The sequence below is a fragment of the Leucopleurus acutus genome (assembly GCF_964270905.1).
Source record: "Leucopleurus acutus genome assembly, chromosome: 4".
Classification (NCBI taxonomy): Eukaryota; Metazoa; Chordata; class Mammalia; order Artiodactyla; family Delphinidae; genus Leucopleurus; species Leucopleurus acutus.
In genome coordinates, this window is record NC_139146.1 from 102,415,637 (window position 1) to 102,487,725 (window position 72,089).

The window sequence follows — 72,089 nt, forward strand, 5'->3', positions numbered from 1 at the left end:
GCCCGTCCAGTCACCTACCTCACTCTCAACCCCTTGGTGATGTGGGTCCTCTGGTTTGTGGCCACCTTTGCTGGGTTCCTCACCTTTCGATGATGTGGCCCCACTAGTGTGAGGACACTCCTGCCTGGTTCTCATCCACGTGGTTATGTGGACCCCCTGGTGAGAGTCTGTTCCTGGCTTTGTTCCTCACCCACCTGTGAGGGAGACCCTCTGCTGATAGGTCACTCCTGCATGGCTGGCACACATTGCCTTGGTGAAGTCAGCCGTGTGGTGGCAGTTGGAGCGTGCTGGGAATCTCCTCCCCCCGGTGATGAGGGCCCTCTTGCGTCAGGCCCTAACTGCTGGGCTCACCAACTTTTCTTAGTGAGCCCAGTGATGCTTTGGCACTCCTCTTAGGATCCCATCTCCATGGGGATGTGGGCCTTCTGCTCTGAGGTCCCAACGGCTGGGTTGTTCACATTTTCATGATGTGGGCTCTCTGGTGTTCACAGAGGCCTGGATCCCATAGCCTCTGTGCTCTTGGCCGCCTGCTGGGAGGTTCCAACTGCTGGATTCCTCACTTTTTTAATTTTTTGGGCCCTCTGTTGTGAGGCTCCTCCTGCCTGCCTCACTCCCAGCCCCTTCGTGATGTGTGTCGTCTGGTTTGAGGCCACATGTGCTGGGTTCCTCACCTTTCGATGATGTGGGACCAATGGTCTTAGGAGACTCCTGCCTGGTTCACATCCCCTTGGTGATGTGGGCCCTCTGTTGAGAGTCTGATCCTGGCTGGGTTCCTCACCCATCTGTGAGGTGGGCCCTCTACTATCAGGTAACTCTTGCCTGGGTTGCTCACCTCGCCTTGTTGACATGAGCCCTCTGGTGGCAATTGGACCCTGCTGGGAGCCTCCTCAGCTCTGTGATGAGGGCCCTCTGACGTCAGGCCCTAACTGCTGGGCTCCCCAACTTTTCTTAGTGAGCCCAGTGTTGCTCAAGCACTCCTCTTAGGTTCCCATCCCCATGGGGATGTGGGCCTTCTGCTCTGAGGTTCCAACGGCTGGGTTGATCACAATTTCATGATGTGGGCTCTCTGGTGTTAGTTCACTGTGGCCTGGATCCCATAGCCTCTGTGGTCTTGGCTGCCTGCTGGGAGGTTCCAACTGCTCGATTCCTCAACTTTTGTATTCTATGGGTCCTGTGTTGTGATGCTCCTCCTGCCTGCCTCACTCGCAACCCCTTCGTGATGTGGGTCTTCTGGTTTGAGGCCACATGTGCTGGGTTAGGCAACTTTCAATGATGTGGCCCCACTGGTGTGAGGACACTCCTGCCTGGTTCCCATCCCCTTGGTGATGTGGGCCTTCTGGTGACAGTCTTATCCTGGCTGGGTTCCTCACTCTTCTGTGAGGTAGGCCCTCTGCTGTGAGGTCAATCCTGCCTGACTTGCACACATCACCTTGGCGACGTGGGCCCTCTGTTGGCACATGGAACCTGCTGGGAGCCTCCTGCCCTCGGTGATGACGGCCCTCTAGCATCAGGCTCTAACTGCTGGGCTCCCCACGTTTTCTGATGTGAGCCCAGTGATGCCAGGACACTCCTGTCAGGTTCCCATCCCCATGGGGATGTGGGCTTTCTGCTCTGAAGTCCCAACGCCTGGGTTGCTCACAGTTTCATGATGTGGGCTCTCTGGTGTTAGTTAACTCCTGCCTGCATCCCATAGCTTCTGTGCTCTCGGCCGCCTGCTGGGAGGTTCCAAATGCTGGATTCCTCACTTTTTTTATTCTTTGGGCCCTCTGTTTTTAGGCTACTCCTACCTGCCTCACTCCCATCCCCTTTGTGATGTATGTCCTCTGATATGAGGCCACATGTGCTGGGTTCCTCACCTTTCGATGATGTGGCCCCACTGGTGGGAGGACAGTCCTGACTGGTTCCCATCCCCTTGGTGTTGTGGGCCCTCTGGTGAGAGTCTCATCCTGCCTCGGTTCCTCACCCTTCTGTGAGATAGGCCCTCTGCTGTGAGGTCACTACTGCCTGGCTGGCGCATGCCACCTTGTAGACGTGGTCCCTCTGTTGGCAGTTGGAACCTGCTGGGAGTCTCCTCCCCTCAGTTATGAGGGCCCCCTGGCATCAGCCCCTAACTGCTGGGCTCCTAACATTTTCTGATATGTGCTAAGTGGTGCAAAGCCACTCCTGCCAGGTTCCCATCCCAATGGGGATGTGGGCCTTCTGTTCTGAGGTCCCAACAGCTGGGCTGCTCACAGGTTCATGATGTGGGCCCTCTGCTGTGAGTTCACTGTGGCCTGGATCCCATAGCCTCGGTGCTCTGGGCCACTTGCTGGGAGGTTCCAACTGCTGGATTCCTCAACTTTTATATTCTATGGACCCTGTGTTGTGAGGCCAGTCCTGCCAGCCTCATTCCGAACCCCTTGGTGATGTGGTTCCTCTGGTTTGAGGACACATGTGCTGGGATCCTCACCTTTCGATGATGTTGTCCCACTGGTGTGGGGACACTCCTGCCTGGTTCCCATCCCCTTGGTGATGTGGGCCCTCTGGTGAGAGTCTGATCCTGGCTGTGTTCCTCACCCCTCTGTGAGGTGGGCCCTCTGCTGTGAGGTCACTCCTGCCAGGCTGGCCCACATCACCTTGGCGACGTTGGCCCTCTGGTGGCAGCTGGAGCCTGCTGGGAGCCTCCTCCTCTCGGTGATGAGTGCCCTCTAGCGTCAGGCCCTAACTTCTGAGCACCCCACGTTTTCTGATGTGAGCCCAGTGATGCCAGGACACTCCTGTCATGTTCCCATCACCATGGGGATGTGGGCCTTCTGCTCTGAGGTCCCAATGTCTGGGTTGCTCACAGTTTCATGATGTGGGCTGTCTGGTGTTAGTTCACTCTGGCCTGGTTCCTCTAGCCTCTGTGCTCTGGGCCGCCTGCTGGGAGGTTCCAACTGCTGGATTCCTCACCTTTCTTATTTTTGGGCCCTCTGTTATGAGGCTCCTCCTGCCTGCCTCACTCCCAGCCCCTTGGTGATGGGTGTCCTATGGTTTGAAGCCACATGTTCTGGTTTCCTCACCTTTAGATGATGTGGCCCTACTCATGTGAGGACACTCCTGCCTGGTTCCAATCCATTTGGTGATGTGGGCCCTCTGGTGCGAGTCTGATCCTGACTGGGTTCGTCACACTTCTCTGAGGTGGGCCCTCTGCTGTGAGGTCATTCATGCCTGGTTGGCACACATCGCCTTGGCGACGTCAGCCCTCTGGTGGCAGTTGGAGCCTGCTGGGAGCCTCCTTCCCTTGGTGATGAGGGTCCTCTGGCGTCAGGCCCTAACTGCTGGTCGCCCAAAATTTTCTGATACGTTCTCAGTGGTGCGAGGACACTCCTACCAGAATTCCATCCCCATGGGGATGTGGGCCTCCTGCTCTGAGGTCCCAATGGCTGGGTTGCTCAGTTTCATGACATGGGCCCTCTTTTGTGAGTTCACTGTGGCCTGGATCCCATAGCCTCGGTGCTCTGGGTCACCTGCTGGGAGGTTCCAACCGCTGGATTCCTCACTTTTTTATTCTATGGGCCCAGTGTTGTGAGGCTACTCCTGCCTGCCTCACTCCGAGGTCCTTGGTGATGTGGGTCCTCTGGTTTGAGGACACATGTGCTGAGTACCTCAGCTTTCGATGATGTGGCCCCACTGATGTGAAGACACTCCTGCCTGGTTCCCATCCCCTTGGTGATGTGGGCCCTCTGGTGAGAGTCTGATGTTGGCTGGGTTTCTCACCCTTCTGTGAGGTGGGACCTCTGCTGTGAGGTAACTCCTGCCTGGCATGCTCACGTTGCCTTGGCAATGTGAGCCCTCAGGTGGCAGTTGGAGCCTGCTGGGAATCTCCTCCCCTCAGTTATGAGAGCTCTGCATAAAACACATATGCCCGTTTTTGCCAAGTGCATTATTTTCCAAGTTCTGTCCCTTTTCCTATGCTTTAAGAGCTACTCCCGTGTACGTTCTGAAATCAGTTTCCAGCAATTCTGCCCCGCATTCAAGTCCTCTTCGCAGCCTTACTTCAGTATAATTTTGGATGATAGCTGTCATTTATAACTCCGCAGGTTTCTGAATTACAGTGCCCCTGAGCTCCTTTCTTCAACTCGCTTTCTTGTGAGCTGGCCGCAACACCGCAGGATCTCCTCAGGCCCTAATCTAGTTCCAGCATGGCAGGCGGAGCCTTTGGTTCATTTATCTTCCTGGTGGGAAATGAGAGTTAAATTTACCCGTCCAGACACCTAAGGATAGTCTCCCATTGCTTCTCCTTATTCCTGTTCATCTTCCGAAGAAATTGCAAACTGGGTCAAACAGGAGGTTAAAGGCACTGACTCTCCAAGTGGGGAGAGTGTTAGTAATCGTCTGGAATGCTGCACCCGAGTACCAGGGGACGAAAACTGAGACACATTTGAACACGTTTCCCGATCACACGGTAGATCATACTCTGGGTTCCACATGCATGTTTTAGCTGAAGGAAGAATCCCTTAAACATGGAGAGTTGAGACCCATGGAATGGGTACCATGCAATATGACTTCAAAGGGTCTGCATTTGCTCAGCGAACCTCACCAATCCTATCACTGCTGCGTTTATGCCGCTGTACAGACGCTTGATTCTCTTTCGGAGACATATAAATCCAAAGGTTTTAAGATTCTTACTAGTCAGGTATATTCTTAGGCGTTTAATATGGGGTGTTGAGTCCACTTCGTTGAGCAAGGAGTAGCTCTTGTCTATTACATATTTGGCTTATGGAACGGTATCTGTGCTAATTTCAATCTCTGGTTTCATGCAGCACCCCAACTCACCTTTCCCCTTAAGCAAGCATAAGTTGGTTTTCTACATTTGAGACCCTGTTCTATTTTGTAATTCAGTTCCTGTGTAGCTAAGTTTACATTCTGTGTAGTAGTGATATCTTATGATGTTTCTTTTTCTGTGTGACTTATTTCACTTAGAAAAATCGTACCTGAATCCACTCATTATGCTGCTACGGGCCTGATGACATAGATTTCATTGCTGAGTGATATTGCATTGAACATAAGTACCACAACTTCTTTATCCATTTTTCGCTTTCTGTGATATTGAACTTGTACCGTGAACGAGGTTCTTGTAAACAGAGCCGTCTCATCTTTGGGGTGTCTGTGTCTTTTTGATTTTAATTTCCCTAAGCTATAGAACCATAAGTGGAAGTGCCCTAGGCTCTGTTGCTTTGTTTTTTGGATGTTTCAGGAAACACCATACACTTCTCCAGATTGGCTGCTGGCAATTTACATCCCGCCTATCAGCATAACAAGGCTCCCAGTTCTCCTTGGCCTGTCCTGCCTTTCTGGATTTTACACTTTTTTCAGATGACCCTTTTGACCGGGGGGCAGTGAGACTTCTTTGTAGTGCAGATTTCCTTTGCAAGCTTGCTTGGTTGGCCAAAAAGGGCGTATGCGTTTTTTCCTGAATATATTCAGGAAAAAACGCATACACCCTTTTTGGCCAAGTGCATCATTGTGGACGTTCTGCCTCTTTTCCTATGCTTTACATGCAATTCCAGTCTACCTCCTGAAATCAGTTTCCTGCAATTCTGCCCCGCATTCAACTCCTCTTGGCAGCCTTACTTCAATATATTTTTGGAAGATAGCTGTCATTTATAACTCTGCAGGTTTGTGAATTACAGTGCCCCTGAGCTCCTTTCTTAAACTCGCTTTCTTGTGAGCTGGCCGCAAAACCGCAGGACTGCTTCAGGCCCTAGTTTTGTTCTGGCATGGCATGCTGAGCCTTTGGTTAATTCCTCTTCTTGGTGGGAAATGAGAGTTAAATTTGCCCGTCCAGACACCTCCACCTAGTCTCTCATTGGTTCTCCCTATTCCTGTTCATTTTCCACAGAAATTGCAAACTGGGCCAAACAGGAGGTTAAAGGCACTGACTCTCCAAGTGGGGAGAGTGTTAGTAAAGCGTCTGGAATGTTGCACCCGAGTACCAGGGGACGACAACTGAGACACATTTGAACACGTTTCGCGATCACACGGTGGATCGTACTCTGGGTTCCACATGCATGTTTTAGCTGAAGGAAGAATCCCTTAAACATGGAGAGTTGAGACCCATGGAATGGGTACCATGCAATATGACTTCAAAGGGTCTGCATTTGCTCAGCGAACCTCACCAATCCTATCACTGCTGCGTTTATGCCGCTGTACAGACGCTTGATTCTCTTTCGGAGACATATAAATCCAAAGGTTTTAAGATTCTTACTAGTCAGGTATATTCTTAGGCGTTTAATATGGGGTGTTGAGTCCACTTCGTTGAGCAAGGAGTAGCTCTTGTCTATTACATATTTGGCTTATGGAACGGTATCTGTGCTAATTTCAATCTCTGGTTTCATGCAGCACCCCAACTCACCTTTCCCCTTAAGCAAGCATAAGTTGGTTTTCTACATTTGAGACCCTGTTCTATTTTGTAATTCAGTTCCTGTGTAGCTAAGTTTACATTCTGTGTAGTAGTGATATCTTATGATGTTTCTTTTTCTGTGTGACTTATTTCACTTAGAAAAATCGTACCTGAATCCACTCATTATGCTGCTACGGGCCTGATGACATAGATTTCATTGCTGAGTGATATTGCATTGAACGTAAGTACCACAAGTTCTTTATCCATTTTTCGCTTTCTGTGATATTGAACTTGTACCGTGAACGAGGTTCTTGTAAACAGAGCCGTCTCATCTTTGGGGTGGCTGTGTCTTTTTGATTTTAATTTCCCTAAGCTATAGAACCATAAGTGGAAGTGCCCTAGGCTCTGTTGCTTTGTTTTTTGGATGTTTCAGGAAACACCATACACTTCTCCAGATTGGCTGCTGGCAATTTACATCCCGCCTATCAGCATAACAAGGCTCCCAGTTCTCCTTGGCCTGTCCTGCCTTTCTGGATTTTACACTTTTTTCAGATGACCCTTTTGACCGGGGGGCAGTGAGACTTCATTGTAGTGCAGATTTCCTTTGCAAGCTTGCTTGGTTGGCCAAAAAGGGCGTATGCGTTTTTTCGTGAATATATTCAGGAAAAAACGCATACACCCTTTTTGGCCAAGTGCATCATTGTGGACGTTCTGCCTCTTTTCCTATGCTTTACATGCAATTCCAGTCTACCTCCTGAAATCAGTTTCCTGCAATTCTGCCCCGCATTCAACTCCTCTTGGCAGCCTTACTTCAATATATTTTTGGAAGGTAGCTGTCATTTATAACTCTGCAGGTTTGTGAATTAGAGTGCCCCTGAGCTCCTTTCTTAAACTCGCTTTCTTGTGAGCTGGCCGCAAAACCGCAGGACTGCTTCAGGCCCTAGTTTTGTTCTGGCATGGCATGCTGAGCCTTTGGTTAATTCCTCTTCTTGGTGGGAAATGAGAGTTAAATTTGCCCGTCCAGACACCTCCAGCTACTCTCTCATTGGTTCTCCCTATTCCTGTTCATTTTCCACAGAAATTGCAAACTGGGCCAAACAGGAGGTTAAAGGCACTGACTCTCCAAGTGGGGAGAGTGTTAGTAAAGCGTCTGGAATGTTGCACCCGAGTACCAGGGGACGACAACTGAGACACATTTGAACACGTTTCGCGATCACACGGTGGATCGTACTCTGGGTTCCACATGCATGTTTTAGCTGAAGGAAGAATCCCTTAAACATGGAGAGTTGAGACCCATGGAATGGGTACCATGCAATATGACTTCAAAGGGTCTGCATTTGCTCACCGAACCTCAGCAATCCTATCCCTGCTGCATTTATGCCTCTGTACACACGCTTGATTCTCTTACGGAGACATATGAATCCATAGGTTTTAAGATTCTTACTAGTCAGGTATATTCTTAGGTGTTTAATATGGGGTGTTGAGTCCACTTCGTTGAGCAAGGAGTAGCTCTTGTCTATTACATATTTGGCTTATGGAACGGTATCTGTGCTAATTTCAATCTCTGGTTTTATGCAGCACCCCAACTTACCTTTCCCCTTAAGCAAGCATAAGTTGGTTTTCTACATTTGAGACCCTGTTCTGTTTTGTAATTCAGTTCCTGTGTAGCCAAGTTTACATTCCGTGTAGTAGTGATATCTTATGATGTTTCTTTTTCTGTGTGACTTATTTCACTTAGAATCATCGTACCTGAATCTAATCATTATGCTTCTACGGGCCTGATGACATAGATTTCATTGCTGAGTGATATTGCATTGTACATAAGTACCACAACTTCTTTATCCATTTTTCGCTTTCTGTGATATTGAACTTGTTCCGTAAACGATGTTCTTGTAAACAGAGCCGTCCCAAACTTTGGGGTGGCTGTGTCTTTTTGATTTTAATTTCCCTAAGCTATAGGACCATAAGTGGAAGTGCCCTAGGCTCTGTTGCTTTGTTTTCTAGATGTTTCAGGAAACACCATACACTTCTCCAGAGTGGCTGCTGGCAATTTACATCCCGCCCATCAGCATAACAAGGCTCCCAGTTCTCCATGGCCTGTCCTGACTTTCTGGATTTTACACTTTTTTCAGATGGCCCTTTTGACCAGGGGGCAGTGAGACTTCATTGTAGTGCAGATTTCCTTTGCAAGCTTGCTTGGTTGGCCAAAAAGTGCGTATGCGTTTTTTCCTGAATATATTCAGGAAAAAAGGCATACGCCCTTTTTGGTCAAGTGCAACATTGTGGACGTTCTGCCTCTTTTCCTATGCTTTACATGCAATTCCCGTCTACCTCCTGAAATCGGTTTCCTGCAATTCTGCCCCGCTTTCAAGTCCTCTTGGCAGCCTTCCTTCAATATATTTTTGGACGATAGCTGTCATTTATAACTCTGCAGGTTTGTGTATTACAGTGCCTCTGAGCTCCTTTCTTCAACTCGCTTTCTTGTGAGCTGGCCGCAACACCGCAGGATTGCTTCAGGCCCTAGTGTGGTTCCGGCATGGCACGCTGAGCCTTTGGTTAATTCCTCTTCCTGGTGGGAAATGAGAGTTCAATTTGCCCGTCCAGACACCTCCAGCTAGTCTCTCATTGGTTCTCCCTATTCCTGTTCATTTTCCGCAGAAATTGCAAACTGGGCCAAACAGGAGGTTAAAGGCACTGACTCTCCAAGTGGGGAGAGTGTTAGTAAAGCGTCTGGAATGTTGCACCCGAGTACCAGGGGACGAAAACTGAGACACATTTGAACACGTTTCCCGTTCACACGGTGGATCATACTCTGGGTTCCACATGCATGTTTTAGCTGAAGGAAGAATCCCTTAAACCTGGAGAGTTGAGACCCATGGAATGGGTACCATGTAATATGACTTCAAAGGGTCTGCATTTGCTCACTGATCCTCACCAATCCTATCACTGCTGTGCTTATGCCGCTGTACACACGCTTGATTCTCTTTCGGAGACATATAAATCCATAGGTTTTAAGATTCTTACTAGTCAAGTATATTCTTAGGCGTTTGATATGGGGTGTTGTGTCCTCTTCGTTGAGCAAGGAGTAGCTCTTGTCTATTACATATTTGTCTTATGGAACGGTATCTGTGCTAATTTCAATCTCTGGTTTTATGCAGCACCCCAACTCACCTTTGCCCTTAAGCAAGCATAAGTTGGTTTTCTACATTAGAGACCCTGTTCTGTTTTGTAATTCAGTTCCTGTATAGCCAAGTTTACATTCCGTGTAGTAGTGATATCTTATGCTGTTTCTTTTTCTGTGTGACTTATTTCACATAGAATCATCGTACCTGAATCCACTGATTATGCTGCTACGGGCCTGATGACATAGATTTCATTGCTGAGTGATATTGCATTGTACGTAAGTACCACAACTTCTTAATCCATTTTTCACTTTCTGTGATATTGAACTTGTACAGTAAACGAGGTTCTTGTAAACAGAGCCGTCCCAAACTTTGGGGTGGCTGTGTCTTTTTGATTTTAATTTCCCTAAGCTATAGGACCATAAGTGGAAGTGCCCTAGGCTCTGTTGCTTTGTTTTCTAGATGTTTCAGGAAACACCATACACTTCTCCAGAGTGGCTGTTGGCAATTTACATCCCGCCCATCAGCATAACAAGGCTCCTAGTTCTCCATGGCCTGTCCTGCCTTTCTGGATTTTACACTTTTTTCAGATGCCCCTTTTGACCGGGGGGCAGTGAGACTTCGTTGTAGTGCAGATTTCCTTTGCAAGCTTGCTTGGTTGGCCAAAAAGGGCGTATGCGTTTATTCCTGAATATATTCAGGAAAAAACGCATACGCCCTTTTTGGCCAAGTGCATCATTGTGGACGTTCTGCCTCTTTTCCTATGCTTTACATGCAATTCCAGTCTACCTCCTGAAATCGGTTTCCTGCAATTCTGCCCCACTTTCAAGTCCTCTTGGCAGCCTTCCTGCAATATATTTTTGGACGATAGCTGTCATTTATAACTCTGCAGGTTTGTGAATGACAGTGCCCCTGAGCTCCTTTCTTCAACTCGCTTTCTTGTGAGCTGGCCGCAACACCGCAGGATTGCTTCAGGCCCTAGTGTGGTTCCGGCATGGCACACTGAGCCTTTGCTTAATTCCTCTTCCTGGTGGGAAATGAGAGTTCAATTTGCCCGTCCAGACACCTCCAGCTAGTCTCTCATTGGTTCTCCCTATTCCTGCTCATTTTCCGCAGAAATTGCAAACTGGGCCAAACAGGAGGTTAAAGGCACTGACTCTCCAAGTGGGGAGAGTGTTAGTAAAGCGTCTGGAATGTTGCACCCGAGTACCAGGGGACGAAAACTGAGACACATTTGAACACGTTTCCCGATCACACGGTGGATCATACTCTGGGTTCCACATGCATGTTTTAGCTGAAGGAAGAATCCCTTAAACCTGGAGAGTTGAGACCCATGGAATGGGTACCATGCAATATGACTTCAAAGGGTCTGCATTTGCTCACCGAACCTCACCAATCCTATCACTGCTGCGCTTATGCCGCTGTACACACGCATGATTCTCTTTCGGAGACATATAAATCCATAGGTTTTAAGATTCTTACTAGCCAGGTATATTCTTAGGGGTTTAATATGCGGTGTTGTGTCCTCTTCGTTGAGCAAGGAGTAGCTCTTGTTTATTACATATTTGGTTTATGGAACGGTATCTGTGCTAATTTCAATCTCTGGTTTATGCAGCACTCAAACTCACCTTTCCCCTTAAGCAAGCATAAGTTGGTTTTCTACATTAGAGACCCTGTTCTGTTTTGTAATTCAGTTCCTGTGTAGCCAAGTTTACATTCCTTGTAGTAGTGATATCTTATGATGTTTCTTTTTCTGCGTGACTTATTTCACTTAGAATCATCGTACCTGAATCCACTCATTATGCTGCTACGGGCCTGATGACATAGATTTCATTGCTGAGTGATATTGCATTGAACGTAAGTACCACAACTTCTTTATCCATTTTTCGCTTTCTGCGATATTGAACTTGTACCGTAAACGAGGTTCTTGTAAACAGAGCCGTCCCAAACTTTGGGGTGGCTGTGTCTTTTTGATTTTAATTTCCCTAAGCTATAGGACCATAAGTGGAAGTGCCCCAGGCTCTGTTGCTTTGTTTTGTAGATGTTTCAGGAAACACCATACACTTCTCCAGAGTGGCTGTTGGCAATTTACATCCCGCCCATCAGCATAACAAGGCTCCCAGTTCTCCATGGCCTGTCCTGCCTTTCTGGATTTTACACTTTTTTCAGATGGCCCTTTTGACCGGGTGGCAGTGAGACTTCATTGTAGTGCAGATTTCCTTTTCAAGCTTGCTTGGTTGGCCAAAAAGGGCGTATGCGTTTTTTCCAGAATATATTCAGGAAAAAATGCATACGCCCTTTTTGGCCAAGTGCATCATTGTGGACGTTCTGCCTCTTTTCCTATGCTTTACATGCAATTCCAGTCTACCTCCTGAAATCGGTTTCCTGCAATTCTGCCCCGCTTTCAAGTCCTCTTGGCAGCCTTCCTTCAATATATTTTTGGACGATAGCTGTCATTTATAACTCTGCAGGTTTGTGAATGACAGTGCCCCTGAGCTCCTTTCTTCAACTCGCTTTCTTGTGAGCTGGCCGCAACACCGCATGATTGCTTCAGGCCCTAGTGTGGTTCCGGCATGGCACGCTGTGCCTTTGGTTAATACCTCTTCTTGGTGGGAAATGAGAGTTCAATTTGCCCGTCCAGACACCTCCAGCTAGTCTCTCATTGGTTCTCCCTATTCCTGTTCATTTTCCGCAGAAATTGCAAACTGGGCCAAACAGGAGGTTAAAGGCACTGACTCTCCAAGTGGGGAGAGTGTTAGTAAAGCGTCTGGAATGTTGCACCCGAGTACCAGGGGACGAAAACTGAGACACATTTGAACACGTTTCCCGATCACATGGTGGATCATACTCTGGGTTCCACATGCATGTTTTAGCTGAAGGCAGAATCCCTTAAACCTGGAGAGTTGAGACCCATGGAATGGGTACCATGCAATATGACTTCAAAGGGTCTGCATTTGCTCACCGAACCTCACCAATCCTATCAATGCTGCGCTTATGCCGCTGTACACACGCTTGATTCTCTTTCGGAGACATATAAATCCATAGGTTTTAAGATTCTTACTAGCCAGGTATATTCTTAGGGGTTTAATATGCGGTGTTGTGTCCTCTTCGTTGAGCAAGGAGTAGTTCTTGTCTATTACATATTTGGTTTATGGAACGGTATCTGTGCTAATTTCTATCTCTGGTTTATGCAGCACTCCAACTCACCTTTCCCCTTAAGCAAGCATAAGTTGGTTTTCTACATTAGAGACCCTGTTCTGTTTTGTAATTCAGTTCCTGTGTAGCCAAGTTTACATTCCTTGTAGTAGTGATATCTTATGATGTTTCTTTTTCTGCGTGACTTATTTCACTTAGAATCATCGTACCTGAATCCACTCATTATGCTGCTACGGGCCTGATTACATAGATTTCATTGCTCAGTGATATTGCATTGTACGTAAGTACCACAACTTCTTTATCCATTTTTCGCTTTCTGCGATATTGAACTTGTAGAGTAAACGAGGTTCTTGTAAACAGAGCCGTCCCAAACTTTGGGGTGGCTGTGTCTTTTTGATTTTAATTTCCCTAAGCTATAGGACCATAAGTGGAAGTGCCCTAGGCTCTGTTGCTTTGTTTTCTAGATGTTTCAGGAAACACCATACACTTCTCCAGAGTGGCTGTTGGCAATTTACATCCCGCCCATCAGCATAACAAGGCTCCCAGTTCTCCATGGACTCTCCTGCCTTTCTGGATTTTACACTTTTTTCAGATGGCCCTTTTGACCGGCGGGCAGTGAGACTTCATTGTAGTGCAGATTTCCTTTGCAAGCTTGCTTGGTTGGCCAAAAAGGGTGTATGCGTTTTTTCCTGAATATATTCAGGAAAAAACGCATACGCCCTTTTTGGCCAAGTGCATCATTGTGGACGTTCTGCCTCTTTTCCTATGCTTTACATGCAATTCCAGTCTACCTCCTGAAATCGGTTTCCTGCAATTCTGCCCCGCTTTCAAGTCCTCTTGGCAGCCTTCCTTCAATATATTTTTGGAAGATAGCTGTCATTTATAACTCTGCAGGTTTGTGTATTACAGTGCCTCTGAGCTCCTTTCTTCAACTCGCTTTCTTGTGAGCTGGCCGCAACACCGCAGGATTGCTTCAGGCCCTAGTGTGGATCCGGCATGGCACACTGAGCCTTTGGTTAATTCCTCTTCCTGGTGGGAAATGAGAGTTAAATTTGCCCGTCCAGACACCTCCAGCTAGTCTCTCATTGGTTCTCCCTATTCCTGTTCATTTTCCGCAGAAATTGCAAACTGGGCCAAACAGGAGGTTAAAGGCACTGACTCTCCAAGCGGGGAGAGTGTTAGTAAAGCGTCTGGAATGTTGCACCCGAGTACCAGGGGACGAAAACTGAGACACATTTGAACACGTTTCCCGTTCACACGGTGGATCATACTCTGGGTTCCCCATGCATGTTTTAGCTGAAGGAAGAATCCCTTAAACCTGGAGAGTTGAGACCCATGGAATGGGTACCATGCAATATGACTTCAAAGGGTCTGCATTTGCTCACCGAACCTCACCAATCCTATCAATGCTGCGCTTATGCCGCTGTACACACGCTTGATTCTCTTTCGGAGACATATAAATCCATAGGTTTTAAGATTCTTACTAGTCAGGTATATTCTTAGGCGTTTAATATGGGGTGTTGTGTCCTCTTCATTGAGCAAGGAGTAGCTCTTGTCTATTACATATTTGGCTTATGGAACGGTATTTCTGCTAATTTCAATCTCTGGTTTTATACAGCACCCCAACTCACCTTTCCCCTTAAGCAAGCATAAGTTGGTTTTCTACATTAGAGACCCTGTTCTGTTTTGTAATTCAGTTCCTGTGTAGCCAACTTTACATTCCGTGTAGTAGTGATATCTTATGATGTTTCTTTTTCTGCGTGACTTATTTCACTTAGAATCATCGTACCTGAATCCACTCATTATGCTGCTACGGGCCTGATGACATAGATTTCATTGCTGAGTGATATTGCATTGAACGTAAGTACCACAACTTCTTTATCCATTTTTCGCTTTCTGCGATATTGAACTTGTACCGTAAACGAGGTTCTTGTAAACAGAGCCGTCCCAAACTTTGGGGTGGCTGTGTCTTTTTGATTTTAATTTCCCTAAGCTATAGGACCATAAGTGGAAGTGCCCCAGGCTCTGTTGCTTTGTTTTCTAGATGTTTCAGGAAACACCATACACTTCTCCAGAGTGGCTGTTGGCAATTTACATCCCGCCCATCAGCATAAAAAGGCTCCCAGTTCTCCATAGCCTGTCCTGCCTTTCTGGATTTTACACTTTTATCAGATGGCCCTTTTGACCGGGGGGCAGTGAGACTTCATTGTAGTGCAGATTTCCTTTGCAAGTTTGCTTGGTTGGCCAAAAAGGGCGTATGCGTTTTTTCCTGAATATATTCAGGAAAAAACGCATACGCCCTTTTTGGCCAAGTGCATCATTGTGGACGTTCTGCCTCTTTTCCTATGCTTTACATGCAATTCCAGTCTACCTCCTGAAATCGGTTTCCTGCAATTCTGCCCCGCTTTCAAGTCCTCTTGGCAGCCTTCCTTCAATATATTTTTGGCCGATAGCTGTCATTTATAACTCTGCAGGTCTGTGTATTACAGTGCCTCTGAGCTCCTTTCTTCAACTCGCTTTCTTGTGAGCTGGCCGCAACACCGCAGGATTGCTTCAGGCCCTAGTGTGGTTCCGGTATGGCACGCTGAGACTTTGGTTAATTCCTCTTCCTGGTGGGAAATGAGAGTTAAATTTGCAAGTCCAGACACCTCCAGCTACTCTCTCATTGGTTCTCCCTATTCCTGTTCATTTTCCACAGAAATTGCAAACTGGGCCAAACAGGAGGTTAAAGGCACTGACTCTCCAAGTGGGGAGAGTGTTAGTAAAGCGTCTGGAATGTTGCACCCGAGTACCAGGGGATGAAAACTGAGACACATTTGAACACGTTTCCCCATCACATGGTGGATCATACTCTGGGTTCCACATGCATGTTTTAGCTGAAGAAAGAATCCCTTAAACCTGGAGAGTTGAGACCCATGGAATGGGTACCATGCAATATGACTTCAAAGGGTCTGCATTTGCTCACCGAACCTCACCAATCCTATCAATGCTGCGCTTATGCCGCTGTACACACTCTTGATTCTCTTTCGGAGACATATAAATCCATAGGTTTTAAGATTATTACTAGTCAGGTATATTCTTAGGCGTTTAATATGGGGTGTTGTGTCCTCTTCGTTGAGCAAGGAGTAGCTCTTGTCTATTACATATTTGGCTTATGGAACGGTATCTGTGCTAATTTCAATCTCTGGTTTATGCAGCACTCCAACACACCTTTCCCCTTAAGCAAGCATAAGTTGGTTTTCTACATTAGAGACCCTGTTCTGTTTTGTAATTCAGTTCCTGTGTAGCCAAGTTTACATTCCGTGTAGTAGTGATATCTTATGATGTTTCTTTTTCTGTGTGACTTATTTCACTTAGAATCATCGTACCTGAATCCACTCATTATGCTGCTACGGGCCTGATGACATAGATTTCATTGCTGAGTGATACTGCATTGTACGTAAGTACCACAACTTCTTTATCCATTTTTCGCTTTCTGTGATATTGAACTTGTACCGTAAACGATGTTCTTGTAAACAGAGCGGTCCCAAACTTTGGGGTGGCTGTGTCTTTTTGATTTTAATTTCCATAAGCTATAGGACCATAAGTGGAAGTGCCCCAGGCGCTGTTGCTTTGTTTTCTAGATGTTTCAGGAAACACCATACACTTCTCCAGAGTGGCTGTTGGCAATTTACATCCCGCCCATCAGCATAACAAGGCTCCCAGTTCTCCATGGCCTGTCCTGCCTTTCTGGATTTTACTGTTTTTTCAGATGGCCCTTTTGACCGGGGGGCAGTGAGACTTCATTGTAGTGCAGATTTCCTTTGCAAGCTTGCTTGGTTGGCCAAAAAGGGCGTATGCGTTTTTTCATGAATATATTCAGGAAAAACGCATACGCCCTTTTTGGCCAAGTGCATCATTGTGGACGTTCTGTCTCTTTTCCTATGCTTTACATGCAATTCCAGTCTACCTCCAGAAATCGGTTTCCTGCAATTCTGCCCCGCTTTCAAGTCCTCTTGGCAGCCTTCCTTCAATATATTTTTGGACGATAGCTGTCATTTATAACTCTGCAGGTTTGTGAATGACAGTGCCCCTGAGCTCCTTTCTTCAACTCGCTTTCTTGTGAGCTGGCCGTAACACCACAGGATTGCTTCAGGCCCTAGTGTGGTTCCAGCATGGCGCGCTGAGCCTTTGGTTAATTCCTCTTCCTGGTGGGAAATGAGAGTTAAATTTGCCCGTCCAGACACCTCCAGCTAGTCTCTCATTGGTTCTCCCTATTCCTGTTCATTTTCCGCAGAAATTGCAAACTGGGCCAAACAGGAGGTTAAAGGCACTGACTCTCCAAGTGGGGAGAGTGTTAGTAAAGCGTCTGGAATGTTGCACCCGAGTACCAGGGGACGAAAACTGAGACACATTTGAACACGTTTCCCGATCACACGGTGGATCATACTCTGGGTTCCACATGCATGTTTTAGCTGAAGGCAGAATCCCTTAAACCTGGAGAGTTGAGACCCATGGAATGGGTACCATGCAATATGACTTCAAAGGGTCTGCATTTGCTCACCGTACCTCACCAATCCTATCACTCCTGCGCTTATGCCGCTGTACACACGCTTGATTCTCTTTCGGAGACATATAAATCCATAGGTTTTAAGATTCTTACTAGCCAGGTATATTCTTAGGGGTTTAATATGCGGTGTTGTGTCCTCTTCGTTGAGCAAGGAGTAGCTCTTGTCTATTACATATTTGGTTTATGGAACGGTATCTGTGCTAATTTCAATCTCTGGTTTATGCAGCACTCCAACTCACCTTTCCCCTTAAGCAAGCATAAGTTGGTTTTCTACATTAGAGACCCTGTTCTGTTTTGTAATTCAGTTCCTGTGTAGCCAAGTTTACATTCCTTGTAGTAGTGATATCTTATGATGTTTCTTTTTCTGCGTGACTTATTTCACTTAGAATCATCGTACCTGAATCCACTCATTATCCTGCTACGGGCCTGATGACATAGATTTCATTGCTCAGTGATATTGCATTGTACGTAAGTACCACAACTTCTTTATCCTTTTTTCGCTTTCTGCGATATTGAACTTGTAGAGTAAACGAGGTTCTTGTAAACAGAGCCGTCCCAAACTTTGGGGTGGCTGTGTCTTTTTGATTTTAATTTCCCTAAGCTATAGGACCATAAGTGGAAGTGCCCTAGACTCTCTTGCTTTGTTTTCTAGATGTTTCAGGAAACACCATACACTTTTCCAGAGTGGCTGTTGGCAATTTACATCCCGCCCATCAGCATAACAAGGCTCCCAGTTCTCCATGGACTCTCCTGCCTTTCTGGATTTTACACTTTTTTCAGATGGCCCTTTTGACAGGCGGGCAGTGAGACTTCATTGTAGTGCAGATTTCCTTTGCAAGCTTGCTTGGTTGGCCAAAAAGGGCGTATGCGTTTTTTCCTGAATATATTCAGGAAAAAACGCATACGCCCTTTTTGGCCAAGTGCATCATTGTGGACGTTCTGCCTCTTTTCCTATGCTTTACATACAATTCCAGTCTACCTCCTGAAATCGGTTTCCTGCAATTCTGCCCCGCTTTCAAGTCCTCTTGGCAGTCTTCCTTCAATATATTTTTGGCCGATAGCTGTCATTTATAACTCTGCAGGTTTGTGTATTACAGTGCCTCTGAGCTCCTTTCTTCAACTCGCTTTCTTGTGAGCTGGCCGCAACACCGCAGGATTGCTTCAGGCCCTAGTGTGGTTCCGGCATGGCACACTGAGCCTTTGGTTAATTCCTCTTCCTGGTGGGAAATGAGAGTTAAATTTGCCCGTCCAGACACCTCCAGCTAGTCTCTCATTGGTTCTCCCTATTCCTGTTCATTTTCCGCAGAAATTGCAAACTGGGCCAAACAGGAGGTTAAAGGCCCTGACTCTCCAAGTGGGGAGAGTGTTAGTAAAGCGTCTGGAATGTTGCACCCGAATACCAGGGGATGAAAACTGAGACACATTTGAACACGTTTTCCGATCACACGGTGGATCATACTCTGGGTTCCCCATGCATGTTTTAGCTGAAGGAAGAATCCCTTAAACCTGGAGAGTTGAGACCCATGGAATGGGTACCATGCAATATGACTTCAAAGGGTCTGCATTTGCTCACCGAACCTCACCAATCCTATCAATGCTGCGCTTATGCCGCTGTACACACGCTTGATTCTCTTTCGGAGACATATAAATCCATAGGTTTTAAGATTCTTACTAGTCAGGTATATTCTTAGGCGTTTAATATGGGGTGTTGTGTCCTCTTCATTGAGCAAGGAGTAGCTCTTGTCTATTACATATTTGGCTTATGGAACGGTATTTCTGCTAATTTCAATCTCTGGTTTTATACAGCACCCCAACTCACCTTTCCCCTTAAGCAAGCATAAGTTGGTTTTCTACATTAGAGACCCTGTTCTGTTTTGTAATTCAGTTCCTGTGTAGCCAACTTTACATTCCGTGTAGTAGTGATATCTTATGATGTTTCTTTTTCTGCATGACTTATTTCACTTAGAATCATCGTACCTGAATCCACTCATTATGCTGCTACGGGCCTGATGACATAGATTTCATTGCTGAGTGATATTGCATTGTACGTAAGTACCACAACTTCTTTATCCATTTTTCGCTTTCTGCGATATTGAACTTGTACAGTAAACGAGGTTCTTGTAAACAGAGCCGTCCCAAACTTTGGGGTGGCTGTGTCTTTTTGATTTTAATTTCCCTAAGCTATAGGAACATAAGTGGAAGTACCCTAGGCTCTGTTGCTTTGTTTTCTAGATGTTTCAGGAAACACCATACACTTCTCCAGAGTGGCTGCTGGCAATTTACATCCCGCCCATCAGCATAACAAGTCTCCCAGTTCTCCATGGCCTGTCCTGCCTTTCTGGATTTTACACTTTTTTCAGATGGCCCTTTTGACCGGGGGGCAGTGAGACTTAATTGTAGTGCAGATTTGCTTTGCAAGCTTGCTTGGTTGGCCAAAAAGGGCGTATGCGTTTTTTCATGAATATATTCAGGAAAAAACGCATACGCCCTTTTTGGCCAAGTGCATCATTGTGGACGTTCTGTCTCTTTTCCTATGCTTTACATGCAATTCCAGTCTACCTCCAGAAATCGGTTTCCTGCAATTCTGCCCCGCTTTCACGTCCTCTTGGCAGCCTTCCTTCAATATATTTTTGGACGATAGCTGTCATTTATAACTCTGCAGGTTTGTGAATGACAGTGCCCCTGAGCTCCTTTCTTCAACTCACTTTCTTGTGAGCTGGCTGCAACACCACAGGATTGCTTCAGGCCCTAGTGTGGTTCCGGCATGGCACGCTGAGCCTTTGGTTAATTCCTCTTCCTGGTGGGAAATGAGAGTTAAATTTGCCCGTCCAGACACCTCCAGCTAGTCTCTCATTGGTTCTCCCTATTCCTGTTCATTTTCCGCAGAAATTGCAAACTGGGCCAAAAAGGAGGTTAAAGGCACTGACTCTCCAAGTGGGGAGAGTGTTAGTAAAGCGTCTGGAATGTTGCACCCGAGTACCAGGGGACGAAAACTGAGACACATTTGAACACGTTTCCCGATCACACGGTGGATCATACTCTGGGTTCCACATGCATGTTTTAGCTGAAGGAAGAATCCCTTAAACATGGAGAGTTGAGACCCATGGAATGGGTACCATGCAATATGACTTCAAAGGGTCTGCATTTGCTCACCGAACCTCACCAATCCTATCAATGCTGCGCTTATGCCGCTGTAAACACGCTTGATTCTCTTTCCGAGACATATAAATTCATAGGTTTTAAGATTCGTACTAGTCAGGTATATTCTTAGGCGTTTAATATGGGGTGTTGTGTCCTCTTCGTTGAGCAAGGAGTAGCTCTTGTCTATTACATATTTGGCTTATGGAACGGTATCTGTGCTAATTTCAATCTCTGGTTTTATGCAGCACCCCAACTCACCTTTCCCCTTAAGCAAGCATAAGTTGGTTTTCTACATTTGAGACCCTGTTCTGTTTTGTAATTCAGTTCCTGTGTAGCCAAGTTTACATTCCGTGTAGTAGTGATATCTTATGATGTTTCTTTTTCTGCGTGACTTATTTCACTTAGAATCATCGTACCTGAATCCACTCATTATGCTGCTACGGGCCTGATGACATAGATTTCATTGCTGAGTGATATTGCATTGTACGTAAGTACCACAACTTCTTTATCCATTTTTCGCTTTCTGCGATATTGAACTTGTACAGTAAACGAGGTTCTTGTAAACAGAGCCGTCCCAAACTTTGGGGTGGCTGTGTCTTTTTGATTTTAATTTCCCTAAGCTATAGGACCATAAGTGGATGTGCCCCAGGCACTGTTGCTTTGTTTTCTAGATGTTTCAGGAAACACCATACACTTCTCCAGAGTGGCTGTTGGCAATTTACATCCCGCCCATCAGCATAACAAGGCTCCCAGTTCTCCATGGCCTGTCCTGCCTTTCTGGATTTTACACTTTTTTCAGATGGCCCTTTTGACCGGGGGGCAGTGAGACTTCATTGTAGTGCAGATTTCCTTTGCAAGCTTGCTTGGTTGGCCAAAAAGGGCGTATGCGTTTTTTCCTGAATATATTCAGGAAAAAACGCATACGCCCTTTTTGGCCAAGTGCATCATTGTGGACGTTCTGCCTCTTTTCCTATGCTTTACATGCAATTCCAGTCTACCTCCTGAAATCGGTTTCCTGCAATTCTGCCCCGCTTTCAACACCTCTTGGCAGCCTTACTTTAATATATTTTTGGAAGATGGCTGTCATTTATAACTCTGCAGGTTTGTGAATTACAGTGCCCCTGAGCTCCTTTCTTCAACTCGCTTTCTTGTGAGCTGGCCGCAACACCGCAGGATTGCTTCGGGCCCTAGTGTGGTTCCGGCACGGCATGCTGAGCCTTTGGTTAATTCCTCTTCCTGGTGGGAAATGAGAGTTAAATTTGCCCGTCCAGACACCTCCACCTAGTCTCTCATTGGTTCTCCCTATTCCTGTTCATTTTCCACAGAAATTGCAAACTGGGCCAAACAGGAGGTTAAAGGCACTGACTCTCCAAGTGGGGAGAGTGTTAGTAAAGCATCTGGAATGTTGCACCCGAGTACCAGGGGACAAAAACTGAGACACATTTGAACACGTTTTCCGATCACACAGTGGATCGTACTCTGGGTTCCACATGCATGTTTTAGCTGAAGGAAGAATCCCTTAAACATGGAGAGTTGAGACCCATGGAAAGGGTACCATGCAATATGAGTTCAAAGAGTCTGCATTTGCTCACCGAACCTCACCAATCCTATCACTGCTGCGTTTATGCCACTGTACACACGCTTGATTCTCTTTCGGAGACATATAAATCCATAGGTTTTAAGATTCTTACTAGTCAGGTATATTCTTAGGCGTTTAATGTGTGGTGTTGAGTCCACTTCGTTGAGCAAGGAGTAGCTCTTGTCTATTACATATTTGGTTTATGGAACGGTATCTGTGCTAATTTCAATCTGTGGTTTTATGCCGCACCCCAACTCACCTTTCCCCTTAAGCAAGCATAAGTTGGTTTTCTACATTTGAGACCCTGTTCTGTTTTGTAATTCAGTTCCTGTGCAGCCAAGTTTACATTCCGTGTAGTAGTGATATCTTATGATGTTTCTTTTTCTGTGTGACTTATTTCACTTAGAATCATCGTACCTGAATCCACTCATTATGCTTCTACGGGCCTGATGACATAGATTTCATTGCTGAGTGATATTGCATTGTACGTAAGTACCACAACTTCTTTATTCATTTTTCACTTTCTGTGATATTGAACTTGTACCGTAAACGAGGTTCTTGTAAACAGAGCCGGCCCAAACTTTGGGGTGGCTGTGTCTTTTGGATTTTAATTTCCCTAAGCTATAGGACCATAAGTGGAAGTGCCCTAGGCTCTGTTGCTTTGTTTTTTGGATGTTTCAGGAAACACCATACACTTCTCCAGAGTGGCTGCTGGCAGTTTACATGCCGCCCATCAGCATAACAAGGCTCCCTGTTCTCCATGGCCTGTCCTGCCTTTCTGGATTTTACACTTTTTTCAGATAGCCCTTTTGACCAGGGGGCAGTGAGACTTCATTGTAGTGCAGATTTCCTTTGCAAGCTTGCTTGGTTGGCCAAAAAGGGCGTATGCGTTTTTTCCTGAATATATTCAGGAAAAAACGCATACGCCCTTTTTGGCCAAGTGCATCATTGTGGACGTTCTGCCTCTTTTCCTATGCTTTACATGCAATTCCAGTCTACCTCCTGAAATCGGTTCCCTGCAATTCTGCCCCGCATTCAACTCCTCTTGGCAGCCTTACTTCAATATATTTTTGGAAGATAGCTGTCATTTATAACTCTGCAGGTTTGTGAATTACAGTGCCCCTGAGCTCCTTTCTTCAACTCGCTTTCTTGTGAGCTGGCCGCAACACCGCAGGATTGCTTCAGGCCCTAGGTTGTTTCTGGCACGGCATGCTGAGCCTTTGGTTAATTCCTCTTCCTGGTGGGAAATGAGAGTTAAATTTGCCCGTCCAGACACCTCCACCTAGTCTCTCATTGGTTCTCCCTATTCCTGTTCATTTTCCACAGAAATTGCAAACTGGGCCAAACAGGAGGTTAAAGGCACTGACTCTCCAAGTGGGGAGAGTGTTAGTAAAGCGACTGGAATGTTGCACCCGAGTACCAGGGGACGAAAACTGAGACACATTTGAACACGTTTCCCGATCACACGGTGGATCATACTCTGGGTTGCACATGCATGATTTAGCTGAAGGAAGAATCCCTTAAACATGGAGAGTTGAGACCCATGGAATGGGTACCATGCAATATGACTTCAAAGAGTCTGAATTTCCTCACCGAACCTCACCAATCCTATCACTGCTGCGTTTATGCCACTGTACACACGCTTGATTCTCTTTCGGAGACATATAAATCCATAGGTTTTAAGATTCTTACTAGTCAGGTATATTCTTAGGCGTTTAATATTGGGTGTTGAGTCCACATCGTTGAGAAAGGAGTAGCTCTTGTCTATTACATATTTGGCTTATGGAACGGTATCTGTGCTAATTTCAATCTGTGGTTTTATGCCGCACCCCAACTCACCTTTCCCCTTAAGCAAGCATAAGTTGGTTTTCTACATTTGAGACGCTGTTCTGTTTTGTAATTCAGTTTCTGTGTAGCCAAGTTTACATTCCGTGCAGTAGTGATATCTTATGATGTTTCTTTTTCTGTGTGACTTATTTCTCTTAGAATCATCATACCTGAATCCACTCATTATGCTGTCATGGGCCTGATGACATAGATTTCATTGCTGAGTGATATTGCATTGTATGTAAGTACCACAATTTCTTTATCCATTTTTCGCTTTCTGCGATATTGAACCTGTACCGTAAACGAGGTTCTTGTAAACAGAGCCGTCCCAAACTTTGGGGAGGCTGTGTCTTTTTGATTATTATTTCCCTAAGCTAAAGGACCATAAGTGGATATGCCCTAGGCTCTGTTGCTTGGTTTTTTGGATGTTTCAGGAAACACCATACACTTCTCCAGAGTGGCTGTTGGCAATTTACATCCCGCCCATCAGCACAACAAGGCTCCCAGTTCTCCATGGCCTGTCCTGCCTTTCTGGATTTTACACTTTTTTCAGATGGCCCTTTTGACCGGGGGGCAGTGAGACTTCATTGTAGTGCAGATTTCCTTTGCAAGCTTGCTTGGTTGGCCAAAAAGGGCGTATGCGTTTTTTCCTGAATATATTCAGGAAAAAACGCATACGCCCTTTTTGGCCAAGTGCATCATTGTGGACGTTCTGCCTCTTTTCCTATGCTTTACATGCAATTCCAGTCTACCTCCTGAAATCGGTTTCCTGCAATTCTGCCCCGCTTTCAACACCTCTTGGCAGCCTTACTTTAATATATTTTTGGAAGATGGCTGTCATTTATAACTCTGCAGGTTTGTGAATTAGAGTGCCCCTGAGCTCCTTTCTTAAACTCGCTTTCTTGTGAGCTGGCCGCAAAACCGCAGGACTGCTTCAGGCCCTAGTTTTGTTCTGGCATGGCATGCTGAGCCTTTGGTTAATTCCTCTTCTTGGTGGGAAATGAGAGTTAAATTTGCCCGTCCAGACACCTCCACCTAGTCTCTCATTGGTTCTCCCTATTCCTGTTCATTTTCCACAGAAATTGCAAACTGGGCCAAACAGGAGGTTAAAGGCACTGACTCTCCAAGTGGGGAGAGTGTTAGTAAAGCGTCTGGAATGTTGCACCCGAGTACCAGGGGACGACAACTGAGACACATTTGAACACGTTTCGCGATCACACGGTGGATCGTACTCTGGGTTCCACATGCATGTTTTAGCTGAAGGAAGAATCCCTTAAACATGGAGAGTTGAGACCCATGGAATGGGTACCATGCAATATGACTTCAAAGGGTCTGCATTTGCTCAGCGAACCTCACCAATCCTATCACTGCTGCGTTTATGCCGCTGTACAGACGCTTGATTCTCTTTCGGAGACATATAAATCCAAAGGTTTTAAGATTCTTACTAGTCAGGTATATTCTTAGGCGTTTAATATGGGGTGTTGAGTCCACTTCGTTGAGCAAGGAGTAGCTCTTGTCTATTACATATTTGGCTTATGGAACGGTATCTGTGCTAATTTCAATCTCTGGTTTCATGCAGCACCCCAACTCACCTTTCCCCTTAAGCAAGCATAAGTTGGTTTTCTACATTTGAGACCCTGTTCTATTTTGTAATTCAGTTCCTGTGTAGCTAAGTTTACATTCTGTGTAGTAGTGATATCTTATGATGTTTCTTTTTCTGTGTGACTTATTTCACTTAGAAAAATCGTACCTGAATCCACTCATTATGCTGCTACGGGCCTGATGACATAGATTTCATTGCTGAGTGATATTGCATTGAACGTAAGTACCACAACTTCTTTATCCATTTTTCGCTTTCTGTGATATTGAACTTGTACCGTGAACGAGGTTCTTGTAAACAGAGCCGTCTCATCTTTGGGGTGGCTGTGTCTTTTTGATTTTAATTTCCCTAAGCTATAGAACCATAAGTGGAAGTGCCCTAGGCTCTGTTGCTTTGTTTTTTGGATGTTTCAGGAAACACCATACACTTCTCCAGATTGGCTGCTGGCAATTTACATCCCGCCTATCAGCATAACAAGGCTCCCAGTTCTCCTTGGCCTGTCCTGCCTTTCTGGATTTTACACTTTTTTCAGATGACCCTTTTGACCGGGGGGCAGTGAGACTTCATTGTAGTGCAGATTTCCTTTGCAAGCTTGCTTGGTTGGCCAAAAAGGGCGTATGCGTTTTTTCGTGAATATATTCAGGAAAAAACGCATACACCCTTTTTGGCCAAGTGCATCATTGTGGACGTTCTGCCTCTTTTCCTATGCTTTACATGCAATTCCAGTCTACCTCCTGAAATCAGTTTCCTGCAATTCTGCCCCGCATTCAACTCCTCTTGGCAGCCTTACTTCAATATATTTTTGGAAGGTAGCTGTCATTTATAACTCTGCAGGTTTGTGAATTAGAGTGCCCCTGAGCTCCTTTCTTAAACTCGCTTTCTTGTGAGCTGGCCGCAAAACCGCAGGACTGCTTCAGGCCCTAGTTTTGTTCTGGCATGGCATGCTGAGCCTTTGGTTAATTTCTCTTCTTGGTGGGAAATGAGAGTTAAATTTGCCCGTCCAGACACCTCCAGCTACTCTCTCATTGGTTCTCCCTATTCCTGTTCATTTTCCACAGAAATTGCAAACTGGGCCAAACAGGAGGTTAAAGGCACTGACTCTCCAAGTGGGGAGAGTGTTAGTAAAGCGTCTGGAATGTTGCACCCGAGTACCAGGGGACGACAACTGAGACACATTTGAACACGTTTCGCGATCACACGGTGGATCGTACTCTGGGTTCCACATGCATGTTTTAGCTGAAGGAAGAATCCCTTAAACATGGAGAGTTGAGACCCATGGAATGGGTACCATGCAATATGACTTCAAAGGGTCTGCATTTGCTCACCGAACCTCACCAATCCTATCACTGCTGCATTTATGCCTCTGTACACACGCTTGATTCTCTTACGGAGACATATGAATCCATAGGTTTTAAGATTCTTACTAGTCAGGTATATTCTTAGGTGTTTAATATGGGGTGTTGAGTCCACTTCGTTGAGCAAGGAGTAGCTCTTGTCTATTACATATTTGGCTTATGGAACGGTATCTGTGCTAATTTCAATCTCTGGTTTTATGCAGCACCCCAACTTACCTTTCCCCTTAAGCAAGCATAAGTTGGTTTTCTACATTTGAGACCCTGTTCTGTTTTGTAATTCAGTTCCTGTGTAGCCAAGTTTACATTCCGTGTAGTAGTGATATCTTATGATGTTTCTTTTTCTGTGTGACTTATTTCACTTAGAATCATCGTACCTGAATCTAATCATTATGCTTCTACGGGCCTGATGACATAGATTTCATTGCTGAGTGATATTGCATTGTACATAAGTACCACAACTTCTTTATCCATTTTTCGCTTTCTGTGATATTGAACTTGTTCCGTAAACGATGTTCTTGTAAACAGAGCCGTCCCAAACTTTGGGGTGGCTGTGTCTTTTTGATTTTAATTTCCCTAAGCTATAGGACCATAAGTGGAAGTGCCCTAGGCTCTGTTGCTTTGTTTTCTAGATGTTTCAGGAAACACCATACACTTCTCCAGAGTGGCTGCTGGCAATTTACATCCCGCCCATCAGCATAACAAGGCTCCCAGTTCTCCATGGCCTGTCCTGACTTTCTGGATTTTACACTTTTTTCAGATGGCCCTTTTGACCAGGGGGCAGTGAGACTTCATTGTAGTGCAGATTTCCTTTGCAAGCTTGCTTGGTTGGCCAAAAAGTGCGTATGCGTTTTTTCCTGAATATATTCAGGAAAAAAGGCATACGCCCTTTTTGGTCAAGTGCAACATTGTGGACGTTCTGCCTCTTTTCCTATGCTTTACATGCAATTCCAGTCTACCTCCTGAAATCGGTTTCCTGCAATTCTGCCCCGCTTTCAAGTCCTCTTGGCAGCCTTCCTTCAATATATTTTTGGACGATAGCTGTCATTTATAACTCTGCAGGTTTGTGTATTACAGTGCCTCTGAGCTCCTTTCTTCAACTCGCTTTCTTGTGAGCTGGCCGCAACACCACAGGATTGCTTCTGGCCCTAGTGTGGTTCCGGCATGGCACGCTGAGCCTTTGGTTAATTCCTCTACCTGGTGGGAAATGAGAGTTCAATTTGCCCGTCCAGACACCTCCAGCTAGTCTCTCATTGGTTCTCCCTATTCCTGTTCATTTTCCGCAGAAATTGCAAACTGGGCCAAACAGGAGGTTAAAGGCACTGACTCTCCAAGTGGGGAGAGTGTTAGTAAATCGTCTGGAATGTTGCACCCGAGTACCAGGGGACGAAAACTGAGACACATTTGAACACGTTTTCCGATCACACGGTGGATCATACTCTGGGTTCCACATGCATGTTTTAGCTGAAGGAAGAATCCCTTAAACCTGGAGAGTTGAGACCCATGGAATGGGTACCATGCAATATGACTTCAAAGGGTCTGCATTTGCTCACCGAACCTCACCAATCCTATCAATGCTGCGCTTATGCCTCTGTACACACGCTTGATTCTCTTTCGGAGACATATAAATCCATAGGTTTTAAGATTCTTACTAGTCAGGTATATTATTAGGCGTTTGATATGGGGTGTTGCGTCCTCTTCGTTGAGCAAGGAGTAGCTCTTGTCTATTACATATTTGGCTTATGGAACGGTATCTGTGCTAATTTCAATCTCTGGTTTTATGCAACACCCCAACTCACCTTTCTCCTTAAGCAAGCATAAGTTGGTTTTCTACATTAGAGACCCTGTTCTGATTTGTAATTCAGTTCCTGTGTAACCAAGTTTACATTCCGTGTAGTAGTGATATCTTATGATGTTTCTTTTTCTGTGTAACTTATTTCACATAGAATCATCGTACCTGAATCCACTCATTATGCTGCTATGGACCTGATGACATAGATTTCATTGCTGAGTGATATTGCATTGTACGTAAGTACCACAACTTCTTTATCCATTTTTCGCTTTCTGCGATATTGAACTTGTACCGTAAACGAGGTTGTTGTAAACAGAGCTGTCCCAAACTTTGGGGTGGCTGTGTCTTTTTGATTTTAATTTCCCTAAGCTATAGGACCATAAGTGGAAGTGCCCTAGGCTCTGTTGCTTTGTTTTCTAGATGTTTCAGGAAACACCATACACTTCTCCAGAGTGGCTGTTGTCAATTTACATCCCGCCCATCAGCATAACAAGGCTCCCAGTTCTCCATGGACTGTCCTGCCTTTCTGGATTTTACACTTTTTTCAGATTGCCATTTTGACAGGGGGGCAGTGAGACTTCATTGTAGTGCAGATTTCTTTGCAAGCTTGCTTGGTTGGCCAAAAAGGGCGTATGCGTTTTTTCCTGAATATATTCAGGAAAAAACGCATACGCCCTTTTTGACCAAGTGCATCATTGTGGACGTTTTGCCTCTTTTCCTATGCTTTACATGCAATTCCAGTCTACCTCCTGAAATCGGTTTCCTGCAATTCTGCCCCGCTTTCAAGTCCTCTTGGCAGCCTTCCTTCAATATATTTTTGGACGATAGCTGTCATTTATAACTCTGCAGGTTTGTGTATTACAGTGCCTCTGAGCTCCTTTCTTCAACTCGCTTTCTTGTGAGCTGGCCGCAACACCGCAGGATTGCTTCAGGCCCTAGTGTGGTTCCGGCATGGCACGCTGAGCCTTTGGTTAATTCCTCTTCCTGGTGGGAAATGAGAGTTCAATTTGCCCGTCCAGACACCTCCAGCTAGTCTCTCATTGGTTCTCCCTATTCCTGTTCATTTTCCGCAGAAATTGCAAACTGGGCCAAACAGGAGGTTAAAGGCACTGACTCTCCAAGTGGGGAGAGTGTTAGTAAAGCGTCTGGAATGTTGCACCCGAGTACCAGGGGACGAAAACTGAGACACATTTGAACACGTTTCCCGTTCACACGGTGGATCATACTCTGGGTTCCACATGCATGTTTTAGCTGAAGGAAGAATCCCTTAAACCTGGAGAGTTGAGACCCATGGAATGGGTACCATGTAATATGACTTCAAAGGGTCTGCATTTGCTCACTGATCCTCACCAATCCTATCACTGCTGTGCTTATGCCGCTGTACACACGCTTGATTCTCTTTCGGAGACATATAAATCCATAGGTTTTAAGATTCTTACTAGTCAAGTATATTCTTAGGCGTTTGATATGGGGTGTTGTGTCCTCTTCGTTGAGCAAGGAGTAGCTCTTGTCTATTACATATTTGTCTTATCGAACGGTATCTGTGCTAATTTCAATCTCTGGTTTTATGCAGCACCCCAACTCACCTTTGCCCTTAAGCAAGCATAAGTTGGTTTTCTACATTAGAGACCCTGTTCTGTTTTGTAATTCAGTTCCTGTATAGCCAAGTTTACATTCCGTGTAGTAGTGATATCTTATGCTGTTTCTTTTTCTGTGTGACTTATTTCACATAGAATCATCGTACCTGAATCCACTGATTATGCTGCTACGGGCCTGATGACATAGATTTCATTGCTGAGTGATATTGCATTGTACGTAAGTACCACAACTTCTTAATCCATTTTTCACTTTCTGTGATATTGAACTTGTACAGTAAACGAGGTTCTTGTAAACAGAGCCGTCCCAAACTTTGGGGTGGCTGTGTCTTTTTGATTTTAATTTCCCTAAGCTATAGGACCATAAGTGGAAGTGCCCTAGGCTCTGTTGCTTTGTTTTCTAGATGTTTCAGGAAACACCATACACTTCTCCAGAGTGGCTGTTGGCAATTTACATCCCGCCCATCAGCATAACAAGGCTCCTAGTTCTCCATGGCCTGTCCTGCCTTTCTGGATTTTACACTTTTTTTAGATGCCCCTTTTGACCGGGGGGCAGTGAGACTTCGTTGTAGTGCAGATTTCCTTTGCAAGCTTGCTTGGTTGGCCAAAAAGGGCGTATGCGTTTATTCCTGAATATATTCAGGAAAAAACGCATACGCCCTTTTTGGCCAAGTGCATCATTGTGGACGTTCTGCCTCTTTTCCTATGCTTTACATGCAATTCCAGTCTACCTCCTGAAATCGGTTTCCTGCAATTCTGCCCCACTTTCAAGTCCTCTTGGCAGCCTTCCTGCAATATATTTTTGGACGATAGCTGTCATTTATAACTCTGCAGGTTTGTGAATGACAGTGCCCCTGAGCTCCTTTCTTCAACTCGCTTTCTTGTGAGCTGGCCGCAACACCGCAGGATTGCTTCAGGCCCTAGTGTGGTTCCGGCATGGCACACTGAGCCTTTGCTTAATTCCTCTTCCTGGTGGGAAATGAGAGTTCAATTTGCCCGTCCAGACACCTCCAGCTAGTCTCTCATTGGTTCTCCCTATTCCTGCTCATTTTCCGCAGAAATTGCAAACTGGGCCAAACAGGAGGTTAAAGGCACTGACTCTCCAAGTGGGGAGAGTGTTAGTAAAGCGTCTGGAATGTTGCACCCGAGTACCAGGGGACGAAAACTGAGACACATTTGAACACGTTTCCCGATCACACGGTGGATCATACTCTGGGTTCCACATGCATGTTTTAGCTGAAGGAAGAATCCCTTAAACCTGGAGAGTTGAGACCCATGGAATGGGTACCATGCAATATGACTTCAAAGGGTCTGCATTTGCTCACCGAACCTCACCAATCCTATCACTGCTGCGCTTATGCCGCTGTACACACGCATGATTCTCTTTCGGAGACATATAAATCCATAGGTTTTAAGATTCTTACTAGCCAGGTATATTCTTAGGGGTTTAATATGTGGTGTTGTGTCCTCTTCGTTGAGCAAGGAGTAGCTCTTGTTTATTACATATTTGGTTTATGGAACGGTATCTGTGCTAATTTCAATCTCTGGTTTATGCAGCACTCAAACTCACCTTTCCCCTTAAGCAAGCATAAGTTGGTTTTCTACATTAGAGACCCTGTTCTGTTTTGTAATTCAGTTCCTGTGTAGCCAAGTTTACATTCCTTGTAGTAGTGATATCTTATGATGTTTCTTTTTCTGCGTGACTTATTTCACTTAGAATCATCGTACCTGAATCCACTCATTATGCTGCTACGGGCCTGATGACATAGATTTCATTGCTGAGTGATATTGCATTGAACGTAAGTACCACAACTTCTTTATCCATTTTTCGCTTTCTGCGATATTGAACTTGTACCGTAAACGAGGTTCTTGTAAACAGAGCCGTCCCAAACTTTGGGGTGGCTGTGTCTTTTTGATTTTAATTTCCCTAAGCTATAGGACCATAAGTGGAAGTGCCCCAGGCTCTGTTGCTTTGTTTTGTAGATGTTTCAGGAAACACCATACACTTCTCCAGAGTGGCTGTTGGCAATTTACATCCCGCCCATCAGCATAACAAGGCTCCCAGTTCTCCATGGCCTGTCCTGCCTTTCTGGATTTTACACTTTTTTCAGATGGCCCTTTTGACCGGGTGGCAGTGAGACTTCATTGTAGTGCAGATTTCCTTTTCAAGCTTGCTTGGTTGGCCAAAAAGGGCGTATGCGTTTTTTCCAGAATATATTCAGGAAAAAATGCATACGCCCTTTTTGGCCAAGTGCATCATTGTGGACGTTCTGCCTCTTTTCCTATGCTTTACATGCAATTCCAGTCTACCTCCTGAAATCGGTTTCCTGCAATTCTGCCCCGCTTTCAAGTCCTCTTGGCAGCCTTCCTTCAATATATTTTTGGACGATAGCTGTCATTTATAACTCTGCAGGTTTGTGAATGACAGTGCCCCTGAGCTCCTTTCTTCAACTCGCTTTCTTGTGAGCTGGCCGCAACACCGCATGATTGCTTCAGGCCCTAGTGTGGTTCCGGCATGGCACGCTGTGCCTTTGGTTAATACCTCTTCTTGGTGGGAAATGAGAGTTCAATTTGCCCGTCCAGACACCTCCAGCTAGTCTCTCATTGGTTCTCCCTATTCCTGTTCATTTTCCGCAGAAATTGCAAACTGGGCCAAACAGGAGGTTAAAGGCACTGACTCTCCAAGTGGGGAGAGTGTTAGTAAAGCGTCTGGAATGTTGCACCCGAGTACCAGGGGACGAAAACTGAGACACATTTGAACACGTTTCCCGATCACACGGTGGATCATACTCTGGGTTCCACATGCATGTTTTAGCTGAAGGCAGAATCCCTTAAACCTGGAGAGTTGAGACCCATGGAATGGGTACCATGCAATATGACTTCAAAGGGTCTGCATTTGCTCACCGAACCTCACCAATCCTATCAATGCTGCGCTTATGCCGCTGTACACACGCTTGATTCTCTTTCGGAGACATATAAATCCATAGGTTTTAAGATTCTTACTAGCCAGGTATATTCTTAGGGGTTTAATATGCGGTGTTGTGTCCTCTTCGTTGAGCAAGGAGTAGTTCTTGTCTATTACATATTTGGTTTATGGAACGGTATCTGTGCTAATTTCTATCTCTGGTTTATGCAGCACTCCAACTCACCTTTCCCCTTAAGCAAGCATAAGTTGGTTTTGTACATTAGAGACCCTGTTCTGTTTTGTAATTCAGTTCCTGTGTAGCCAAGTTTACATTCCTTGTAGTAGTGATATCTTATGATGTTTCTTTTTCTGCGTGACTTATTTCACTTAGAATCATCGTACCTGAATCCACTCATTATGCTGCTACGGGCCTGATTACATAGATTTCATTGCTCAGTGATATTGCATTGTACGTAAGTACCACAACTTCTTTATCCATTTTTCGCTTTCTGCGATATTGAACTTGTAGAGTAAACGAGGTTCTTGTAAACAGAGCCGTCCCAAACTTTGGGGTGGCTGTGTCTTTTTGATTTTAATTTCCCTAAGCTATAGGACCATAAGTGGAAGTGCCCTAGGCTCTGTTGCTTTGTTTTCTAGATGTTTCAGGAAACACCATACACTTCTCCAGAGTGGCTGTTGGCAATTTACATCCCGCCCATCAGCATAACAAGGCTCCCAGTTCTCCATGGACTCTCCTGCCTTTCTGGATTTTACACTTTTTTCAGATGGCCCTTTTGACCGGCGGGCAGTGAGACTTCATTGTAGTGCAGATTTCCTTTGCAAGCTTGCTTGGTTGGCCAAAAAGGGCGTATGCGTTTTTTCCTGAATATATTCAGGAAAAAACGCATACGCCCTTTTTGGCCAAGTGCATCATTGTGGACGTTCTGCCTCTTTTCCTATGCTTTACATGCAATTCCAGTCTACCTCCTGAAATCGGTTTCCTGCAATTCTGCCCCGCTTTCAAGTCCTCTTGGCAGCCTTCCTTCAATATATTTTTGGCCGATAGCTGTCATTTATAACTCTGCAGGTTTGTGTATTACAGTGCCTCTGAGCTCCTTTCTTCAACTCGCTTTCTTGTGAGCTGGCCGCAACACCGCAGGATTGCTTCAGGCCCTAGTGTGGATCCGGCATGGCACACTGAGCCTTTGGTTAATTCCTCTTCCTGGTGGGAAATGAGAGTTAAATTTGCCCGTCCAGACACCTCCAGCTAGTCTCTCATTGGTTCTCCCTATTCCTGTTCATTTTCCGCAGAAATTGCAAACTGGGCCAAACAGGAGGTTAAAGGCACTGACTCTCCAAGTGGGGAGAGTGTTAGTAAAGCGTCTGGAATGTTGCACCCGAGTACCAGGGGACGAAAACTGAGACACATTTGAACACGTTTCCCGTTCACACGGTGGATCATACTCTGGGTTCCCCATGCATGTTTTAGCTGAAGGAAGAATCCCTTAAACCTGGAGAGTTGAGACCCATGGAATGGGTACCATGCAATATGACTTCAAAGGGTCTGCATTTGCTCACCGAACCTCACCAATCCTATCAATGCTGCGCTTATGCCGCTGTACACACGCTTGATTCTCTTTCGGAGACATATAAATCCATAGGTTTTAAGATTCTTACTAGTCAGGTATATTCTTAGGCGTTTAATATGGGGTGTTGTGTCCTCTTCATTGAGCAAGGAGTAGCTCTTGTCTATTACATATTTGGCTTATGGAACGGTATTTCTGCTAATTTCAATCTCTGGTTTTATACAGCACCCCAACTCACCTTTCCCCTTAAGCAAGCATAAGTTGGTTTTCTACATTAGAGACCCTGTTCTGTTTTGTAATTCAGTTCCTGTGTAGCCAACTTTACATTCCGTGTAGTAGTGATATCTTATGATGTTTCTTTTTCTGCGTGACTTATTTCACTTAGAATCATCGTACCTGAATCCACTCATTATGCTGCTACGGGCCTGATGACATAGATTTCATTGCTGAGTGATATTGCATTGAACGTAAGTACCACAACTTCTTTATCCATTTTTCGCTTTCTGCGATATTGAACTTGTACCGTAAACGAGGTTCTTGTAAACAGAGCCGTCCCAAACTTTGGGGTGGCTGTGTCTTTTTGATTTTAATTTCCCTAAGCTATAGGACCATAAGTGGAAGTGCCCCAGGCTCTGTTGCTTTGTTTTCTAGATGTTTCAGGAAACACCATACACTTCTCCAGAGTGGCTGTTGGCAATTTACATCCCGCCCATCAGCATAAAAAGGCTCCCAGTTCTCCATAGCCTGTCCTGCCTTTCTGGATTTTACACTTTTATCAGATGGCCCTTTTGACCGGGGGGCAGTGAGACTTCATTGTAGTGCAGATTTCCTTTGCAAGTTTGCTTGGTTGGCCAAAAAGGGTGTATGCGTTTTTTCCTGAATATATTCAGGAAAAAACGCATACGCCCTTTTTGGCCAAGTGCATCATTGTGGACGTTCTGCCTCTTTTCCTATGCTTTACATGCAATTCCAGTCTACCTCCTGAAATCGGTTTCCTGCAATTCTGCCCCGCTTTCAAGTCCTCTTGGCAGCCTTCCTTCAATATATTTTTGGCCGATAGCTGTCATTTATAACTCTGCAGGTCTGTGTATTACAGTGCCTCTGAGCTCCTTTCTTCAACTCGCTTTCTTGTGAGCTGGCCGCAACACCGCAGGATTGCTTCAGGCCCTAGTGTGGTTCCGGTATGGCACGCTGAGACTTTGGTTAATTCCTCTTCCTGGTGGGAAATGAGAGTTAAATTTGCAAGTCCAGACACCTCCAGCTACTCTCTCATTGGTTCTCCCTATTCCTGTTCATTTTCCACAGAAATTGCAAACTGGGCCAAACAGGAGGTTAAAGGCACTGACTCTCCAAGTGGGGAGAGTGTTAGTAAAGCGTCTGGAATGTTGCACCCGAGTACCAGGGGACGAAAACTGAGACACATTTGAACACGTTTCCCCATCACATGGTGGATCATACTCTGGGTTCCACATGCATGTTTTAGCTGAAGAAAGAATCCCTTAAACCTGGAGAGTTGAGACCCATGGAATGGGTACCATGCAATATGACTTCAAAGGGTCTGCATTTGCTCACCGAACCTCACCAATCCTATCAATGCTGCGCTTATGCCGCTGTACACACTCTTGATTCTCTTTCGGAGACATATAAATCCATAGGTTTTAAGATTCTTACTAGTCAGGTATATTCTTAGGCGTTTAATATGGGGTGTTGTGTCCTCTTCGTTGAGCAAGGAGTAGCTCTTGTCTATTACATATTTGGCTTATGGAACGGTATCTGTGCTAATTTCAATCTCTGGTTTATGCAGCACTCCAACACACCTTTCCCCTTAAGCAAGCATAAGTTGGTTTTCTACATTAGAGACCCTGTTCTGTTTTGTAATTCAGTTCCTGTGTAGCCAAGTTTACATTCCGTGTAGTAGTGATATCTTATGATGTTTCTTTTTCTGTGTGACTTATTTCACTTAGAATCATCGTACCTGAATCCACTCATTATGCTGCTACGGGCCTGATGACATAGATTTCATTGCTGAGTGATACTGCATTGTACGTAAGTACCACAACTTCTTTATCCATTTTTCGCTTTCTGTGATATTGAACTTGTACCGTAAACGATGTTCTTGTAAACAGAGCGGTCCCAAACTTTGGGGTGGCTGTGTCTTTTTGATTTTAATTTCCATAAGCTATAGGACCATAAGTGGAAGTGCCCCAGGCGCTGTTGCTTTGTTTTCTAGATGTTTCAGGAAACACCATACACTTCTCCAGAGTGGCTGTTGGCAATTTACATCCCGCCCATCAGCATAACAAGGCTCCCAGTTCTCCATGGACTCTCCTGCCTTTCTGGATTTTACTGTTTTTTCAGATGGCCCTTTTGACCGGGGGGCAGTGAGACTTAATTGTAGTGCAGATTTCCTTTGCAAGCTTGCTTGGTTGGCCAAAAAGGGCGTATGCGTTTTTTCATGAATATATTCAGGAAAAACGCATACGCCCTTTTTGGCCAAGTGCATCATTGTGGACGTTCTGTCTCTTTTCCTATGCTTTACATGCAATTCCAGTCTACCTCCAGAAATCGGTTTCCTGCAATTCTGCCCCGCTTTCAAGTCCTCTTGGCAGCCTTCCTTCAATATATTTTTGGACGATAGCTGTCATTTATAACTCTGCAGGTTTGTGAATGACAGTGCCCCTGAGCTCCTTTCTTCAACTCGCTTTCTTGTGAGCTGGCCGCAACACCACAGGATTGCTTCAGGCCCTAGTGTGGTTCCAGCATGGCGCGCTGAGCCTTTGGTTAATTCCTCTTCCTGGTGGGAAATGAGAGTTAAATTTGCCCGTCCAGACACCTCCAGCTAGTCTCTCATTGGTTCTCCCTATTCCTGTTCATTTTCCGCAGAAATTGCAAACTGGGCCAAACAGGAGGTTAAAGGCACTGACTCTCCAAGTGGGGAGAGTGTTAGTAAAGCGTCTGGAATGTTGCACCCGAATACCAGGGGATGAAAACTGAGACACATTTGAACACGTTTCCCGATCACACGGTGGATCATACTCTGGGTTCCACATGCATGTTTTAGCTGAAGGCAGAATCCCTTAAACCTGGAGAGTTGAGACCCATGGAATGGGTACCATGCAATATGACTTCAAAGGGTCTGCATTTGCTCACCGTACCTCACCAATCCTATCACTCCTGCGCTTATGCCGCTGTACACACGCTTGATTCTCTTTCGGAGACATATAAATCCATAGGTTTTAAGATTCTTACTAGCCAGGTATATTCTTAGGGGTTTAATATGCGGTGTTGTGTCCTCTTCGTTGAGCAAGGAGTAGCTCTTGTCTATTACATATTTGGTTTATGGAACGGTATCTGTGCTAATTTCAATCTCTGGTTTATGCAGCACTCCAACTCACCTTTCCCCTTAAGCAAGCATAAGTTGGTTTTCTACATTAGAGACCCTGTTCTGTTTTGTAATTCAGTTCCTGTGTAGCCAAGTTTACATTCCTTGTAGTAGTGATATCTTATGATGTTTCTTTTTCTGCGTGACTTATTTCACTTAGAATCATCGTACCTGAATCCACTCATTATCCTGCTACGGGCCTGATGACATAGATTTCATTGCTCAGTGATATTGCATTGTACGTAAGTACCACAACTTCTTTATCCTTTTTTCGCTTTCTGCGATATTGAACTTGTAGAGTAAACGAGGTTCTTGTAAACAGAGCCGTCCCAAACTTTGGGGTGGCTGTGTCTTTTTGATTTTAATTTCCCTAAGCTATAGGACCATAAGTGGAAGTGCCCTAGACTCTGTTGCTTTGTTTTCTAGATGTTTCAGGAAACACCATACACTTCTCCAGAGTGGCTGTTGGCAATTTACATCCCGCCCATCAGCATAACAAGGCTCCCAGTTCTCCATGGACTCTCCTGCCTTTCTGGATTTTACACTTTTTTCAGATGGCCCTTTTGACAGGCGGGCAGTGAGACTTCATTGTAGTGCAGATTTCCTTTGCAAGCTTGCTTGGTTGGCCAAAAAGGGCGTATGCGTTTTTTCCTGAATATATTCAGGAAAAAACGCATACGCCCTTTTTGGCCAAGTGCATCATTGTGGACGTTCTGCCTCTTTTCCTATGCTTTACATACAATTCCAGTCTACCTCCTGAAATCGGTTTCCTGCAATTCTGCCCCGCTTTCAAGTCCTCTTGGCAGTCTTCCTTCAATATATTTTTGGCCGATAGCTGTCATTTATAACTCTGCAGGTTTGTGTATTACAGTGCCTCTGAGCTCCTTTCTTCAACTCGCTTTCTTGTGAGCTGGCCGCAACACCGCAGGATTGCTTCAGGCCCTAGTGTGGTTCCGGCATGGCACACTGAGCCTTTGGTTAATTCCTCTTCCTGGTGGGAAATGAGAGTTAAATTTGCCCGTCCAGACACCTCCAGCTAGTCTCTCATTGGTTCTCCCTATTCCTGTTCATTTTCCGCAGAAATTGCAAACTGGGCCAAACAGGAGGTTAAAGGCCCTGACTCTCCAAGTGGGGAGAGTGTTAGTAAAGCGTCTGGAATGTTGCACCCGAATACCAGGGGATGAAAACTGAGACACATTTGAACACGTTTCCCGATCACACGGTGGATCATACTCTGGGTTCCCCATGCATGTTTTAGCTGAAGGAAGAATCCCTTAAACCTGGAGAGTTGAGACCCATGGAATGGGTACCATGCAATATGACTTCAAAGGGTCTGCATTTGCTCACCGAACCTCACCAATCCTATCAATGCTGCGCTTATGCCGCTGTACACACGCTTGATTCTCTTTCGGAGACATATAAATCCATAGGTTTTAAGATTCTTACTAGTCAGGTATATTCTTAGGCGTTTAATATGGGGTGTTGTGTCCTCTTCATTGAGCAAGGAGTAGCTCTTGTCTATTACATATTTGGCTTATGGAACGGTATTTCTGCTAATTTCAATCTCTGGTTTTATACAGCACCCCAACTCACCTTTCCCCTTAAGCAAGCATAAGTTGGTTTTCTACATTAGAGACCCTGTTCTGTTTTGTAATTCAGTTCCTGTGTAGCCAACTTTACATTCCGTGTAGTAGTGATATCTTATGATGTTTCTTTTTCTGCATGACTTATTTCACTTAGAATCATCGTACCTGAATCCACTCATTATGCTGCTACGGGCCTGATGACATAGATTTCATTGCTGAGTGATATTGCATTGTACGTAAGTACCACAACTTCTTTATCCATTTTTCGCTTTCTGCGATATTGAACTTGTACAGTAAACGAGGTTCTTGTAAACAGAGCCGTCCCAAACTTTGGGGTGGCTGTGTCTTTTTGATTTTAATTTCCCTAAGCTATAGGAACATAAGTGGAAGTACCCTAGGCTCTGTTGCTTTGTTTTCTAGATGTTTCAGGAAACACCATACACTTCTCCAGAGTGGCTGCTGGCAATTTACATCCCGCCCATCAGCATAACAAGTCTCCCAGTTCTCCATGGCCTGTCCTGCCTTTCTGGATTTTACACTTTTTTCAGATGGCCCTTTTGACCGGGGGGCAGTGAGACTTAATTGTAGTGCAGATTTGCTTTGCAAGCTTGCTTGGTTGGCCAAAAAGGGCGTATGCGTTTTTTCATGAATATATTCAGGAAAAAACGCATACGCCCTTTTTGGCCAAGTGCATCATTGTGGACGTTCTGTCTCTTTTCCTATGCTTTACATGCAATTCCAGTCTACCTCCAGAAATCGGTTTCCTGCAATTCTGCCCCGCTTTCACGTCCTCTTGGCAGCCTTCCTTCAATATATTTTTGGACGATAGCTGTCATTTATAACTCTGCAGGTTTGTGAATGACAGTGCCCCTGAGCTCCTTTCTTCAACTCACTTTCTTGTGAGCTGGCTGCAACACCACAGGATTGCTTCAGGCCCTAGTGTGGTTCCGGCATGGCACGCTGAGCCTTTGGTTAATTCCTCTTCCTGGTGGGAAATGAGAGTTAAATTTGCCCGTCCAGACACCTCCAGCTAGTCTCTCATTGGTTCTCCCTATTCCTGTTCATTTTCCGCAGAAATTGCAAACTGGGCCAAAAAGGAGGTTAAAGGCACTGACTCTCCAAGTGGGGAGAGTGTTAGTAAAGCGTCTGGAATGTTGCACCCGAGTACCAGGGGACGAAAACTGAGACACATTTGAACACGTTTCCCGATCACACGGTGGATCATACTCTGGGTTCCACATGCATGTTTTAGCTGAAGGAAGAATCCCTTAAACATGGAGAGTTGAGACCCATGGAATGGGTACCATGCAATATGACTTCAAAGGGTCTGCATTTGCTCACCGAACCTCACCAATCCTATCAATGCTGCGCTTATGCCGCTGTAAACACGCTTGATTCTCTTTCCGAGACATATAAATTCATAGGTTTTAAGATTCGTACTAGTCAGGTATATTCTTAGGCGTTTAATATGGGGTGTTGTGTCCTCTTCGTTGAGCAAGGAGTAGCTCTTGTCTATTACATATTTGGCTTATGGAACGGTATCTGTGCTAATTTCAATCTCTGGTTTTATGCAGCACCCCAACTCACCTTTCCCCTTAAGCAAGCATACGTTGGTTTTCTACATTTGAGACCCTGTTCTGTTTTGTAATTCAGTTCCTGTGTAGCCAAGTTTACATTCCGTGTAGTAGTGATATCTTATGATGTTTCTTTTTCTGCGTGACTTATTTCACTTAGAATCATCGTACCTGAATCCACTCATTATGCTGCTACGGGCCTGATGACATAGATTTCATTGCTGAGTGATATTGCATTGTACGTAAGTACCACAACTTCTTTATCCATTTTTCGCTTTCTGCGATATTGAACTTGTACAGTAAACGAGGTTCTTGTAAACAGAGCCGTCCCAAACTTTGGGGTGGCTGTGTCTTTTTGATTTTAATTTCCCTAAGCTATAGGACCATAAGTGGATGTGCCCCAGGCACTGTTGCTTTGTTTTCTAGATGTTTCAGGAAACACCATACACTTCTCCAGAGTGGCTGTTGGCAATTTACATGCCGCCCATCAGCATAACAAGGCTCCCAGTTCTCCATGGCCTGTCCTGCCTTTCTGGATTTTACACTTTTTTCAGATGGCCCTTTTGACCGGGGGGCAGTGAGACTTCATTGTAGTGCAGATTTCCTTTGCAAGCTTGCTTGGTTGGCCAAAAAGGGCGTATGCGTTTTTTCCTGAATATATTCAGGAAAAAACGCATACGCCCTTTTTGGCCAAGTGCATCATTGTGGACGTTCTGCCTCTTTTCCTATGCTTTACATGCAATTCCAGTCTACCTCCTGAAATCGGTTTCCTGCAATTCTGCCCCGCTTTCAACACCTCTTGGCAGCCTTACTTTAATATATTTTTGGAAGATGGCTGTCATTTATAACTCTGCAGGTTTGTGAATTACAGTGCCCCTGAGCTCCTTTCTTCAACTCGCTTTCTTGTGAGCTGGCCGCAACACCGCAGGATTGCTTCGGGCCCTAGTGTGGTTCCGGCATGGCACGCTGAGCCTTTGGTTAATTCCTCTTCCTGGTGGGAAATGAGAGTTAAATTTGCCCGTCCGGACACCTCCACCTAGTCTCTCATTGGTTCTCCCTATTCCTGTTCATTTTCCACAGAAATTGCAAACTGGGCCAAACAGGAGGTTAAAGTCACTGACATTCCAAGTGGGGAGAGTGTTAGTAAAGCATCTGGAATGTTGCACCCAACTACCAGGGGACAAAAACTGAGACACATTTGAACACGTTTTCCGATCACACGGTGGATCATACTCTGGGTTCCACATGCATGTTTTAGCTGAAGGCAGAATCCCTTAAACCTGGAGAGTTGAGACCCATGGAATGGGTACCATGCAATATGACTTCAAAGGGTCTGCATTTGCTCACCGAACCTCACCAATCCTATCACTGCTGCGCTTATGCCGCTGTACACACGCTTGATTCTCTTTCGGAGACATATAAATCCATAGGTTTTAAGATTCTTACTAGTCAGGTATATTCTTAGTCGTTTAATATGGTGTGTTGAGTCCACTTCGTTGAGCAAGGAGTAGCTCTTGTCTATTACATATTTGGCTTATGGAACGGTATCTGTGCTAATTTCAATCTCTGGTTTTATGCAGCACCCCAACTCACCTTTCCCCTTAAGCAAGCATAAGTTGGTTTTCTACATTTGAGGCCCTGTTCTGTTTTGTAATTCAGTTCTTGTCTGGCCAAGTTTACATTCCGTGTAGTAGTGATATCTTATGATGTTTCTTTTTCTGTGTGACTTATTTCACTTAGAATCATCGTACCTGAATCCACTCATTATGCTGCTACGGGCCTGATGACATAGATTTCATTGCTGAGTGATATTGCATTGTACGTAAGTACCACAACTTCTTTATCCATTTTTCGCTTTCTGTGATATTGAACTTGTACCGTAAACGAGGTTCTTGTAAACAGAGCCGGCCCAAACTTTGGGGTGGCTGTGTCTTTTGGATTTTAATTTCCCTAAGCTATAGGACCATAAGTGGAAGTGCCCTAGGCTCTGTTGCTTTGTTTTTTGGATGTTTCAGGAAACACCATACACTTCTCCAGAGTGGCTGTTGTCAATTTACATGCCGCCCATCAGCATAACAAGGCTCCCAGTTCTCCATGGCCTGTCCTGCCTTTCTGGATTTTACACTTTTTTCAGATAGCCCTTTTGACCGGGGGGCAGTGAGACTTCATTGTAGTGCAGATTTCCTTTGCAAGCTTGCTTGGTTGGCCAAAAAGGGCGTATGCGTTTTTTCCTGAATATATTCAGGAAAAAACGCATACGCCCTTTTTGGCCAAGTGCATCATTGTGGACGTTCTGCCTCTTTTCCTATGCTTTACATACAATTCCAGTCTACCTCCTGAAATCGGTTCCCTGCAATTCTGCCCCGCATTCAACTCCTCTTGGCAGCCTTACTGCAATATATTTTTGGAAGATAGCTGTCATTTATAACTCTGCATGTTTGTGAATTACAGTGCCCCTGAGCTCCTTTCTTCAACTCGCTTTCTTGTGAGCTGGCCGCAACACCGCAGGATTGCTTCAGGCCCTAGCTTGGTTCCAGCACGGCATGCTGAGCCTTTGGTTAATTCCTCTTCCTGGTGGGAAATGAGAGTTAAATTTGCCCGTCCAGACACCTCCACCTAGTCTCTCATTGGTTCTCCCTATTCCTGTTCATTTTCCACAGAAATTGCAAACTGGGCCAAACAGGAGGTTAAAGGCACTGACTCTCCAAGTGGGGAGAGTGTTAGTAAAGCATCTGGAATGTTGCACCCGAGTACCAGGGGACAAAAACTGAGACACATTTGAACACGTTTTCCGATCACACAGTGGATCGTACTCTGGGTTCCACATGCATGTTTTAGCTGAAGGAAGAATCCCTTAAACATGGAGAGTTGAGACCCATGGAAAGGGTACCATGCAATATGAGTTCAAAGAGTCTGCATTTGCTCACCGAACCTCACCAATCCTATCACTGCTGCGTTTATGCCACTGTACACACGCTTGATTCTCTTTCGGAGACATATAAATCCATAGGTTTTAAGATTCTTACTAGTCAGGTATATTCTTAGGCGTTTAATGTGTGGTGTTGAGTCCACTTCGTTGAGCAAGGAGTAGCTCTTGTCTATTACATATTTGGTTTATGGAACGGTATCTGTGCTAATTTCAATCTGTGGTTTTATGCCGCACGCCAACTCACCTTTCCCCTTAAGCAAGCATAAGTTGGTTTTCTACATTTGAGACCCTGTTCTGTTTTGTAATTCAGTTCCTGTGCAGCCAAGTTTACATTCCGTGTAGTAGTGATATCTTATGATGTTTCTTTTTCTGTGTGACTTATTTCACTTAGAATCATCGTACCTGAATCCACTCATTATGCTTCTACGGGCCTGATGACATAGATTTCATTGCTGAGTGATATTGCATTGTACGTAAGTACCACAACTTCTTTATTCATTTTTCACTTTCTGTGATATTGAACTTGTACCGTAAACGAGGTTCTTGTAAACAGAGCCGGCCCAAACTTTGGGGTGGCTGTGTCTTTTGGATTTTAATTTCCCTAAGCTATAGGACCATAAGTGGAAGTGCCCTAGGCTCTGTTGCTTTGTTTTTTGGATGTTTCAGGAAACACCATACACTTCTCCAGAGTGGCTGCTGGCAGTTTACATGCCGCCCATCAGCATAACAAGGCTCCCTGTTCTCCATGGCCTGTCCTGCCTTTCTGGATTTTACACTTTTTTCAGATAGCCCTTTTGACCAGGGGGCAGTGAGACTTCATTGTAGTGCAGATTTCCTTTGCAAGCTTGCTTGGTTGGCCAAAAAGGGCGTATGCGTTTTTTCCTGAATATATTCAGGAAAAAACGCATACGCCCTTTTTGGCCAAGTGCATCATTGTGGACGTTCTGCCTCTTTTCCTATGCTTTACATGCAATTCCAGTCTACCTCCTGAAATCGGTTCCCTGCAATTCTGCCCCGCATTCAACTCCTCTTGGCAGCCTTACTTCAATATATTTTTGGAAGATAGCTGTCATTTATAACTCTGCAGGTTTGTGAATTACAGTGCCCCTGAGCTCCTTTCTTCAACTCGCTTTCTTGTGAGCTGGCCGCAACACCGCAGGATTGCTTCAGGCCCTAGGTTGTTTCTGGCACAGCATGCTGAGCCTTTGGTTAATTCCTCTTCCTGGTGGGAAATGAGAGTTAAATTTGCCCGTCCAGACACCTCCACCTAGTCTCTCATTGGTTCTCCCTATTCCTGTTCATTTTCCACAGAAATTGCAAACTGGGCCAAACAGGAGGTTAAAGGCACTGACTCTCCAAGTGGGGAGAGTGTTAGTAAAGCGACTGGAATGTTGCACCCGAGTACCAGGGGACGAAAACTGAGACACATTTGAACACGTTTCCCGATCACACGGTGGATCATACTCTGGGTTGCACATGCATGATTTAGCTGAAGGAAGAATCCCTTAAACATGGAGAGTTGAGACCCATGGAATGGGTACCATGCAATATGACTTCAAAGAGTCTGCATTTCCTCACCGAACCTCACCAATCCTATCACTGCTGCGTTTGTGCCACTGTACACACGCTTGATTCTCTTTCGGAGACATATAAATCCATAGGTTTTAAGATTCTTACTAGTCAGGTATATTCTTAGGCGTTTAATATTGGGTGTTGAGTCCACATCGTTGAGAAAGGAGTAGCTCTTGTCTATTACATATTTGGCTTATGGAACGGTATCTGTGCTAATTTCAATCTGTGGTTTTATGCCGCACCCCAACTCACCTTTCCCCTTAAGCAAGCATAAGTTGGTTTTCTACATTTGAGACGCTGTTCTGTTTTGTAATTCAGTTTCTGTGTAGCCAAGTTTACATTCCGTGCAGTAGTGATATCTTATGATGTTTCTTTTTCTGTGTGACTTATTTCTCTTAGAATCATCATACCTGAATCCACTCATTATGCTGTCATGGGCCTGATGACATAGATTTCATTGCTGAGTGATATTGCATTGTATGTAAGTACCACAATTTCTTTATCCATTTTTCGCTTTCTGCGATATTGAACCTGTACCGTAAACGAGGTTCTTGTAAACAGAGCCGTCCCAAACTTTGGGGAGGCTGTGTCTTTTTGATTATTATTTCCCTAAGCTAAAGGACCATAAGTGGAAATGCCCTAGGCTCTGTTGCTTGGTTTTTTGGATGTTTCAGGAAACACCATACACTTCTCCAGAGTGGCTGTTGGCAATTTATATCCCGCCCATCAGCACAACAAGGCTCCCAGTTCTCCATGGCCTGTCCTGCCTTTCTGGATTTTACACTTTTTTCAGATGGCCCTTTTGACCGGGGGGCAGTGAGACTTCATTGTAGTGCAGATTTCCTTTGCAAGCTTGCTTGGTTGGCCAAAAAGGGCGTATGCGTTTTTTCCTGAATATATTCAGGAAAAAACGCATACGCCCTTTTTGGCCAAGTGCATCATTGTGGACGTTCTGCCTCTTTTCCTATGCTTTACATGCAATTCCAGTCTACCTCCTGAAATCGGTTTCCTGCAATTCTGCCCCGCTTTCAACACCTCTTGGCAGCCTTACTTTAATATATTTTTGGAAGATGGCTGTCATTTATAACTCTGCAGGTTTGTGAATTACAGTGCCCCTGAGCTCCTTTCTTCAACTCGCTTTCTTGTGAGCTGGCCGCAACACCGCAGGATTGCTTCGGGCCCTAGTGTGGTTCCGGCATGGCACGCTGAGCCTTTGGTTAATTCCTCTTCCTGGTGGGAAATGAGAGTTAAATTTGCCCGTCCGGACACCTCCACCTAGTCTCTCATTGGTTCTCCCTATTCCTGTTCATTTTCCACAGAAATTGCAAACTGGGCCAAACAGGAGGTTAAAGTCACTGACATTCCAAGTGGGGAGAGTGTTAGTAAAGCATCTGGAATGTTGCACCCGAGTACCAGGGGACAAAAACTGAGACACATTTGAACACGTTTTCCGATCACACGGTGGATCATACTCTGGGTTCCACATGCATGTTTTAGCTGAAGGAAGAATCCCTTAAACCTGGAGAGTTGAGACCCATGGAATGGGTACCATGCAATATGACTTCAAAGGGTCTGCATTTGCTCACCGAACCTCACCAATCCTATCACTGCTGCGCTTATGCCGCTGTACACACGCTTGATTCTCTTTCGGAGACATATAAATCCATAGGTTTTAAGATTCTTACTAGTCAGGTTTATTCTTAGTCGTTTAATATGGGGTGTTGAGTCCACTTCGTTGAGCAAGGAGTAGCTCTTGTCTATTACATATTTGGCTTATGGAACGGTATCTGTGCTAATTTCAATCTCTGGTTTTATGCAGCACCCCAACTCACCTTTCCCCTTAAGCAAGCATAAGTTGGTTTTCTACATTTGAGGCCCTGTTCTGTTTTGTAATTCAGTTCTTGTCTGGCCAAGTTTACATTCCGTGTAGTAGTGATATCTTATGATGTTTCTTTTTCTGTGTGACTTATTTCACTTAGAATCATCGTACCTGAATCCACTCATTATGCTGCTACGGGCCTGATGACATAGATTTCATTGCTGAGTGATATTGCATTGTACGTAAGTACCACAACTTCTTTATCCATTTTTCGCTTTCTGTGATATTGAACTTGTACCGTAAACGAGGTTCTTGTAAACAGAGCCGGCCCTAACTTTGGGGTGGCTGTGTCTTTTGGATTTTAATTTCCCTAAGCTATAGGACCATAAGTGGAAGTGCCCTAGGCTCTGTTGCTTTGTTTTTTGGATGTTTCAGGAAACACCATACACTTCTCCAGAGTGGCTGTTGTCAATTTACATGCCGCCCATCAGCATAACAAGGCTCCCAGTTCTCCATGGCCTGTCCTGCCTTTCTGGATTTTACACTTTTTTCAGATAGCCCTTTTGACCGGGGGGCAGTGAGACTTCATTGTAGTGCAGATTTCCTTTGCAAGCTTGCTTGGTTGGCCAAAACGGGCGTATGCGTTTTTTCCTGAATATATTCAGGAAAAAACGCATACGCCCTTTTTGGCCAAGTGCATCATTGTGGACGTTCTGCCTCTTTTCCTATGCTTTACATACAATTCCAGTCTACCTCCTGAAATCGGTTCCCTGCAATTCTGCCCCGCATTCAACTCCTCTTGGCAGCCTTACTGCAATATATTTTTGGAAGATAGCTGTCATTTATAACTCTGCATGTTTGTGAATTACAGTGCCCCTGAGCTCCTTTCTTCAACTCGCTTTCTTGTGAGCTGGCCGCAACACCGCAGGATTGCTTCAGGCCCTAGTTTGGTTCCGGCACGGCATGCTGAGCCTTTGGTTAATTCCTCTTCCTGGTGGGAAAAGAGAGTTAAATTTGCCCGTCCAGACACCTCCACCTAGTCTCTCATTGGTTCTCCCTATTCCTGTTCATTTTCCACAGAAATTGCAAACTGGGCCAAACAGGAGGTTAAAGGCACTGACTCTCCAAGTGGGGAGAGTGTTAGTAAAGCATCTGGAATGTTGCACCCGAGTACCAGGGGACAAAAACTGAGACACATTTGAACACGTTTTCCGATCACACAGTGGATCGTACTCTGGGTTCCACATGCATGTTTTAGCTGAAGGAAGAATCCCTTAAACATGGAGAGTTGAGACCCATGGAATGGGTACCATGCAATATGACTTCAAAGAGTCTGCATTTGCTCACCGAACCTCACCAATCCTATCACTGCTGCGTTTATGCCACTGTACACACGCTTGATTCTCTTTCGGAGACATATAAATCCATAGGTTTTAAGATTCTTACTAGTCAGGTATATTCTTAGGCGTTTAATGTGGGGTGTTGAGTCCACTTCGTTGAGCAAGGAGTAGCTCTTGTCTATTACATATTTGGTTTATGGAACGGTATCTGTGCTAATTTCAATCTGTGGTTTTATGCCGCACCCCAACTCACCTTTCCCCTTAAGCAAGCATAAGTTGGTTTTCTACATTTGAGACCCTGTTCTGTTTTGTAATTCAGTTCCTGTGCAGCCAAGTTTACATTCCGTGTAGTAGTGATATCTTATGATGTTTCTTTTTCTGTGTGACTTATTTCACTTAGAATCATCGTACCTGAATCCACTCATTATGCTTCTACGGGCCTGATGACATAGATTTCATTGCTGAGTGATACTGCATTGTACGTAAGTACCACAACTTCTTTATTCATTTTTCACTTTCTGTGATATTGAACTTGTACCGTAAACGAGGTTCCTGTAAACAGAGCCGGCCCAAACTTTGGGGTGGCTGTGTCTTTTGGATTTTAATTTCCCTAAGCTATAGGACCATAAGTGGAAGTGCCCTAGGCTCTGTTGCTTTGTTTTTTGGATGTTTCAGGAAACACCATACACTTCTCCAGAGTGGCTGCTGGCAATTTACATGCCGCCCATCAGCATAACAAGGCTCCCTGTTCTCCATGGCCTGTCCTGCCTTTCTGGATTTTACACTTTTTTCAGATAGCCCTTTTGACGGGGGGCAGTGAGACTTCATTGTAGTGCAGATTTCCTTTGGAAGCTTGCTTGGTTGGCCAAAAAGGGCGTATGCGTTTTTTCCTGAATATATTCAGGAAAAAACGCATACGCCCTTTTTGGCCAAGTGCATCATTGTGGACGTTCTGCCTCTTTTCCTATGCTTTACATGCAATTCCAGTCTACCTCCTGAAATCGGTTCCCTGCAATTCTGCCCCGCATTCAACTCCTCTTGGCAGCCTTACTGCAATATATTTTTGGAAGATAGCTGTCATTTATAACTCTGCATGTTTGTGAATTACAGTGCCCCTGAGCTCCTTTCTTCAACTCGCTTTCTTGTGAGCTGGCCGCAACACCGCAGGATTGCTTCAGGCCCTAGTTTGGTTCTGGCACGGCATGCTGAGCCTTTGGTTAATTCCTCTTCCTGGTGGGAAATGAGAGTTAAATTTGCCCGTCCAGACACCTCCACCTAGTCTCTCATTGGTTCTCCCTATTCCTGTTCATTTTCCACAGAAATTGCAAACTGGGCCAAACAGGAGGTTAAAGGCACTGACTCTCCAAGTGGGGAGAGTGTTAGTAAAGCGACTGGAATGTTGCACCCGAGTACCAGGGGACGAAAACTGAGACATATGTGAACACGTTTCCTGATCACACGGTGGATCGTACTCTGGGTTCCACATGCATGTTTTAGCTGAAGGAAGAATCCCTTAAACATGGAGAGTTGAGACCCATGGAATGGGTACCATGCAATATGACTTCAAAGAGTCTGCATTTCCTCACCGAACCTCACCAATCCTATCACTGCTGCGTTTATGCCACTGTACACACGCTTGATTCTCTTTCGGAGACATATAAATCCATAGGTTTTAAGATTCTTACTAGTCAGGTATATTCTTAGGCGTTTAATATTGGGTGTTGAGTCCACATCGTTGAGAAAGGAGTAGCTCTTGTCTATTACATATTTGGCTTATGGAACGGTATCTGTGCTAATTTCAATCTGTGGTTTTATGCCGCACCCCAACTCACCTTTCCCCTTAAGCAAGCATAAGTTGATTTTCTACATTTGAGACGCTGTTCTGTTTTGTAATTCAGTTTCTGTGTAGCCAAGTTTACATTCCGTGTAGTAGTGATATCTTATGATGTTTCTTTTTCTGTGTGACTTATTTCTCTTAGAATCATCATACCTGAATCCACTCATTATGCTGTCATGGGTCTGATGACATAGATTTCATTGCTGAGTGATATTGCATTGTACGTAAGTACCACAATTTCTTTATCCATTTTTCGCTTTCTGCGATATTGAACCTGTACCGTAAACGAGGTTCTTGTAAACAGAGCCGTCCCAAACTTTGGGGAGGCTGTGTCTTTTTGATTATTATTTCCCTAACTAAAGGACCATAAGTGGAAATGCCCTAGGCTCTGTTGCTTGGTTTTTTGGATGTTTCAGGAAACACCATACACTTCTCCAGAGTGGCTGTTGGCAATTTACATCCCGCCCATCAGCACAACAAGGCTCCCAGTTCTCCATGGCCTGTCCTGCCTTTCTGGATTTTACACTTTTTTCAGATGGCCCTTTTGACCGGGGGGCAGTGAGACTTCATTGTAGTGCAGATTTCCTTTGCAAGCTTGCTTGGTTGGCCAAAAAGTGCGTATGCGTTTTTTCCTGAATATATTCAGGAAAAAACGCATACACCCTTTTTGGCCAAGTGCATCATTGTGGACGTTCTGCCTCTTTTCCTATGCTTTACATTCAATTCCAGTCTACCTCCTGAAATCGGTTTCCTGCAATTCTACCCCGCTTTCAACACCTCTTGGCAGCCTTACTTTAATATATTTTTGGAAGATGGCTGTCATTTATAACTCTGCAGGTTTGTGAATTACAGTGCCCCTAAGCTCCTTTCTTCAACTCGCTTTCTTGTGAGCTGGCCGCAACACCGCAGGATTGCTTCGGGCCCTAGTGTGGTTCTGGCATGGCACGCTGAGCCTTTGGTTAATTCCTCTTCCTGGTGGGAAATGAGAGTTAAATTTGCCCGTCCGGACACCTCCACCTAGTCTCTCATTGGTTCTCCCTATTCCTGTTCATTTTCCACAGAAATTGCAAACTGGGCCAAACAGGAGTTTAAAGGCACTGACTCTCCAAGTGGGGAGAGTGTTAGTAAAGCATCTGGAATGTTACACCCGAGTACCAGGGGACGAAAACTGAGACACATTTGAACACGTTTTCCGATCACACGGTGGATCATACTCTGGGTTCCACATGCATGTTTTAGCTGAAGGAAGAATCCCTTAAACCTGGAGAGTTGAGACCCATGGAATGGTTACCATGCAATATGACTTCAAAGAGTCTGCATTTGCTCAGCGAACCTCACCAAGCCTATCACTGCTGCGCTTATGCCGCTGTACACACGCTTGATTCTCTTTCGGAGACATATAAATCCATAGGTTTTAAGATTCTTACTAGTCAGGTATATTCTTAGTCGTTTAATATGGGGTGTTGAGTCCACTTCGTTGAGCAAGGAGTAGCTCTTGTCTATTACATATTTGGCTTATGGAACGGTATCTGTGCTAATTTCAATCTCTGGTTTTATGCAGCACTCCAACTCACCTTTCCCCTTAAGCAAGCATAAGTTGGTTTTCTACATTTTAGGCCCTGTTCTGTATTGTAATTCAGTTCTTGTGTAGCCAAGTTTACATTCCGTGTAGTAGTGATATCTTATGATGTTTCTTTTTCTGTGTGACTTATTTCACTTAGAATCATCGTACCTGAATCCACTCATTATGCTGCTACAGGACTGATGACATAGATTTCATTGCTGAGTGATATTGCATTGTACGTAAGTACCACAATTTCTTTATCCATTTTTCGCTTTCTGCGATATTGAACCTGTACCGTAAACGAGGTTCTTGTAAACAGAGCCGTCCCAAACTTTGGGGAGGCTGTGTCTTTTTGATTATTATTTCCCTAAGCTAAAGGACCATAAGTGGAAATGCCCTAGGCTCTGTTGCTTGGTTTTTTGGATGTTTCAGGAAACACCATACACTTCTCCAGAGTGGCTGTTGGCAATTTACATCCCGCCCATCAGCACAACAAGGCTCCCAGTTCTCCATGGCCTGTCCTGCCTTTCTGGATTTTACACTTTTTTCAGATGACCCTTTTGACCGGGGGGCAGTGAGACTTCATTGTAGTGCAGATTTCCTTTGCAAGCTTGCTTGGTTGGCCAAAAAGGGCGTATGCGTTTTTTCCTGAATATATTCAGGAAAAAATGCATACGCCCTTTTTGGCCAAGTGCATCATTGTGGACGTTCTGCCTCTTTTCCTATGCTTTACATGCAATTCCAGTCTACCTCCTGAAATCGGGTTTCCTGCAATTCTGCCCCTGTTTCAACTCCTCTTGGCAGCCTTACTTCAATATATTTTTGGCAGGTAGCTGTCATTTATAACTCTGCAAGTTTGTGAATTACAGTGCCCCTTAGCTCCTTTCTTCAACTCGCTTTCTTGTGAGCTGGCCGCAACACCGCAGGATTGCTTCAGGCCCTAGTTTGGTTCCGGCACGGCATGCTGAGCCTTTGGTTAATTCCTCTTCCTGGTGGGAAATGAGAATTAAATTTGCCCGTCCAGACACCTCCACCTAGTCTCTCATTGGTTCTCCCTATTCCTGTTTATTTTCCACAGAAATTGCAAACTGGGCCAAACAGGAGGTTAAAGGCACTGACTCTCCAAGTGGGGAGAGTGTTAGTAAAGCGTCTTGAATGTTGCACCCGAGTACCAGGGGACAAAAACTGAGACACATTTGAACACGTTTTCCGATCACATGGTGGATCATACTCTGGGTTACACATGCATGTTTTAGCTGAAGGAAGAATCCCTTAAACCTGGTGAGTTGAGACCCATGGAATGGGTACCATGCAATATGACTTCAAAGAGTCTGCATTTGCTCACCGAACCTCACCAATCCTATCACTGCTGCGTTTATGACACTGTACACACGCTTGATTCTCTTTCGGAGATATATAAATCCATAGGTTTTGAGATTCTTACTAGTCAGGTATATTCTTAGGCGTTTAATATGGGGTGTTGAGTCCACTTCGTTGAGCAAGGAGTAGCTCTTGTCTATTACATATTTGGCTTATGGAACGGTATCTGTGCTAATTTCAATCTCTGGTTTTATGCCACACCCCAAGTCACCTTTCCCCTTAAGCAAGCATAAGTTGGTTTTCTACATTTGAGACCCTGTTCTGTATTGTAATTCAGTTCCTGTGTAGCCAAGTTTACATTCCGTGTAGTAGTGATATCTTATGATGTTTCTTTTTCTGTGTGACTTATTTCAGTTAGAATCATTGTACCTGAATCCACTCATTATGCTGCTATGGGCCTGATGACATAGATTTCATTGCTGAGTGATATTGCATTGTACGTAAGTACCACAACTTCTTTATCCATTTTTCGCTTTCTGTGATATTGAACTTGTACCGTAAACGAGGTTCTTGTAAACAGAGCCGGCCGAAACTTTGGGGTGGCTGTGTCTTTTTGATTTTAATTTCCCTAAGCTATAGGACCATAAGTGGAAGTGCCCTAGGCTTTGTTGCTTTGTGTTTTAGATGTTTCAGGAAACACCATACACTTCTCCAGAGTGGCTGTTTGCAATTTACATCCCGCCCATCAGCATAACAAGGCTCCCAGTTCTCCATGGCCTGTCCTGCCTTTCTGGATTTTACACTTTTTTCAGATGGCCCTTTTGACCGGGTGGCAGTGAGACTTCATTGTAGTGCAGATTTCCTTTGCAAGCTTGCTTGGTTGGCCAAAAAGTGCGTATGCGTTTTTTCCTGAATATATTCAGGAAAAAACGCATACGCCCTTTTTGGCCAAGTGCATCATTGTGTACGTTCTGCCTCTTTTCCTATGCTTTACATGCAATTCCAGTCTACCTCCTGAAATCGGTTTCCTGCAATTCTGCCCCGCTTTCAAGTCCTCTTGGCAGCCTTACTTCAATATATTTTTGGAAGATAGCTGTCATTTATAACTCTGCAGGTTTGTGAATTACAGTGCCCCTGAGCTCCTTTCTTCAAATCGCTTTCTTGTGAGCTGGCCGCAACACCGCAGGATTGCTTCAGGGCCCAGTTTGGTTCCGGCATCGCATGCTGAGCCTTTGGTTAATTCCTCTTCCTGGTGGGAAATGAGAGTTAAATTTGTCCGTCCAGACACCTCCACATAGTCTCTCATTGGTTCTCCCTCTTCCTGTTCATCTTACGCAGAAATTGCAATCTGGGCCAAACAGGAGGTTAAAGGCACTGACTCTCCAAGTGGGGAGAGTGTTAGTAAAGCGTCTGGAATGTTGCACCCGAGTACCAGGGGACGAAAAGTGAGACACATTTGAACACGTTTCCCGATCACACGGTGGATCATACTCTGGGTTCCACATGCATGTTTTAGCTGAAGGAAGAATCCCTTAAACCTGGAGAGTTGAGACCCATGGAATGGGTACCATGCAATATGACTTCAAAGAGTCTGCATTTGCTCACCGAACCTCACCAATCCTATCACTGCTGCGTTTATGACTCTGTACACACACTTCATTCTCTTTCGGAGACATATAAATCCATAGGTTTTAAGATTCTTACTAGTCAGGTATATTCTTAGGCGTTTAATATGGGGTGTTGAGTCCACTTCGTTGAGCAAGGAGTAGCTCTTGTCTATTACATATTTGGCTTATGGAACGGTATCTGTGCTAATTTCAATCTCTGGTTTTATGCAGCACCCCAACTCACCTTTCCCCTTAAGCAAGCATAAGTTGGTTTTCTACATTTGAGACCCTGTTCTGTTTTGTAATTCAGTTCCTGTGCAGCCAAGTTTACATTCCGTGTAGTAGTGATATCTTATGATGTTTCTTTTTCTGTGTGACATATTTCACTTAGAATCATCGTACCTGAATCCACTCATTATGCTGCTACGGGCCTGATGACATAGATTTCATTGCTGAGTGATATTGCATTGTACGTAAGTACCACAACTTCTTTATCCATTTTTCGCTTTCTGTGATATTGAACTTGTACCGTAAATGAGGTTCTTGTAAACAGAGCCGTCCCAAACTTTGGGGTGGCTGTGTCTTTTTGATTTTAATTTCCCTAAGCTATAGGACCATATGTGGAAGTGCCCTAGGCTCTGTTGCTTTGTTTTTTGGATGTTTCAGGAAACACCATACACTTCTCCAGAGTGGCTGCTGGCAATTTACATCCTGCCCATCAGCATAACAAGGCTCCCAGTTCTCCATGGCCTGTCCTGCCTTTCTGGATTTTACACTTTTTTCAGATGGCCCTTTTGACCGGGTGGCAGTGAGACTTCATTGTAGTGCAGATTTCCTTTGCAAGCTTGCTTGGTTGGCCAAAAAGGGCGTATGCGTTTTTTCCTGAATATATTCAGGAAAAAATGCATACGCCCTTTTTGGCCAAGTGCATCATTGTGGACGTTCTGCCTCTTTTCCTATGCTTTACATGCAATTCCAGTCTACCTCCTGAAATCGGTTTCCTGCAATTCTGCCCCGCTTTCAAGTCCTCTTGGCAGCCTTCCTTCAATATATTTTTGGACGATAGCTGTCATTTATAACTCTGCAGGTTTGTGAATGACAGTGCCCCTGAGCTCCTTTCTTCAACTCGCTTTCTTGTGAGCTGGCCGCAACACCGCATGATTGCTTCAGGCCCTAGTGTGGTTCCGGCATGGCACGCTGTGCCTTTGGTTAATACCTCTTCTTGGTGGGAAATGAGAGTTAAATTTGCCCGTCCAGACACCTCCAGCTAGTCTCTCATTGGTTCTCCCTATTCCTGTTCATTTTCCGCAGAAATTGCAAACTGGGCCAAACAGGAGGTTAAAGGCACTGACTCTCCAAGTGGGGAGAGTGTTAGTAAAGCGTCTGGAATGTTGCACCCGAGTACCAGGGGACGAAAACTGAGACACATTTGAACACGTTTCCCGATCACACGGTGGATCATACTCTGGGTTCCACATGCATGTTTTAGCTGAAGGCAGAATCCCTTAAACCTGGAGAGTTGAGACCCATGGAATGGGTACCATGCAATATGACTTCAAAGGGTCTGCATTTGCTCACCGAACCTCACCAATCCTATCACTGCTGCGCTTATGCCGCTGTACACACGCATGATTCTCTTTCGGAGACATATAAATCCATAGGTTTTAAGATTCTTACTAGCCAGGTATATTCTTAGGGGTTTAATATGCGGTGTTGTGTCCTCTTCGTTGAGCAAGGAGTAGCTCTTGTTTATTACATATTTGGTTTATGGAACGGTATCTGTGCTAATTTCAATCTCTGGTTTATGCAGCACTCAAACTCACCTTTCCCCTTAAGCAAGCATAAGTTGGTTTTCTACATTAGAGACCCTGTTCTGTTTTGTAATTCAGTTCCTGTGTAGCCAAGTTTACATTCCTTGTAGTAGTGATATCTTATGATGTTTCTTTTTCTGCGTGACTTATTTCACTTAGAATCATCGTACCTGAATCCACTCATTATGCTGCTACGGGCCTGATTACATAGATTTCATTGCTCAGTGATATTGCATTGTACGTAAGTACCACAACTTCTTTATCCTTTTTTCGGTTTCTGCAATATTGAACTTGTAGAGTAAACGAGGTTCTTGTAAACAGAGCAGTCCCAAACTTTGGGGTGGCTGTGTCTTTTTGATTTTAATTTCCCTAAGCTATAGGACCATAAGTGGAAGTGCCCTAGGCTCTGTTGCTTTGTTTTCTAGATGTTTCAGGAAACACCATACACTTCTCCAGAGTGGCTGTTGGCAATTTACATCCCGCCCATCAGCATAACAAGGCTCCCAGTTCTCCATGGCCTGTCCTGCCTTTCTGGATTTTACACTTTTTTCAGATGGCCCTTTTGACCGGCGGGCAGTGAGACTTCATTGTAGTGCAGATTTCCTTTGCAAGCTTGCTTGGTTGGCCAAAAAGGGCGTATGCGTTTTTTCCTGAATATATTCAGGAAAAAACGCATACGCCCTTTTTGGCCAAGTGCATCATTGTGGACGTTCTGCCTCTTTTCCTATGCTTTACATGCAATTCCAGTCTACCTCCTGAAATCGGTTTCCTGCAATTCTGCCCCGCTTTCAAGTCCTCTTGGCAGCCTTCCTTCAATATATTTTTGGCCGATAGCTGTCATTTATAACTCTGCAGGTTTGTGTATTACAGTGCCTCTGAGCTCCTTTCTTCAACTCGCTTTCTTGTGAGCTGGCCGCAACACCGCAGGATTGCTTCAGGCCCTAGTGTGGTTCCGGCATGGCACACTGAGCCTTTGGTTAATTCCTCTTCCTGGTGGGAAATGAGAGTTCAATTTGCCCGTCCAGACACCTCCAGCTAGTCTCTCAATGGTTCTCCCTATTCCTGTTCATTTTCCGCAGAAATTGCAAACTGGGCCAAACAGGAGGTTAAAGGCCCTGACTCTCCAAGTGGGGAGAGTGTTAGTAAAGCGTCTGGAATGTTGCACCCGAGTACCAGGGGACGAAAACTGAGACACATTTGAACACGTTTCCCGATCACACGGTGGATCATACTCTGGGTTCCCCATGCATGTTTTAGCTGAAGGAAGAATCCCTTAAACCTGGAGAGTTGAGACCCATGGAATGGGTACCATGCAATATGACTTCAAAGGGTCTGCATTTGCTCACCGAACCTCACCAATCCTATCAATGCTGCGCTTATGCCGCTGTACACACGCTTGATTCTCTTTCGGAGACATATAAATCCATAGGTTTTAAGATTCTTACTAGTCAGGTATATTCTTAGGCGTTTAATATGGGGTGTTGTGTCCTCTTCATTGAGCAAGGAGTAGCTCTTGTCTATTACATATTTGGCTTATGGAACGGTATTTCTGCTAATTTCAATCTCTGGTTTTATACAGCACCCCAACTCACCTTTCCCCTTAAGCAAGCATAAGTTGGTTTTCTACATTAGAGACCCTGTTCTGTTTTGTAATTCAGTTCCTGTGTAGCCAACTTTACATTCCGTGTAGTAGTGATATCTTATGATGTTTCTTTTTCTGCGTGACTTATTTCACTTAGAATCATCGTACCTGAATCCACTCATTATGCTGCTACGGGCCTGATGACATAGATTTCATTGCTGAGTGATATTGCATTGAACGTAAGTACCACAACTTCTTTATCCATTTTTCGCTTTCTGCGATATTGAACTTGTACCGTAAACGAGGTTCTTGTAAACAGAGCCGTCCCAAACTTTGGGGTGGCTGTGTCTTTTTGATTTTAATTTCCCTAAGCTATAGGACCATAAGTGGAAGTGCCCCAGGCTCTGTTGCTTTGTTTTCTAGATGTTTCAGGAAACACCATACACTTCTCCAGAGTGGCTGTTGGCAATTTACATCCCGCCCATCAGCATAACAAGGCTCCCAGTTCTCCATGGCCTGTCCTGCCTTTCTGGATTTTACACTTTTTTCAGATGGCCCTTTTGACCGGGGGGCAGTGAGACTTCATTGTAGTGCAGATTTCCTTTGCAAGTTTGCTTGGTTGGCCAAAAAGGGCGTATGCGTTTTTTCCTGAATATATTCAGGAAAAAACGCATACGCCCTTTTTGGCCAAGTGCATCATTGTGGACGTTCTGCCTCTTTTCCTATGCTTTACATGCAATTCCAGTCTACCTCCTGAAATCGGTTTCCTGCAATTCTGCCCCGCTTTCAAGTCCTCTTGGCAGCCTTCCTTCAATATATTTTTGGCCGATAGCTGTCATTTATAACTCTGCAGGTCTGTGTATTACAGTGCCTCTGAGCTCCTTTCTTCAACTCGCTTTCTTGTGAGCTGGCCGCAACACCGCAGGATTGCTTCAGGCCCTAGTGTGGTTCCGGTATGGCATGCTGAGCCTTTGGTTAATTCCTCTTCCTGGTGGGAAATGAGAGTTAAATTTGCAAGTCCAGACACCTCCAGCTACTCTCTCATTGGTTCTCCCTATTCCTGTTCATTTTCCACAGAAATTGCAAACTGGGCCAAACAGGAGGTTAAAGGCACTGACTCTCCAAGTGGGGAGAGTGTTAGTAAAGCGTCTGGAATGTTGCACCCGAGTACCAGGGGACGAAAACTGAGACACATTTGAACACGTTTCCCCATCACATGGTGGATCATACTCTGGGTTCCACATGCATGTTTTAGCTGAAGAAAGAATCCCTTAAACCTGGAGAGTTGAGACCCATGGAATGGGTACCATGCAATATGACTTCAAAGGGTCTGCATTTGCTCACCGAACCTCACCAATCCTATCAATGCTGCACTTATGCCGCTGTACACACTCTTGATTCTCTTTCGGAGACATATAAATCCATAGGTTTTAAGATTCTTACTAGTCAGGTATATTCTTAGGCGTTTAATATGGGGTGTTGTGTCCTCTTCGTTGAGCAAGGAGTAGCTCTTGTCTATTACATATTTGGCTTATGGAACGGTATCTGTGCTAATTTCAATCTCTGGTTTATGCAGCACTCCAACACACCTTTCCCCTTAAGCAAGCATAAGTTGGTTTTCTACATTAGAGACCCTGTTCTGTTTTGTAATTCAGTTCCTGTGTAGCCAAGTTTACATTCCGTGTAGTAGTGATATCTTATGATGTTTCTTTTTCTGTGTGACTTATTTCACTTAGAATCATCGTACCTGAATCCACTCATTATGCTGCTACGGGCCTGATGACATAGATTTCATTGCTGAGTGATACTGCATTGTACGTAAGTACCACAACTTCTTTATCCATTTTTCGCTTTCTGTGATATTGAACTTGTACCGTAAACGATGTTCTTGTAAACAGAGCGGTCCCAAACTTTGGGGTGGCTGTGTCTTTTTGATTTTAATTTCCATAAGCTATAGGACCATAAGTGGAAGTGCCCCAGGCGCTGTTGCTTTGTTTTCTAGATGTTTCAGGAAACACCATACACTTCTCCAGAGTGGCTGTTGGCAATTTACATCCCGCCCATCAGCATAACAAGGCTCCCAGTTCTCCATGGCCTGTCCTGCCTTTCTGGATTTTACAGTTTTTTCAGATGGCCCTTTTGACCGGGGGGCAGTGAGACTTAATTGTAGTGCAGATTTCCTTTGCAAGCTTGCTTGGTTGGCCAAAAAGTGCGTATGCGTTTTTTCATGAATATATTCAGGAAAAACGCATACGCCCTTTTTGGCCAATTGCATCATTGTGGACGTTCTGTCTCTTTTCCTATGCTTTACATGCAATTCCAGTCTACCTCCAGAAATCGGTTTCCTGCAATTCTGCCCCGCTTTCAAGTCCTCTTGGCAGCCTTCCTTCAATATATTTTTGGACGATAGCTGTCATTTATAACTCTGCAGGTTTGTGAATGACAGTGCCCCTGAGCTCCTTTCTTCAACTCGCTTTCTTGTGAGCTGGCCGCAACACCACAGGATTGCTTCAGGCCCTAGTGTGGTTCCAGCATGGCGCGCTGAGCCTTTCTTTAATTGCTCTTCCTGGTGGGAAATGAGAGTTAAATTTGCCCGTCCAGACACCTCCAGCTAGTCTCTCATTGGTTCTCCCTATTCCTGTTCATTTTCCGCAGAAATTGCAAACTGGGCCAAACAGGAGGTTAAAGGCACTGACTCTCCAAGTGGGGAGAGTGTTAGTAAAGCGTCTGGAATGTTGCACCCGAGTACCAGGGGACGAAAACTGAGACACATTTGAACACGTTTCCCGATCACACGGTGGATCATACTCTGGATTCCACATGCATGTTTTAGCTGAAGGCAGAATCCCTTAAACCTGGAGAGTTGAGACCCATGGAATGGGTACCATGCAATATGACTTCAAAGGGTCTGCATTTTCTCACCGTACCTCACCAATCCTATCACTCCTGCGCTTATGCCGCTGTACACACGCTTGATTCTCTTTCGGAGACATATAAATCCATAGGTTTTAAGATTCTTACTAGCCAGGTATATTCTTAGGGGTTTAATATGCGGTGTTGTGTCCTCTTCGTTGAGCAAGGAGTAGCTCTTGTCTATTACATATTTGGTTTATGGAACGGTATCTGTGCTAATTTCAATCTCTGGTTTATGCAGCACTCCAACTCCCCTTTCCCCTTAAGCAAGCATAAGTTGGTTTTCTACATTAGAGACCCTGTTCTGTTTTGTAATTCAGTTCCTGTGTAGCCAAGTTTACATTCCTTGTAGTAGTGATATCTTATGATGTTTCTTTTTCTGCGTGACTTATTTCACTTAGAATCATCGTACCTGAATCCACTCATTATGCTGCTACGGGCCTGATGACATAGATTTCATTGCTCAGTGATATTGCATTGTACGTAAGTACCACAACTTCTTTATCCTTTTTTCGCTTTCTGCGATATTGAACTTGTAGAGTAAACGAGGTTCTTGTAAACAGAGCCGTCCCAAACTTTGGGGTGGCTGTGTCTTTTTGATTTTAATTTCCCTAAGCTATAGGACCATAAGTGGAAGTGCCCTAGGCTCTGTTGCTTTGTTTTCTAGATGTTTCAGGAAACACCATACACTTCTCCAGAGTGGCTGTTGGCAATTTACATCCCGCCCATCAGCATAACAAGGCTCCCAGTTCTCCATGGACTCTCCTGCCTTTCTGGATTTTACACTTTTTTCAGATGGCCCTTTTGACCGGGGGGCAGTGAGACTTCATTGTAGTGCAGATTTCCTTTGCAAGCTTGCTTGGTTGGCCAAAAAGGGCGTATGCGTTTTTTCCTGAATATATTCAGGAAAAAACGCATACGCCCTTTTTGGCCAAGTGCATCATTGTGGACGTTCTGCCTCTTTTCCTATGCTTTACATGCAATTCCAGTCTACCTCCTGAAATCGGTTTCCTGCAATTCTGCCCCACTTTCAAGTCCTCTTGGCAGTCTTCCTTCAATATATTTTTGGCCGATAGCTGTCATTTATAACTCTGCAGGTTTGTGTATTACAGTGCCTCTGAGCTCCTTTCTTCAACTCGCTTTCTTGTGAGCTGGCCGCAACACCACAGGATTGCTTCAGGCCCTAGTGTGGTTCCGGCATGGCACACTGAGCCTTTGGTTAATTCCTCTTCCTGGTGGGAAATGAGAGTTAAATTTGCCCGTCCAGACACCTCCAGCTAGTCTCTCATTGGTTCTCCCTATTCCTGTTCATTTTCCGCAGAAATTGCAAACTGGGCCAAACAGGAGGTTAAAGGCACTGACTCTCCAAGTGGGGAGAGTGTTAGTAAAGCGTCTGGAATGTTGCACCCGAGTACCAGTGGATGAAAACTGAGACACATTTGAACACGTTTCCCGATCACACGGTGGATCATACTCTGGGTTCCCCATGCATGTTTTAGCTGAAGGAAGAATCCCTTAAACCTGGAGAGTTGAGACCCATGGAATGGGTACCATGCAATATGACTTCAAAGGGTCTGCATTTGCTCACCGAACCTCACCAATCCTATCAATGCTGCGCTTATGCCGCTGTACACACGCTTGATTCTCTTTCGGAGACATATAAATCCATAGGTTTTAAGATTCTTACTAGTCAGGTATATTCTTAGGCGTTTAATATGGGGTGTTGTGTCCTCTTCATTGAGCAAGGAGTAGCTCTTGTCTATTACGTATTTGGCTTATGGAACGGTATTTCTGCTAATTTCAATCTCTGGTTTTATACAGCACCCCAACTCACCTTTCCCCTTAAGCAAGCATAAGTTGGTTTTCTACATTAGAGACCCTGTTCTGTTTTGTAATTCAGTTCCTGTGTAGCCAAGTTTACATTCCGTGTAGTAGTGATATCTTATGATGTTTCTTTTTCTGCGTGACTTATTTCACTTAGAATCATCGTACCTGAATCCACTCATTATGCTGCTACGGGCCTGATGACATAGATTTCATTGCTGAGTGATATTGCATTGTACGAAGTACCACAACTTCTTTATCCATTTTTCGCTTTCTGCGATATTGAACTTGTACAGTAAACGAGGTTCTTGTAAAAAGAGCCGTCCCAAACTTTGGGGTGGCTGTGTCTTTTTGATTTTAATTTCCCTAAGCTATAGGAACATAAGTGGAAGTGCCCTAGGCTCTGTTGCTTTGTTTTCTAGATGTTTCAGGAAACACCATACACTTCTCCAGAGTGGCTGCTGGCAATTTACATCCCGCCCATCAGCATAACAAGGCTCCCAGTTCTCCATGGCCTGTCCTGCCTTTCTGGATTTTACAGTTTTTTCAGATGGCCCTTTTGACCGGGGGGCAGTGAGACTTCATTTTAGTGCAGATTTGCTTTGCAAGCTTGCTTGGTTGGCCAAAAAGGGCGTATGCGTTTTTTCATGAATATATTCAGGAAAAAACGCATACGCCCTTTTTGGCCAAGTGCATCATTGTGGACGTTCTGTCTCTTTTCCTATGCTTTACATGCAATTCCAGTCTACCTCCTGAAATCGGTTTCCTGCAATTCTGCCCCGCTTTCAAGTCCTCTTGGCAGCCTTCCTTCAATATATTTTTGGACGATAGCTGTCATTTATAACTCTGCAGGTTTGTGAATGACAGTGCCCCTGAGCTCCTTTCTTCAACTCACTTTCTTGTGAGCTGGCTGCAACACAACAGGATTGCTTCAGGCCCTAGTGTGGTTCCGGCATGGCACGCTGAGCCTTTGGTTAATTCCTCTTCCTGGTGGGAAATGAGAGTTAAATTTGCCCATCCAGACACCTCCAGCTAGTCTCTCATTGGTTCTCCCTATTCCTGTTCATTTTCCGCAGAAATTGCAAACTGGGCCAAAAAGGAGGTTAAAGGCACTGGCTCTCCAAGTGGGGAGAGTGTTAGTAAAGCGTCTGGAATGTTGCACCCGAGTACCAGGGGACGAAAACTGAGACACATTTGAACACGTTTCCCGATCACACGGTGGATCATACTCTGGGTTCCACATGCATGTTTTAGCTGAAGGAAGAATCCCTTAAACATGGAGAGTTGAGACCCATGGAATGGGTACCATGCAATATGACTTCAAAGGGTCTGCATTTGCTCACCGAACCTCACCAATCCTATCAATGCTGCGCTTATGCCGCTGTAAACACGCTTGATTCTCTTTCCGAGACATATAAATCCATAGGTTTTAAGATTCGTACTAGTCAGGTATATTCTTAGGCGTTTAATATGGGGTGTTGTGTCCTCTTCGTTGAGCAAGGAGTAGCTCTTGTCTATTACATATTTGGCTTATGGAACGGTATCTGTGCTAATTTCAATCTCTGGTTTTATGCAGCACCCCAACTCACCTTTCCCCTTAAGCAAGCATAAGTTGGTTTTCTACATTTGAGACCCTGTTCTGTTTTGTAATTCAGTTCCTGTGTAGCCAAGTTTACATTCCGTGTAGTAGTGATATCTTATGATGTTTCTTTTTCTGCGTGACTTATTTCACTTAGAATCATCGTACCTGAATCCACTCATTATGCTGCTACGGGCCTGATGACATAGATTTCATTGCTGAGTGATATTGCATTGTACGTAAGTACCACAACTTCTTTATCCATTTTTCGCTTTCTGCGATATTGAACTTGTACAGTAAACGAGGTTCTTGTAAACAGAGCCGTCCCAAACTTTGGGGTGGCTGTGTCTTTTTGATTTTAATTTCCCTAAGCTATAGGACCATAAGTGGATGTGCCCCAGGCACTGTTGCTTTGTTTTCTAGATGTTTCAGGAAACACCATACACTTCTCCAGAGTGGCTGTTGGCAATTTACATCCCGCCCATCAGCATAACAAGGCTCCCAGTTCTCCATGGCCTGTCCTGCCTTTCTGGATTTTACACTTTTTTCAGATGGCCCTTTTGACCGGGGGGCAGTGAGACTTCATTGTAGTGCAGATTTCCTTTGCAAGCTTGCTTGGTTGGCCAAAAAGGGCGTATGCGTTTTTTCCTGAATATATATATTCAGGAAATATATATATATATATATATATATATATATTCAGGAAAAAACGCATACGCCCTTTTTGGCCAAGTGCATCATTGTGGACGTTCTGTCTCTTTTCCTATGCTTTACATGCAATTCCAGTCTACCTCCTGAAATCGGTTTCCTGCAATTCTGCCCCGCTTTCAATACCTCTTGGCAGCCTTACTTTAATATATTTTTGGAAGATGGCTGTCATTTATAACTCTGCAGGTTTGTGAATTACAGTGCCCCTGAGCTCCTTTCTTCAACTCGCTTTCTTGTGAGCTGGCCGCAACACCGCAGGATTGCTTCGGGCCCTAGTGTGGTTCCGGCATGGCACGCTGAGCCTTTGGTTAATTCCTCTTCCTGGTGGGAAATGAGAGTTAAATTTGCCCGTCCGGACACCTCCACCTAGTCTCTCATTGGTTCTCCCTATTCCTGTTCATTTTCCACAGAAATTGCAAACTGGGCCAAACAGGAGGTTAAAGTCACTGACATTCCAAGTGGGGAGAGTGTTAGTAAAGCATCTGGAATGTTGCACCCGAGTACCAGGGGACAAAAACTGAGACACATTTGAACACGTTTTCCGATCACACGGTGGATCATACTCTGGGTTCCACATGCATGTTTTAGCTGAAGGAAGAATCCCTTAAACCTGGAGAGTTGAGACCCATGGAATGGGTACCATGCAATATGACTTCAAAGGGTCTGCATTTGCTCACCGAACCTCACCAATCCTATCACTGCTGCGCTTATGCCGCTGTACACACGCTTGATTCTCTTTCGGAGACATATAAATCCATAGGTTTTAAGATTCTTACTAGTCAGGTATATTCTTAGTCGTTTAATATGGTGTGTTGAGTCCACTTCGTTGAGCAAGGAGTAGCTCTTGTCTATTACATATTTGGCTTATGGAACGGTATCTGTGCTAATTTCAATCTCTGGTTTTATGCAGCACCCCAACTCACCTTTCCCCTTAAGCAAGCATAAGTTGGTTTTCTACATTTGAGGCCCTGTTCTGTTTTGTAATTCAGTTCTTGTCTGGCCAAGTTTACATTCCGTGTAGTAGTGATATCTTATGATGTTTCTTTTTCTGTGTGACTTATTTCACTTAGAATCATCGTACCTGAATCCACTCATTATGCTGCTACGGGCCTGATGACATAGATTTCATTGCTGAGTGATATTGCATTGTACGTAAGTACCACAACTTCTTTATCCATTTTTCGCTTTCTGTGATATTGAACTTGTACCGTAAACGAGGTTCTTGTAAACAGAGCCGGCCCAAACTTTGGGGTGGCTGTGTCTTTTGGATTTTAATTTCCCTAAGCTATAGGACCATAAGTGGAAGTGCCCTAGGCTCTGTTGCTTTGTTTTTTGGATGTTTCAGGAAACACCATACACTTCTCCAGAGTGGCTGTTGGCAATTTACATGCCGCCCATCAGCATAACAAGGCTCCCAGTTCTCCATGGCCTGTCCTGCCTTTCTGGATTTTACACTTTTTTCAGATAGCCCTTTTGACCGGGGGGCAGTGAGACTTCATTGTAGTGCAGATTTCCTTTGCAAGCTTGCTTGGTTGGCCAAAACGGGCGTATGCGTTTTTTCCTGAATATATTCAGGAAAAAACGCATACGCCCTTTTTGGCCAAGTGCATCATTGTGGACGTTCTGCCTCTTTTCCTATGCTTTACATACAATTCCAGTCTACCTCCTGAAATCGGTTCCCTGCAATTCTGCCCCGCATTCAACTCCTCTTGGCAGCCTTACTTCAATATATTTTTGGAAGATGGCTGTCATTTATAACTCTGCAGGTTTGTGAATTACAGTGCCCCTGAGCTCCTTTCTTCAACTCGCTTTCTTGTGAGCTGGCCGCAACACCGCAGGATTGCTTCGGGCCCTAGTGTGGTTCCGGCATGGCACGCTGAGCCTTTGGTTAATTCCTCTTCCTGGTGGGAAATGAGAGTTAAATTTGCCCGTCCGGACACCTCCACCTAGTCTCTCATTGGTTCTCCCTATTCCTGTTCATTTTCCACAGAAATTGCAAACTGGGCCAAACAGGAGGTTAAAGTCACTGACATTCCAAGTGGGGAGAGTGTTAGTAAAGCATCTGGAATGTTGCACCCGAGTACCAGGGGACAAAAACTGAGACACATTTGAACACGTTTTCCGATCACACGGTGGATCATACTCTGGGTTCCACATGCATGTTTTAGCTGAAGGAAGAATCCCTTAAACCTGGAGAGTTGAGACCCATGGAATGGGTACCATGCAATATGACTTCAAAGGGTCTGCATTTGCTCACCGAACCTCACCAATCCTATCACTGCTGCGCTTATGCCGCTGTACACACGCTTGATTCTCTTTCGGAGACATATAAATCCATAGGTTTTAAGATTCTTACTAGTCAGGTATATTCTTAGTCGTTTAATATGGTGTGTTGAGTCCACTTCGTTGAGCAAGGAGTAGCTCTTGTCTATTACATATTTGGCTTATGGAACGGTATCTGTGCTAATTTCAATCTCTGGTTTTATGCAGCACCCCAACTCACCTTTCCCCTTAAGCAAGCATAAGTTGGTTTTCTACATTTGAGGCCCTGTTCTGTTTTGTAATTCAGTTCTTGTCTGGCCAAGTTTACATTCCGTGTAGTAGTGATATCTTATGATGTTTCTTTTTCTGTGTGACTTATTTCACTTAGAATCATCGTACCTGAATCCACTCATTATGCTGCTACGGGCCTGATGACATAGATTTCATTGCTGAGTGATATTGCATTGTACGTAAGTACCACAACTTCTTTATCCATTTTTCGCTTTCTGTGATATTGAACTTGTACCGTAAACGAGGTTCTTGTAAACAGAGCCGGCCCAAACTTTGGGGTGGCTGTGTCTTTTGGATTTTAATTTCCCTAAGCTATAGGACCATAAGTGGAAGTGCCCTAGGCTCTGTTGCTTTGTTTTTTGGATGTTTCAGGAAACACCATACACTTCTCCAGAGTGGCTGTTGGCAATTTACATGCCGCCCATCAGCATAACAAGGCTCCCAGTTCTCCATGGCCTGTCCTGCCTTTCTGGATTTTACACTTTTTTCAGATAGCCCTTTTGACCGGGGGGCAGTGAGACTTCATTGTAGTGCAGATTTCCTTTGCAAGCTTGCTTGGTTGGCCAAAACGGGCGTATGCGTTTTTTCCTGAATATATTCAGGAAAAAACGCATACGCCCTTTTTGGCCAAGTGCATCATTGTGGACGTTCTGCCTCTTTTCCTATGCTTTACATACAATTCCAGTCTACCTCCTGAAATCGGTTCCCTGCAATTCTGCCCCGCATTCAACTCCTCTTGGCAGCCTTACTGCAATATATTTTTGGAAGATAGCTGTCATTTATAACTCTGCATGTTTGTGAATTACAGTGCCCCTGAGCTCCTTTCTTCAACTCGCTTTCTTGTGAGCTGGCCGCAACACCGCAGGATTGCTTCAGGCCCTAGTTTGGTTCCAGCACGGCATGCTGAGCCTTTGGTTAATTCCTCTTCCTGGTGGGAAAGGAGAGTTAAATTTGCCCGTCCAGACACCTCCACCTAGTCTCTCATTGGTTCTCCCTATTCCTGTTCATTTTCCACAGAAATTGCAAACTGGGCCAAACAGGAGGTTAAAGGCACTGACTCTCCAAGTGGGGAGAGTGTTAGTAAAGCATCTGGAATGTTGCACCCGAGTACCAGGGGACAAAAACTGAGACACATTTGAACACGTTTTCCGATCACACAGTGGATCGTACTCTGGGTTCCACATGCATGTTTTAGCTGAAGGAAGAATCCCTTAAACATGGAGAGTTGAGACCCATGGAATGGGTACCATGCAATATGAGTTCAAAGAGTCTGCATTTGCTCACCGAACCTCACCAATCCTATCACTGCTGCGTTTATGCCACTGTACACACGCTTGATTCTCTTTCGGAGACATATAAATCCATAGGTTTTAAGATTCTTACTAGTCAGGTATATTCTTAGGCGTTTAATGTGGGGTGTTGAGTCCACTTCGTTGAGCAAGGAGTAGCTCTTGTCTATTACATATTTGGTTTATGGAACGGTATCTGTGCTAATTTCAATCTGTGGTTTTATGCCGCACCCCAACTCACCTTTCCCCTTAAGCAAGCATAAGTTGGTTTTCTACATTTGAGACCCTGTTCTGTTTTGTAATTCAGTTCCTGTGCAGCCAAGTTTACATTCCGTGTAGTAGTGATATCTTATGATGTTTCTTTTTCTGTGTGACTTATTTCACTTAGAATCATCGTACCTGAATCCACTCATTATGCTTCTACGGGCCTGATGACATAGATTTCATTGCTGAGTGATATTGCATTGTACGTAAGTACCACAACTTCTTTATTCATTTTTCACTTTCTGTGATATTGAACTTGTACCGTAAACGAGGTTCTTGTAAACAGAGCCGGCCCAAACTTTGGGGTGGCTGTGTCTTTTGGATTTTAATTTCCCTAAGCTATAGGACCATAAGTGGAAGTGCCCTAGGCTCTGTTGCTTTGTTTTTTGGATGTTTCAGGAAACACCATACACTTCTCCAGAGTGGCTGCTGGCAGTTTACATGCCGCCCATCAGCATAACAAGGCTCCCTGTTCTCCATGGCCTGTCCTGCCTTTCTGGATTTTACACTTTTTTCAGATAACCCTTTTGACCAGGGGGCAGTGAGACTTCATTGTAGTGCAGATTTCCTTTGCAAGCTTGCTTGGTTGGCCAAAAAGGGCGTATGCGTTTTTTCCTGAATATATTCAGGAAAAAACGCATACGCCCTTTTTGGCCAAGTGCATCATTGTGGACGTTCTGCCTCTTTTCCTATGCTTTACATGCAATTCCAGTCTACCTCCTGAAATCGGTTCCCTGCAATTCTGCCCCGCATTCAACTCCTCTTGGCAGCCTTACTTCAATATATTTTTGGAAGATAGCTGTCATTTATAACTCTGCAGGTTTGTGAATTACAGTGCCCCTGAGCTCCTTTCTTCAACTCGCTTTCTTGTGAGCTGGCCGCAACACCGCAGGATTGCTTCAGGCCCTAGGTTGTTTCTGGCACGGCATGCTGAGCCTTTGGTTAATTCCTCTTCCTGGTGGGAAATGAGAGTTAACTTTGCCCGTCCAGACACCTCCACCTAGTCTCTCATTGGTTCTCCCTATTCCTGTTCATTTTCCACAGAAATTGCAAACTGGGCCAAACAGGAGGTTAAAGGCACTGACTCTCCAAGTGGGGAGAGTGTTAGTAAAGCGACTGGAATGTTGCACCCGAGTACCAGGGGACGAAAACTGAGACACATTTGAACACGTTTCCCGATCACACGGTGGATCATACTCTGGGTTCCACATGCATGTTTTAGCTGAAGGAAGAATCCCTTAAACATGGAGAGTTGAGACCCATGGAATGGGTACCATGCAATATGACTTCAAAGAGTCTGCATTTCCTCACCGAACCTCACCAATCCTATCACTGCTGCGTTTATGCCACTGTACACACGCTTGATTCTCTTTCGGAGACATATAAATCCATAGGTTTTAAGATTCTTACTAGTCAGGTATATTCTTAGGCGTTTAATATTGGGTGTTGAGTCCACATCGTTGAGAAAGGAGTAGCTCTTCTCTATTACATATTTGGCTTATGGAACGGTATCTGTGCTAATTTCAATCTGTGGTTTTATGCCGCACCCCAACTCACCTTTCCCCTTAAGCAAGCATAAGTTGGTTTTCTACATTTGAGACGCTGTTCTGTTTTGTAATTCAGTTTCTGTGTAGCCAAGTTTACATTCCGTGTAGTAGTGATATCTTATGATGTTTCTTTTTCTGTGTGACTTATTTCTCTTAGAATCATCATACCTGAATCCACTCATTATGCTGTCATGGGCCTGATGACATAGATTTCATTGCTGAGTGATATTGCATTGTACGTAAGTACCACAATTTCTTTATCCATTTTTCGCTTTCTGCGATATTGAACCTGTACCGTAAACGAGGTTCTTGTAAACAGAGCCGTCCCAAACTTTGGGGAGGCTGTGTCTTTTTGATTATTATTTCCCTAAGCTAAAGGACCATAAGTGGAAATGCCCTAGGCTCTGTTGCTTGGTTTTTTGGATGTTTCAGGAAACACCATACACTTCTCCAGAGTGGCTGTTGGCAATTTACATCCCGCCCATCAGCACAACAAGGCTCCCAGTTCTCCATGGCCTGTCCTGCCTTTCTGGATTTTACACTTTTTTCAGATGGCCCTTTTGACCGGGGGGCAGTGAGACTTCATTGTAGTGCAGATTTCCTTTGCAAGCTTGCTTGGTTGGCCAAAAAGGGCGTATGCGTTTTTTCCTGAATATATTCAGGAAAAAACGCATACGCCCTTTTTGGCCAAGTGCATCATTGTGGACGTTCTGCCTCTTTTCCTATGCTTTACATGCAATTCCAGTCTACCTCCTGAAATCGGTTTCCTGCAATTCTGCCCCGCTTTCAACACCTCTTGGCAGCCTTACTTTAATATATTTTTGGAAGATGGCTGTCATTTATAACTCTGCAGGTTTGTGAATTACAGTGCCCCTGAGCTCCTTTCTTCAACTCGCTTTCTTGTGAGCTGGCCGCAACACC